The sequence below is a fragment of the Artemia franciscana genome, chromosome 6 (assembly GCF_032884065.1).
Source record: "Artemia franciscana chromosome 6, ASM3288406v1, whole genome shotgun sequence".
Classification (NCBI taxonomy): domain Eukaryota; kingdom Metazoa; phylum Arthropoda; class Branchiopoda; order Anostraca; family Artemiidae; genus Artemia; species Artemia franciscana.
Genome location: NC_088868.1, coordinates 21,513,850 through 21,585,938, shown reverse-complemented (window position 1 = coordinate 21,585,938; position 72,089 = coordinate 21,513,850). Strand labels below are relative to the sequence as shown.

General features: G+C 34.8%; 3 protein-coding genes across 3 annotated transcripts in view; all 3 read left to right on the top strand.

Moving 5' to 3' along the window:
* LOC136028181 (dicarboxylate carrier SLC25A8-like) overlaps positions 1–13,728 on the top strand; it is a 22,400-nt gene extending 8,672 nt beyond the window's left edge. The window contains exons 3-7 of the mRNA XM_065705882.1: positions 4,907–5,085; positions 8,541–8,650; positions 10,027–10,239; positions 11,727–12,009; positions 13,503–13,728. Of these exons, the coding sequence (XP_065561954.1) occupies positions 4,907–5,085; positions 8,541–8,650; positions 10,027–10,239; positions 11,727–12,009; positions 13,503–13,599 (882 nt within the window). The 3' untranslated portion in view covers positions 13,600–13,728. The remainder of the gene's footprint in view (positions 1–4,906; positions 5,086–8,540; positions 8,651–10,026; positions 10,240–11,726; positions 12,010–13,502) is intronic.
* Positions 13,729–49,277: 35,549 nt separating this feature from the next.
* On the top strand, positions 49,278–50,372 carry LOC136028520 (zinc finger protein 271-like). Its single transcript, XM_065706365.1, has one exon. It carries the CDS (start codon positions 49,278–49,280, stop codon positions 50,370–50,372), a length of 1,095 nt encoding a protein of 364 aa, XP_065562437.1.
* A 46-nt stretch (positions 50,373–50,418) lies between these two features.
* LOC136028519 (zinc finger protein 182-like) lies at positions 50,419–54,893 on the top strand. Its single transcript, XM_065706363.1, has 2 exons — positions 50,419–50,737; positions 54,640–54,893. The coding sequence occupies exons 1-2, from the start codon at positions 50,419–50,421 to the stop codon at positions 54,891–54,893; spliced, it is 573 nt and encodes a 190-aa protein (XP_065562435.1).
* The last annotated feature ends 17,196 nt before the right edge of the window (positions 54,894–72,089 follow it).

Below are 72,089 nucleotides of genomic sequence, written 5' to 3'. Positions count from 1 at the left end.
CTAGATTTATTGGGCTCCGTATTGGCGTCATCATCGCGAGCTTGCTTAATTCAGAACCTGGACTACAAACGGCGGTGCAGATTCACCTTGACGGTACCCGTTAGCGAAAATATAGCCTAGTAAAGGACATAGCATAGCACTGGATTTTGATTAGTGGATATTTATCTGGATTTTGTTTACTTTTGTGAGCTTTTTGGCAAAGTTATCTATTATGGGCTACCTCAACAATGAAGTATAATATTTGTAGATATGAATATTTAATGATCTGGAGGTAATAGGCTTGAGATTGCTTGTGCAGGCCATCGATTCTTGTTGATATAAAAGCATCGCCAACCGTTAAGAACCATATAGTGACCAAGACGGGCTCAGGATTGCACAAAATCTCCAAACCTTCAGCTAGTGGTTCCAGGGACTTCTTGCTGTCCTGTTCTAAGCCCGCCTAAGTGCTTCGCATGGATTTGAGAATATGTATGAGTCCCTGACTGCACTGTTGGGACTCATTGCTTTTCTTGAATCCATAAAAATCCCAATAGTTAAAAAATATGAAAATTGGACTTGGAACGCTAAAACAGCTGTAGTATTGACATTTAGACTGGCGAATTCAGTCTTTCTGAACAAGACTTGTTAGGAGTCTCAGAAAATCAATTCCTAGGGGATGGGATAATAAAATTAGGCGACATAGGACATGTCTACCTAGACTAGGAAGGGTGCATAAGCAGGGAGTAGGACTCATGATGAATGAGGGATATTTCAAGCCTTGCTTAGGTTGAGATGGCATTCATAATTGGATTCTAGTTGCTCATTTTCTGTGGCGCAATTTCATCAAAATTTTGGGTGGGGGTGGGCAAAGTTTGAGTGAATTTTCCCAAATCAACTGAAAATGACAGTGAAAACTGAAAAAAGATCCGTGTATTACCATAAATGCAAAAATATACTAAAGAAAACTGACCTGTTTCTGTGGATACTTGATTTATCCGGGTTTATCTCCGTTTTGACAAGATTTTTTTTGCGGAAGCTAAATTCCAGATGGGGGAGACGGGGATCAAACTGAGGTTTAGGGGGCAAACTTTGGTCTGGAGGGGGTAGTTGGCCCTCCTGATCTATAGCAAATTATACACCTGCTCATTTTGCAGCTAAGAAGCGTAAGGTGGCAGTCATACTAGTATATGCCTCCCTAGAATCGACTGACGGAGGTAGTAGTGCCTCAGACGATTTGCTACACGAACAATAGACATAGACTGTGGCAATTCTGTAGGTATAACAGTAAAACGAACAAATAAACATTTATTTGTGAATAAATAAGACCGCGGGAACTTTGTAGGTATAGCAATTTAGTTATAACCAATAGGGTGTTTGGTTGTGCAATGGCCCAGTTAACCTGGTACGTCATGGTAAGACAGCCAACCTTATTGATTATGTTACTGTAAATTGAAGACTGCCAGGATCCGTACAAGATACTAGGGTATATAGTAGTGCTCTTATTTTTGTCAAAAATAAAGATCTAGTAGTGTCTAGAATTCATACAAAGCTGAAATTTAGGAAGGGTAACTACCTTCTGGGAAGTTATGAGGCTGGTTGTCTCCACGAGGAGAATATGAGAGGAACTTTCCGGGAACAGTTGAATATAGAACCAAAGAGTTTAAAATGTGATGATGCAAAAATTGAATGGAATAATTTCAGGAAGATACTTTGTGAAGTAGCAGACGGTGTCTTGGTGTAGAAACGTGTCATGGTGTTAGAAACGAAGCTACGAATATTGCAGAAAAACACGTTAAGCTGGGTTTAAAAGAAGAGGGATGCAGCCAGATGACATAATACTAAAATATTTTATCAGAATGTTGAGAAGTCAAGGGGGAGCAGTTAATATGACTTTCCGACTTAGAAACAGAAACGGGATCTCAATTAATGATAAGGAAAGCGTTAAAAGAAAATGGACAGAGCATTTTGATTATGTGTCAAACCTTCATAAAGTTACAGGAAATAATATAGAAAAGAACAAAAAATTTTGTGAAGAACAAGAAAATTGTGGGAATTTGTAAGTATAGGAAGATTTATTTTGTAAAGAAGTGTTAGGGACAATACTAAAAGGACTAACAAAATAAAATGTGTATCGGATGCTAATAGTGGGATGATGGAGTTTTTGGAATGTAGTAGATGCAAACTTAGATAAATTACTAATGATCATGCATGAAAAAAAAGTGAACTGTCTAGCGATTTTAGAAAAACTTTAATTAAAATCCATTTATAAGAAAGGTAATTTTTTATAAAGCAAATTACTTAGTATGATGATACTTCTTAGAGTTAGAGACGTTGTAGATGAAGTACTACAGAAGAACTGTGGATTTTGGAGGGGAGAGGATGTGTCAACTAAAAGTTCACTTTTATATTAATAATTGAGAAGTGCCTCTATCATTAAACCCCCTTTAGTTCTTAGTTTTATAGATTATGAATAGGCATTTGATCCAGCCGATGCATGAGCTTTAGTGAAGGTCATGTTGTTGTACGGTATACCAGATAAATATATTAAAGAGATTGGTGCTATGTACGAGAACAATATTGCTGTGGTTAAGGCCTAGCGAAAGTCCAAGCATCTTACTCTCTAGTCAATTCTTTTTGTGAGGCGTCAACTGAGTTAAAGAAAAAGTTATCAGTTCTCTTTGTCACTTCAACTAAATAAACATGAGAAGGTTGAACTTAAGGGGTTTCTCACTCAAAATTACGATTAGGCGCAGATTATCCTTAGCAATTCTTCTCGTAATTATTTATACAATATAATTTTTTTTACATATATTTATTAACCGACAGTTTGGTGTTTGCAGGCTACTTATTCTCCAGACTCTGTTTTAATCGGGTACAACTAACTAATACTTCAATGAATCGCTCAAGAACAATCCGAATGGTATGCATTCTCACGCGCTCCGATTACAGCTGCATCTAGCCTTTTGAGGGGAACTTTTGACTTCGGAACACAAATATGTAAAGTATTTGAAGGGTCTTCAGCCAGCAAGTATGTATTTACAGAAATAAGTTTCTGATTGATGAATAGAATATTTTGGAATTATAAAAAAAAATAATTGTCGGCTTTAAGATTTGATTAGATCAAAATATTTACCAGATTTTTTTTTTATATCTATTGAAATAAAAACTGCCAAAATAATTAATTCAGGAACGTCAGGGAAACTCCAAATGTTTAACACGGGAGGTATAGGAAGACTCCTTGAGAGCCCATCCTGCCTTTAGGTCTGAAATGAGTTAAGCAGCTGGTTGCGTAATGAATCAGGAGTCGAAAAAGGTTGTGTTCTATCTACATTCGTATGGAAAGACCATGGGAGATAGTGGAACTTAGATTATGCAGAGGATGATTTAAATGTCATAGATCGAAATGTTAGCAAAATGAATGAATTTTGAAGGTTTTAAGAGTTCTGGGTTTCACGAGTAGGCTTGAATTTTTGAAGGTATTGAGAGTTCTGGGGAAAACAATAGGTCTGAAAATTAATGTTTCGAAGACTAAGCCGCTGAGACTAGGAATAAATGAAGGTAAACAGGTGATATTGAGTAATGAGTTGATCGATCAAGGGTATAGCCTCCCTTAACTAGGTAGTATTATTAGTGAAGGTGGTTGATGCAGCGAAGGTGAAGAAAATAGATTAGCCAAGACACCCAATGCTATTTTACAGTTGAAATTTTTTGGAAGAATAGAAAGATTAGTCTGCGAACCAAGATTATAATACTGGATGCTACAGTGATGGCAGCGGTCAAGTAGGTTCTGAATCGCGGGCGCTTCGGAAGACAGGGGAAGATTTGTCACATGTTTTCCAGAGGAATTGTCTACGCATAGTTTGGGTACCTGTTTGACTCACCGTGTTTCAAATAGTGAGCTGCCTCAAAAATGTGGTTCTATTCTACTTTCTAGGGCTATAATAAGAAAAAAACTTGAAATGGTTGGGACACGTCGTGCGGAAGAAGAATGACGGATTGTCAAAGATCGTTCTTCTCGGCCATTCATTTACGGAAAAATGGAATTTAAGAGGGTGTTTTGGGATGAATTGGGATGGAGTAAGAGTATGTGCAGCTGTGTTGGCTTCGGGTGGTCTAATGCTGCAGTGAGTAGAACGTAGTAGCAGTAGAAGTTTTCATCTTCATTAAAAAATAAAAAAAATCAATATTTATTTCCTCCTCTTGTGTTTTTGTGAATTGGCGCTACTGTGTTTACACGTCTGGCTGTACACATGCTGATACCTTTGACTTCTACAGATCCCTCCTGCTATAAGTTTAAGATTTGTTGTGTCTTGATCAAAATTATAGTTCAGTTACGTCTCATTGCAGACACGCACATAGGGTCCAACCTCAGACTTCCCTCCAAAAAAATGAGCCTCTTCCCCTAAATATGTGATACACATGACTATAAGCTAAAGAGATTGCTATTACTGACAAAATAACAAATTGGATCTAAAATGAACTACGGTTTTAAGCGCACCACATAAAAAACATTCTTATCCATTTCTAGCTTTTTTGTATGATTATGCTACGCAGCCTCTTAATAATTTTTTTTCTGTTATATTAACATAGGCTTTAAATTACAATGGGGCAGGGGTTTCGATCCCTCCTGACCTTGTTTTATTTCCTCTATTCTCCACTGACCTAAGTTTGCCCCCGTTTTTGCCATCTCCCATAGTTTAAAAATTTTTAAACAATTTTAGAGTATAATTCTTGAACAATTATAACTATTTCATTTTTTTGTGTGTTATATAACTTGTTACGCATGTCAGTGTGGCTTAATTATACCTTCGATCAGATTTTGCTAGTTCATCTCACTGTCGACTGTGTGTTTGAATTTGATTTTAAACCTTCAAGGTATGGGGAATTTGCGTTAATGCACTTCAATAACGATTTTGTTTCCTTCAAGGTCCAAGGAGAAAATGGTGCTGGTATACGCAACGCTGCCCGAGCACCTTGTTCCATCCCTGTTGTAGCAGCTGGAATTGCTCCACCAACAACTGTAAACCTTTCCTCAGCTAAAACTATCCCTCATTACAAAGGAGCAATAGGAACTGTTCTCACAATCGCAAGAGAGGAGGGATCAAGGTGAGTATTTGACACTCAGAAGCTGAAATTCTCCAGGGTTATAAAATTTTGACCTTAATCGCCATCATCAATTATTCGATGTACGTCACCTAGTAGGATGATAAGGTGGTAAAAAAGAGGTAAAGGATGCGGCACTAGACCCTTAAGGTCCGGAAAGGTTCGGTCGGATGATAAGGGGATTTTCGCAGAAGGGGAAATGCCCTCATTAATCCAAGCAATCTTAATGAAATCACCTTAGTCGCTATCATTAAATTATTCGGTGTACGTCACCTAGCAGTATGATAAGGTTGTAAAAAAAAAGGTAAAGGATGCGGCACTAGACCCTTAAGGTCATTAAGGTTCGTTTGGATAATAAGATGATTTTCGAAAAAGAGGAAATGCCCTCAGAAAGCCAAGCAATCTTAATGAAAATCAAACCTCTTAATGAAAATATTCAGTATATCAGAGAGTCATACTCTAGATATTTCTAGCCCCTATCTACAAAAACGTGGAATTTTGTACTTTTGTCCGAAGAAAGATCACAGATGCGTGAATATTTATTATTATTATTATTATCTTAATTTTTATCAGGGGTGATTGTGTCAAACAGATGGTCCTAGAGGATCGTGAGAGAACTTACTTGAATAAAATCAAAGTTCTAGCGCCCTTTTTAAGTGACCGAAGAACTGAAGGGCAACTAGTCTTGTCCCACGCGCCTTTTTTCCCAATGATATCTGGACAAAATTTTGAGACTACCATTTGATTCAGCATAGTTGAAAGTGCTGGTACCAGGGATTAAAAGGGGATGGGCCGCCATATTTTTTTGCCATCCTACTAGAAAGTTTAATTAAGATATACTGAAAAATCAAGCCTTGCTAGACCCAAAACGTTACGTTCTAGAAAAAATTGTTATTAGAAAAAATTATCATAGTCCAGTAACTATACCTTTGGAGAGAACTTGACCCTCCATAGTCCCAGGAGAAAGGGCTGTAAACTTTGCACTTTGCATGTTGTTCACATACAGTATTTTTGATTTGGAATTTTTTTTTGTGGGGGGTATTTCCTTGGGGAGGCATGTTACCAGGAAGAATTTCTGAGGGGAAATTTTACATGGGGGGGATTTCCTGGCATGACTTGATTTACAATCTGAGATCAAATATATATAAAAAAAAGTTTTTTCAACTGAAAGTCAAGAGCAGCATTAAAACTTAAGACAAACGTAAATTATTCCTTATACTCCCTCTTTCGTCTCTTTCCTCGACCCTCGCTCTTTACGCTAAAGTTCGAATTTTTGTCATAACTCTTTAAGAAAGACACCTCACAAATGGGTCGTTGAATTGGGTTTCAGTGTAAAGAGCGAGGGTTGAGAAGGGAACAGCCCCCCTCATTTGCAGAAAAATTTCTATTCGTTTCAAGTTTTATTATTACTCCTTATTTTCAGTAAAAAAAACTTGTTTTCTTATGTTCAGTTTTTTTTCGGGTATATAGCATCTCTTCGTTCATTCAAATTTCCATTCCTTGCTAAGGGGCACTGAAGTTTGTTCAATTAATGATCTAGAGTTGGGGCAAAAAGAAGTAATTTGCTGAGTTTTACAGCTTAATACATATAATGTTTAAATACTGGATGCTTAATTTTTTTTTCTTTTTATTTTCACTGCAGCTTTCGTTTCAGAAATTTTAATAGGATTTTATGTCACAAGAAGAACAAAATTCTCAATACTTAGATGCCTAAATTAAATTTTAAATGAACACAAAACAAGTAGTCATATTTATGGATGGACAGATTCTGACCATGACAAATTCCAAAACGTTGCCAAATAAAAAAAAAGAAAAAAACTGGGTGGGAAATAAGAGCTAGTTTCCTACTGGCGGTGCTTTGAAGTCCAACTGCTGATCGTACTTCTATGGATATTAGGAAGGCGGTAGTGCTAGCGGTTGATTCTTGTAATCATTAAATGTATCAGAATAGGCTATTGGATTTTGACACAGGTTGAACAAAAGTGAGAGCTGATTTCCACATCGTGGCTTTTTTAGGTCCAAAGGCAAACTCTATGGAGGGAGAGACCCCTTAATTTTGTCATCAGGCCACCCATCAAAAAAGTTTGTTTAAGTGCAAACAAGCCTGTTAGTGTCCTAGCGTTTATTTTGGGGTGTTCATCATCAACCTGGTCCCTGTGAAGGTGAAGTGGGGATACGTTTTAAAGGTGCCTAAATTATATTCCTGAGGAAATTTACCAGACATCTGTTGGGCCTTCACCAAAATTATTCAGGGGTAACGATTGCTGTCCTAGTTGAATCTTTTAGGTTCCAGGATCGATTTGACTTCTTTGAGCGAGAAGGAAAGGGAGAAAGGTTCTATATCTTCATCATAAGCACATCTAATAGGATGGGACGTCAAATTCTGAATGGGACTCAACCTTGCCACTTTCATAATTTACATCTTGTGATGGTTCATATAACCAGAATTAAAATTCCGCAGTGACTCAAAACTTGGTGGAAAGCACGAGATAGGCGTGTAATTTTGCCTTTTTATAGTATACGTACATCTGAACTCCACGAGGGTTTAACGTTGAGGAGGGGGAGAGGGAGTGATTGTGCTATCGAAATATTTTCATGGGTCTAATTCCAAGATGTTCTGACGGAATTTGCTCAGATGCGATTGGATTTCTATGAACAAAGAGCATCCGTAAGAATAGATTTACTAGCTTTCAATTGAATTTAGCAGGAATTTGAAGCTAGTACCTATATTGGGACTTCAAGCATATATATATATATATATATATATATATATATATATATATATATATATATATATATATATATATATATATATATATATATATATATATATATATATATATATATATATATATATATATATATATATATATATATATATATATATATATATATATATATATATATATATATAATATATATATATATATATATATATATATATATATATATATATATATATATATATATATATATATATATATATAAGTAGAACTTAAGTGTAACCTTTTTTATTGTCGATTTTTTTTACAAAAAAATTTGAGCTATATATTTGCACATTAGGGGGGTGGGGTAAAGTTCCTCTGTAGTTTCCATAATTTGGCTAATAAAGTATTATATTTTCATCATATTTTTTGATAATTTCATTACGATCGAGCGTCAGAAAAACAGACCCGCTATACCTAACCCCACCCCCCTCCAATATGCAAATATATTGCCCAAATTTGTTTCTAAAGTATTATATTTTAATCTTACATAGGTATATTTCATTAGGATTGAGCGTCAGAGAAACATGTATGAGGAATATTAGGTAGGGGGTATTTCAAACAAGTACCATATATATATATATATATATATATATATATATATATATATATATATATATATATATATATATATATATATATATATATATATATATATATATAACAGAATGCTAACAGAATACTATCTTACAGGAATTTATACAACGGTTTAACAGCTGGTTTGCAGCGACAAATGTGTTTTGCGTCTATTCGTATTGGATGTTACGACACAACTAAAGCCTTGTATCAGTCGTGGATGAAAGGTAAGACGATATTTTGTTAATAAAATCCAAATAATAACTGTGCATCTTAATCAATAAAAAAGTTAAAAAAAAACAACCTTGTAATTGACCAAAAAAAAAACAAACGACATGAAGCTCTTCTCCTACATCACTACAGAAGTATCAACTTTATTGCAAACCTTAAAAATAGACACACAAAGAGGAAGAAAAACTGTGTTTGTTTGAAGAAATGAATAATGAATTTTATATTCTTAATCAAGAAATGGTATATGCAATCATAGCAAAATTATACAGAGTTCAAACTCTTGTTAAAATTTTCATATGCTCATAATTACACATTTGAAAAAGTGCTTTGGATGTCTACTACCTTGCCACTTTCATAATTTGCATCTTGTGATGATTCATATAATCAGAATTAAAATTTCGCAATGACTCTTCAGTTTATGGAATGGACACGTTGGAATAAAACAAGAGATGTCTCTGCTTCCCAACGTAACGTTCTTTTTATAGGTATCGTGCTAACATGACATGAGTTACTCAAGGAAAGATTATATACCTTTAAAAGCTTAACTATCTTAAACAGCTAAGAGTCTTGAGTAACTTCTTTTTCGGCCTTTCAAATTTTTCGTCAGATATCCAGTGATGGTGCAGAATCCCTTTGTTTAAAATTATTCAAAGGGAAATTACTATTTAAGAATTGGAAATAAGTCTAGCTTCGGAGTTTTAAGTGAACTATTGCTAGATTTGTCATTTAGTTGTTTTTGACCTGCTATACCTATGTATCAAATAATTGTGGGATTATTTAGATGTTTAAAAACTCAAAGATCTAATCCACACTCAAGGCTTTTCATGTTTACCCCAGTGGGCAGGGATGTAGCTAATGGGGGGGGGGGGGCACCCCTATTTACCTCGCAAATTTAGCTTATGTGTCTGCATTTGTTGGCACACTGGACGACTTTTTTGGCATACTCTTTATATCCCCCTCCAAGCTCAAAACCCTAGATGCACTCCTGCCAGTGGGATGGTAATTTTAGAAACAATATATGCTCTGCGTCTAATACGGTTTACTACGGTTAATTGGAGTGATTTAGTAAATAAGTGCAATTATTGTGCTCTAATGAACGTGTTTTTTACAGAAAAATAAAGTTCTTGCAAAAGGAAAAAAAGAAATACGATATTGCAGCCTCATAGACCCTTTTCGATTGCAAAATATTAATCTTTGAGGTGCCAAAATAAATAACAATAATTGAAATAGGTTGCAATAAATACTTGGGACACAATTCTGACAATTGTAATGCCGTATTGAATGCAAAACTATTATAAATAATTGTAATAAACACTATTATATTTTGGGATGATGTATGAAATTCATTCATAATTATCTTGATTTCTGTTAGGAGACAGCAACTCATCGGATGGAGCGAGTATACCAATCCGCATTGCTGCTGGAATCACAACAGGTGCACTAGCTGTGCTAGTTGCCCAGCCAACAGACGTTGTCAAGGTCCGATTCCAAGCGGCCACAAAAAGTGGTGGTCCGAGATACACATCTACGTTTGGAGCATATAAAGCCATTGCTAATCAAGAAGGAGTAAAAGGATTATGGAAAGGTGAGCTTAATTAGTAGATTTGTAGATTAGTAGATCTGTGACACAATGAGTCACAGGTAAGAGGATTGAGACTGCTTGTGCAAGACTTCGACTCCTGTTGATAAGAGTGAATCGTAAAGTGCTGGGAATCATATACTAACCAAGATGGCTCTAGATCTGCGCAAAGCGTTCACTCATCTCGATTTACTGGAGACTTATTGATTTACTGTGCTAAGCCAGGTTATTTGCTTTCTGTTGACCTATGAAGGAATTATTTGTCCGTATCCTGCTATTATAGGACCCAGTGTTTTTTGAGACCATAATAATTTCAGTGAATTTGAAACAAGCGAAATTTGAACGTTACAGTGTTGAAACACAACTATTGTACTGACTTTTGACCAGACCCAGACCTTTTGAACCAGAAATGTTGGGAGTTTTAAAAACTTATCTCCCAGGGTTTGGAGGTATGATATTAGGTGATATAAAATTCGTTGATTTAGGCAGGATGGAGCTTAGGACAAGTGCTCATAACGAATGATGAAGCTTTTTATCTTTGTTTAGCTTGGGAAGGTATTAATCATTTACTTCTAGCTGCACCATTTATATCCACATGGAGTAAGTTATCAGTCACAGTATTGTATGCCCCCTTAAACTGATTGAAGGTGACAGTAATGACTCAGATGAATTTTACAGAAAATTACTGGAACATATAGATATGAACTCGGGTAGAAAGACGGTATTTCTATTAGAAGATTTCAGTTTCCTGGTTAGTACAAATAGGGATACGTGGTATCCTTGCTTAGAAAAGTTTGGTGTTGGGAAGGAAAACAGTAGTGGTAATAGACTGCTATAATTTTGAACATTAATCTAGGCATAACTAATACGATATTTGGTCATTAAAATGCCCATAAGTTAGCATGGTACCCACCTGATACGTTACGACTAACCTTGTTGATTATGTTATTGTAAATAAATCCCTGACAAATTCGATACAGAACACTAGGGTACATGAAGGTGTCGTTATTGATGCTAAAAGTAAAGATCACAATCTAGTGTTTCTAGAGTTTATTCAAAGTTGAAATTTAAAAAGAATAACTAAGTTTCAGATATTTAGGGACATTGTCGGACTCGAAGATTAGAATTCGAACGGAGCTTTCTAAGCAGTTGATACGAAACGGGAGATTTTAGAATTAGACAATGCAGAAAATGAACGGAATGATGTTTAGGAGAAACATTGTTGAATGGCAAGAGATCTCTCAGGAATGACAAATTAGAAAACATCTAGCTTTTGCAATGCTATCTTGTATTTTATTGTTTTTAATGTTCTTGTTTTTACCTCATGACACCCTAATATTTACATAAAATGGTTTCCGAGCCTTTCTCCTTTCTTGTAGCTGCGCAATTCTTTTATCTGAAAAATTCCCACTTTAAAATTTTCTTACGAAAATGCAATCATTGATTGTGACTTGTTGCTAGTAGCTACCTACTATCATGCATTTTTATTTCAGGTACCCTCCCAAACGTGACTCGAAACGCCATCGTTAATGTTGCAGAAATTGTATGCTACGATGTGTTTAAAGACCTGATCATTCGTCATGGCCTGCTAGATGATAATATTCCTTGTCACTTTTCTGCTGCCGTAGCTGCAGGATTTTGCACAACTGTTGTAGCTTCACCAGTCGACGTAATTAAAACGAGATATATGAATTCCCCAAATGGAAAATACAGAAATGCCATGGATTGCACTATTAAGACAGCCATGAAAGAAGGGCCATTGGCATTTTATAAAGGGTCAGTTAATAGTTCTAGCCAAACCAGTTTTTTCTTCAATCTAACTAATTTATTTATCAACGAACAGAACAAATAAAATACTTTACGATATTCATAATAAAAAATTTCATCATCTTAATCACTCTCTTGGGCCACCCAAGAGCATGCCTTCAAATTGCTATAAAGGGCAGTCTGGTACTTATAAAAAATATACCATCATCGAAAACAACAACTTACATGACTTGCCTGCTATTTTTAAATCAATCCATTTTCACTTATGATCCCATCCAGTGATAGCTAAAGTGGCTTAATTACCTCCAACATAATCCGTCAAATACCAATCCTTCGTTCTCCCACAATTCCCCACAGAAATAAAACATAAATGATCATATTAATAATATTTTAGCAATACCACAAAAAGAATTAAACTCCTTCAACCAAATTGAAAGCTTTACTTACCATACTGTTTATTCTTGAAGTAATGCTTAAATTTATTTCCAATAAATTTATTTCCAATTTATGTAATACCTCTATGGATAAAAAAAAATTTATACCTGAGCGTCATTGCAATTGGAGCATAAATTATAGTATTTGCTTGAGTAGAGTGACCGCAAAAATCTGAATTCATTTGGAAAACATTCCTAAAACAACGTGGCAGCAAACCTCTAGCATGTCCATCATAAGCAAAAAGGCATAGAAATTTCTTGGTCCAGTGGCAGGCAGATTTCTACTTGAACATACAGTTGGAGGTTCTTTCCTGTATACCACTCGAATCGCTTTATTCTGAATTATCCTTATCTGGTCAACCACAGACGAAAATGTTTCAAGGCACACTGAAGAGCATTAGGGAATATAGGAGTGGAATATTTAGAAATACAACAATCTGAGAATATGGCATGGAATAAAAAATTTCAGTTTTCTTAGGATACCAAGGTTCCATGGAAGTACCCGGGATACGTGTTTGATTATTTACTTTATTTAGGTAGCATTATTTCGATACCTATGTAAAGTATCGTAAAGAAATATTCCCAGGTTTCTCACCGATCCATGAGGTTTTATTGTTCCTTTTAAATAAGTAATGTATTAGATCCTAGGATAATGATTCGGTATACGCGAGAATATGGCAAGGGTTGGGATTAACCTGCAGGCTTTAGTTTATTAACCGTCATCCAGGTTTATATTTATTCGATTATTCGTACCGTTTGGTGGAATAAGTCTTGGATTTGTGAGGTAGAATGAAAAAAAAACTGCACTCTGGAATCAGTTTTTTTCGGTAAATTTGTGTTTTATTTCCGATATCATGAATCTGCAATGAAAGTAAAATACATTACAATGTTTTTACTTTCAGCTAAAAAACACATCGTCTTATTTTATGACTTCATCATAAATTTTAACATGTTTTTTTTCCTGATGAATTTAAATATTGCAGCGGGCTGGAGGTCCCTTCACGACTCCAAAACATGTTCAAAATGATTGATACAATGTATTCATGCTAATACATTTTGCTCTTTTAGGTTTATGCCATCGTTTAGTCGACTGGTTGCATGGAACATTTGCATGTGGATCACCTATGAACAGTTCAAAAAAGTTGTCAACAGTTCATATCATTAAATATATGTTTGATATATGTGACTAAATGTTGAATGTATCTAAATATATCTATATATTTATAAAATTCTTTGTCATAATGGTTCTATATCCTTTATTTTATATGTTTGTAATATATGCAGTTTAAGAAGATTATTGTTCTAATTATTTTCCAAGGTGTTTGTTACACAGGAATTGTCTTTGGTGACAAGAGTAATTTTTAACGCAGTTGCCCATGTTCAAAGGGCTACATGTAGAATTTTTGGTCTTCAATTCTGATAGGAGCTCTGAAGCCCCTACATACGGATTAGTGATTACTTCATATCTATTGATATGTTCTTTAAGAATTAGACTTCCTCGTTTTTACGCTTAATCTTCAAGTAAGAATATTTGTTATTCTATAGTAATATTGCAGTTACCGAAGTTGACTGTTTACGAGGCTATTTGATAATGAAAGTTGTGAGAGAATGTGCAGATAATAATGAGCTTCTTTTTATGCTAGAAATAAACTCTGGGCTCATCAGAACCCAGCAAGAGGTGAAGGAAAATTTGTCCTGCAGTTTTCCTGAATCGGTACTCATCAGAACGATAATCATGCTATCGACAATAATTTAATGGTTCTAATGAGCAGTGAAATTAGTAGTCAACATGCCCGATTTTAGATATGTTAAAATTTCTTGAATACCGAAATTAGCAAGTTACTGTCCTAACTTTAAATTCATAGGGAGCCGACCTAGTTACAGAAGAACCGACTTTAGATCCATACAGAGTCGACCCGAGTAGGCTACAAAAGCACTGAATTCAGTTATTCCATATTTAAAGCAAGAGGCTTCATACAGACTTCAAAGATGCATGGTAGCCACCTCCTAAAAGAAGGTATAGATGACGTTATTAATCATTTTTAGGTTAACGTGGTCTCAATTATCAAACAGTTCGTGGTAACGAACTGTAGTAAGGAGCGACCCGGCTCAATAGTAAATGAAACTCTAAAAAACGGAATTTCGATACTAAAAGATATATCAAAAGAATCGGATTTTTATGCTGATTTTAAATATATAAGTTTCATCAAATTTAGTCTTTGTCATCAAAAGTTACGAGCCTGAGAAAATTTGCCTTATTTTGGAAAATAGGGGGTACCACCCCCTAAAAGTCATAGGATCTTAACGAAAATTACACCATCGCATTCAGCGTATCAGAGAACCCTATAGAAAAAATTCCAAGGTCCAATCTACAAAAATGTGGAATTTCGTATTTTTTGCCAGAAGACAAATCACGGGTGCGTGTTTATTTGTTTTTTTTTTTTGTTTTTTTTCCCAGGGGTCATCGTATCGACCAAGTGGTCCTAGAGTTTTGCAAGAGGGCTCATTCTAACGGAAATGAAAAGTTCTAGTGCCCTTTTTAAGTGACCAAAAAAATTGGAGGGCACCTAGGCCCCCTCCCACGCTCATTTTTTTCCCAAAGTCAACGGATCAAAATTTTGAGATAGCCATTTTGTTCCGCATAGTCGAAAACCATAATAACTATGTCTTTGGGGATGACTTACCCCCCACAGTACCTGGGGGAGGGGCTGCAAGTTACAAACTTTGACCAATGTTTACATACAGTAATGGTTACTGGGAAGTGTACTGATGTTATCAGGGGGATTTTTTGGGTTTGGGTGTGGGGTTCAGGGGAGGGGGCTATATGGGAGGATCTTTCCTTGGAGGAGTATTTCATGGGGGAAGAGAAATTCAATGAAAAGGGCGCAGGACTTTCTAGCATTACTATAAAAAAAAAAACAATGAAAATATAAACATGAAAAAGTTTTTTCAATTGAAAGTAAGGAGAAGCATCAAAACTTAAAACGAACAGAGATTATTACGCATATGAAGGGTTCTAAAAATGCTTTAGCATAAAGAGCGAGGTATTTAGGAGGAGATAAATACTTCGCTCTTTATGCTAAATTTTTTTTTAATAATTTCAACTATTTATTCTACGGCCTTTCTGATTCAGGGGTCATTCTTAAAGAATTGGGATAAAACGTAACGTAAGTTACGTAAGTTATGTACGTTTGTTACGTAAGTTAATTCTTAAGTTACGTTTTTTTTACTAATAAAAACGTTCGTTAAAAATTAAAAGATCTAGTTACCTTTTTGAGTAACCGAAAAATTGGAAGGCAACTAGACCTCCTTCCCCACCCCTTATTTCTCAAAATCGTCTGATCAAAACTAAGAGAAAGCCATTTAGCCAAAAAAAGAATTAATATGCAAATTTCATTTTAGTAATTTATGTACGGAGAGCCAAAATCAGACATGCATTAATTCAAAAACTTTCAGAAATTAAATAAAAAAGAAACAAGTTTTTTTAAATGAAAGTAAGGAGCGACATTAAAACTTAAAACGAACAGAAATTACTCCGTATATGAAAGGGGCCTTTCCTCCTCGACACCCCGCTCCTTGCGCTAAAGTTTGATTCTTTCTCGCAACTCTACTTTTTAAAACAATAAAAAACTTTAGCGCAAGGAGCGGGGTGTCGAGGAGGAAAAGCCCCTTTCATATACGGAGTAATTTCTGTTCGTTTTAAGTTTTAATGTCGCTCCTTACTTTCATTTAAAAATACTTGTTTTTTTTTTTATTTAATCAAATATAAAAACAAAACTCAGGAACAGTCTACTTCTCGAAACGATAGACTCACTGATGCATGCAAAGCAGCTGGTCTCTCGTACCTCAGGAACCATGCACGACTGGGAAATTCCTTCCGATATGCGGAAGAATTTTATGGTCTGGTACAAGGAGAAAGAAGAAGAGACAAATGAGCTCTAGATATAGACAGGGTCGAATATACTTGAAGTTTTGGGGAGGGGGGTCTGTGTGTGAGAGGTTACCGAGTTGTTCAGTGCTTCTTTATCTGATATTTATCTGTAATTTTTAGTACAAATATGCGATTGATTTTGGCTTACATTTTTCCTCGGCCTCTAGGTCCATTAGAAGTACGATTTTAACCATTAAGACAGGAAGACGGCTTAGTAGTATTATTGGTTCAAGCTAAGCTTCAATGAGGGCACAATGAACCATAGACAAGTTGATAGACAAATAGTTGGAACTGTTTTTTCTGGGAATTAAGTCCAGATTTCCAAGTCAAAGTGACATTCTGTACAAGAGAAGAAAAGAAGGCACAAAGCATGTTAAAACAAAAAGAAGCGTGTTCAGGCGTTATACTTCATTTTTATGAATTTCTTCTCGATTGAATCCAGGTCTCGGACAAGTTTTATGCTCGCAAACTAAAAAGCTCAAACGCGCCTACTGTGGTCTTATATTTTTCCATTTTCGAGGGTTTCAACTAAAACTTAGCCGATTACGATTACGACGTCGAGCGAAACGTCTTTAATTTACCTTAGGAATTGATTGTCCCTAAAACTTTTATAAATTTAAACTTGCCTCGTTGGTCGCCCAGACACAAATTCATAGTGTGTAAACGTTAATTTAATCGAATGTTCCTATCACTTTCATGGCGTCATATAAACGCCTCGATCCCAAGATAATAGTTTAAGGTTAAGTTTACTCCTTTCTGAACCGATTTGGAAAAGATTATATATTGAAAACTCTATTTAAAGATTTGACAATTAAATATGATACCACTTGTAGCAAAAAAAATGACACATTTTGTGACACATTATGGAATCTGAGATGACACAAAAAGCACATTTTCGGAAAAAATATGACACACTCCTTAGAAAAAATGTGGCAGTCTTGCTTCAGTAGCAAAAAATTTAGATATGTGAAATCGTTTTGTTTAAAGACAAGACAGGGAAACTGTTAATAGTGTAAATAATCTTAGCTTTTCAGTGACCTCTAAGTAATCTTATGCATATTCCTTAGGATTTAAAGGGGTTTTGGTGTTCTAGGCCCATCTTGCATAGGCTAAGCTTAATAAGGAACCAGAAGAAAATTTTTATGTTGTTAAAAATGTTGGTTTTTAGGAGGGCAGCTATCATATTGGTTAGTTATTCAAATATTACCAAATCAAAAAAGCCTAGTTTCTAAACCAACCTATAATTTTTAGTTGAAAAAAAATTAGAATGGTTAGGTCAATGCCTATATTATATTATATATAGATTTTTCTCCAGGCAAAAAAAACTATATTTCATGTTTTTTCACAGAGCAGCTTGAAAATCTTCTAGATCTCATCAAAAGTTTCTAGCTTTTGATGCATAGGATTAAACTTCACAAGTCTTAATATATAGCCTATAAATATATATATCAATTAGGTGTTGGGGTGGCGCGAAGCACCACCCCAACAGCTAGTATATATATATGTATGTGTATGTATATATATGTATATGTATATATATATATATGTATATATATGTGTATATGTATATATATATATGTATATGTATATATATATGCGTATATGTATATATATATATTATTGTCTATATTATTTTTTCTATTGTTTGGTAAATGACGACTTATACTTATTGACGACATGACTGCCTGTCCATGGATTATTCTTTATGGTTGATTGTGTGTGGCTATGCTGTTTGACCTATGTGATTGTATGGATGAGTAGGGTTAAGGCCTCATTCAAGTTCTGGTCTATATTAATTACTAATTTAGGAAAACAGTCTTCCTTTTCTCCTTCTGTCTCTCTCTTTTTTTTTTTTTTTTTTTTTTTTTTTTTTTTTTTTGTGTTTGTGCTGTAGCATTGGTGATTTCTCTTTTCATGATATATATATATACATACATATATATATATATATTTACTAGCTGTTGGGGTGGCGCTTCGCGCCACCCCAACACCTAGTTGGTGGGGGCGCTTCGCGCCCCCCCCAAGCCCCCCCGCGCGCGTAAGTCGTTACGCACCATATTAGTTACGCGCCATTGTAGTTGTGTCCCTATGTCCCACCTGTGATATATATATATATATATATATATATATATATATATATATATATATATATATATATATATATATATATATATATATGTATATATATATATATGTTTTTAACTACGTAAAACTTGCGAATATACAACATTCTTTGCTGTCCCATTGTCTGTGCATATAAATAGATTTTCAGGTTTACCGACTCTTGAACATGCAACATATAATGGTCCATGGGAAAACAATCCGTATTCAGATCTATACCTCATGATGAAGCGCCCCCCCCCCGCGCGCGTAAGTCGTTACGCGCCATATTAGTTACGCGCCATTGTAGTTGTGTCCCTATGTCCCACCTGTGAATATATATATATATATATATATATATATATATATATATATATATATATATATATATATATATATATATATATATATATATATATATATATATATGTATATATATATATATATATATATGTTTTTAACTGCGTAAAACTTGCGAATATACAACATTCTTAGCTGTCCCATTGTCTGTGCATATAAATAGATTTTCAGGTTTACCGACTCTTGAACATGCAACATATAATGGTCCATGGGAAAACAATCCGTATTCAGATCTATACCTCATGATTCTAATGATTGCCCTTGAGCTTTGTTGATGGTGATTGCTAATCGACCATTCCCTGAGTCGCCATCGTCATTTATATATCCCCCTGTGCACCCCGGCGTCCCCTTTGTAGTTATGTCCCTGTGTCCCGGTCGTCATTTATATTACCTGTGTCCCGGTCGTCATTTGTGTCCCGGTGTTCCAGTCTGTGATTTCTCTTTGAGTGTCCCGGGCGTCATTTATATTCCTTGTGTCCCGGTCGTCATTTATATCCCCCTGTGCCCCCCGGCGTCCCCATTGTAGTTGTGTCCCTGTGTCCCGGTCGTCATTTATATTCCCTGTGTCCCGGTCGTCATTTGTATCCCGGTGTCCCGGTCTGTATATACATTCGTTTTTTAGTTTTGTTTTTCTCCTTTATTTTTTTCCTTTTTTCTTTTTTTTCTTTTTTAGTTTATTTAGATTTTTAGATTTTTTAGTTTTTTTATTAGTTTTTAGTTTTTTTGTAGTTTTTACCATTTTTTTAGTTTTTTTTTTTACTTATGTCCTGGTCGTCATTTATACTCCCTGTGTCCCGGTCGTCATTTGTGTCTCGGTGCTTTGTTGATTGCTAATTTATATTATATTTATATTTATATTTTTTATATAGATTAATATTTTTTTAGTTTTCTTTTTCTCTTATTTTTCAGTTTTTTCCTTTTTTTTAGCTTTTTCTTTTTTAGTTTTTAGTTTTTTTTTGTTTTTTACCTTTTTTTAGTTTTTTTAGTTTTTTTAGTTTTTTTAGTTTTTTAGCTTTTTTAGTTTTTTTATTAGTTTTTAGTTTTTTTTTAGTTTTTGCCTTTTTTTAGTTTTTTCAGTTTTTTTTTAGTTTTTAGTTTTCTACCTTTTTTTAGTTTTTTTTTAGTTTTTTTTCCTTTTAGTTTTTTTTGTAGTTTTTACCTTTTTTAGTTTTTTTTCTTCTTTTGTATTAGTGTGAAATAATTCAGACGTCATATGCGGACAAACACGACGTCACTCGACAGACAGACATAACCCACAAACAACTTATTTTTATATATATTTATTCATATTTTTTTAGTTTTCTTTTTCTCTTTTATTTTTCAGTTTTTTCCTTTTTTTTAGTTTTTAGTTTTTTTAGTCTTTTACCTTTTTTTAGTTTTTTTTTAGTTTTTTTAGTTTTTTAGCTTTTTTAGTTTTTTTATTAGTTTTTTTTTTGTAGTTTTTGCCTTTTTTTTATTTTTTTCAGTTTTTTTTTTAGTTATTAGATTTTTACCTGTTTTTAGTTTTTTTTAGTTTTTTAGCTTTTTTAGTTTTTTTTTTCTTTTTAGTTTTTTTGTAGTTTTTACCTTTTTTAGTTTTTTTCTTCTTTTGTATTAGTGTGAAATAATTCAGACGTCATATGCGGACAAACATGACGTCACCTGATCCATCCACAGATCCACACACAGACAACTTATTTTTATATATATAGATATATATGTATATATATGGTAAAATTCTAGTTAACTGACTTCTTTCTATCTTGGAAAGAGTTTAGTTTAGGAAAATGAAACTTTCAGGGATGGGTCTATTGGCTAAGTATATCCCAGGAAGGTATTTTGAAGTACTCACCTCTACTCCTTCTCCCTCTAGAGGGCCCCTTAAATTTGCCTACATGACAGTTTTAAATAATCTAAACACTGAAAAAATGTAGCATTTTTTTTTCAAAAACAATGGAAAAAGATGTTGCTGAGAAAACGCAGTTTTATTTTGTGAAAAATGAGTGATACCTCATCCTTTAATTGAAAATTCATCATTTTTAAGAGGTCAAAAAGTGCTTATATTTGAATTTGTAGTAGAAGCAATTATTATATTTGCAAAGACCATTAAAAAAGGCAGTGAGTGGCATGCTCACTTTAGTAGTGCATGCAGTTAGTGGCATGCTGAACTGTAATAATTTTTGAAAATTTGTCATTTTTAAGAACTCAAAAAGTGCTTAAATTTGAATTTACAGCAGAAACAATTATTATATTTGTAAAGAACATTAAAAAAGGCCCCAATTGGTATATTCACTTTACTGGTAAGCCAGTTAAATGAACTGCTATAATTTTACCAAAATTAGAGGGCAACAAGTCCCCTTTCCATGCCCCTTTCCCCCCAAAGGTGTCCAATAAAAACTTTGAGCAGCATAGTTTAAAGATCCAATATCTATCCTTTTATGAGTAATATGACCTTCCACAGCCCATGGGGAAAGGACTGTAAGTTATAAAATTTACCTATTGTTTATGTATAGTATTTTGTCATTGGGAAGCATACAGACATTTTCCCAGGTGGTCAAATTCTGTTCTTGGGGTGGATTTCTACGGGTGAGCTTTCTAGGGAAATTTTTTTTATATAAAAAAAAGAATTTTATTAGTTCTTTTTTTTTTTGGTTTTACTTTATCTTTGCCAAATCAATTCTGGAGATGCTCTAGGGAAAACTGTTAACAGGTTTGGATCTCTGGGCAAACATTTCCCTGGAAGGGCTGATTTCCTGGATAACCAGAAAAACCATTTGAAATTAAAGTCTTTTCCAAATGAAAGCATGGTAAGGAGAATTTTTCTGACTGAAATATCTGCAAGAAATTTTAACAGGGAGGGGGGGGGGGGGGTTATTTTCAGCAATGAGGGAATTGTCCAAAGGGAATTTTAGAGGGAGGTGTATTTTATGTGAGAGAAACTTTCAAAAGAGGAGTTTCTTGTGAGGGGAGGAAATTTCTTGTGGAGGGTGAGCCAGATTTACTAGTATTATTTGAAAAACAATCAGGAATTAAACAAAAAAAGCTTTTTTAACCAAAAGTAAATAGTAATATTTAAACTCCAAACAAATATAAATTATGCCATATATGAAGGGGTTGCCCTCCTCCTCAATACCTTGTTCTTTATGCTAAAGTTTGACTGTTTGTCCAAAGTTTTAATGAACAGCTCTTGAAACATAAAGGCTGTTTAATTAGAATATGAAGCTTTTTTAAAAGTACTAAAAAACCTCATTGTGAATAGCAAGGTATTGAGAAGGGGGGAAACCCTTCATATCCAGAATAATTTCTGTTTGTTTTGGTTGTTAATGTTGCTCCTTACTATCAATAAAAAAACTTCTTTTTTTATTGAATTTCTGGAGGATCCATTTAAGAGCAATTACTTTCTTTTGAATAAATGAATGTATTTAATACCTATCAATGGAAAAACAGATGGAGCACAAAAAAAGAAAAAGGAACCATAAAAAGCACAAGACACTAATAAATCTGACAAAAACAGAGTCAGAAACAGACACCAACTGATAGAATCACTTCTTCAGGGTTGGTGACACTGTACTGGCATATAACATACCTATTACTTGTCCACAGGGGTAAATGCAGCAAAAATCTTGCATACTTGCAGTACAGGGAGCATAATTTCATTTTATCTGCATCCATAAAAATGCACCAAAATGGGCTAAGGTGCAGATAGTGAGCCAAAACCATATCATTGTGGACCTGGGCCAACAGATGATGATCAAACTTCTACTTATTTGCCACAATACAGCTATACACAAAACAAGAACACTTCTGAAAATGAGAAAGCAGTAACCTCTGTATCTCTTGTATTGACGATCCAGTAAGGAGTCCCAGATATACATTATCATCTGTGAGCTCAACAATTGAATCACCAAGTGTGACACTCCAACCAACTACTACTACTAATAACTCACTGCAACACCAATCCGGCTGAGGCCAACACAGCTATGTACACGCCTCCTCCAACCTAATCTATTCAAGGCTTCCCTCTTTACACCCTCCCAGGAAGTTCCAATGTCCTTTAAATCTTTATTTATGACATCTTCCCAACCTAGACAAGGACAACCTGCTTTCTGTGTATAGACGGTTGGCCAAAGAGGACAATCTATGGCAATCTGTCATCCTTCATCTGTAGAACGTGGCCTAGCCATCTCAACCTTTCTTTCATTATAGCCCTAGAAAGCAGGATTGATCCACATTTTTCATACCACCTACTGTTTGAAATATGGTTTTCTCTGGAAAACATCTAGTAAATTTTCATCTGCTTTTTGGAGCGCCCAGACTTTGGAGCCATATTTGACCACTGTCGTCACTGTAGCTTCCAATATTCTAATCTTGGTTTGCAGACTTATTTTTCTATTCTTCCAAACTTTTTGTAACTGTGAAAAAAACCTGAGCCTTAGCTATTCTGCTTTTAACATCTTCACTGCTCCCACCATCTTTACTAATAATACTACCAAGGTAAGTGAAGCTCCCAACCTGATCAATCTTTTTGTTACCCAATGTCACCTTTTCATCTTCACTTATTCCTAGCCTTAGCGACTTAGTCTTCTTAATATTAATTTTCAAGCCTATTTTAGCACCCTGAACTTGCAAAACCTCTGAAAATTCACTCATTTTGCTTACACTTTCATCTAATATGCTTAAATCATCAGCATAATCTAAGTCCAGGAGCGTTTTTCCTCCCCATTTGATTCCGTTGTCTTCAATTGCCTTTCCTGTGCTCCTTAAGACGAAGTCCATCAAAATGATCCATATAAGGGGGATAGAGCACAACCCTGCTTAACTCCTGATTTAATACAAAACCAGTTGCTGACCTCATTTCCTACCTTAACCACAGCAGTATTATTCTTGCACATAGCACAAATCACTTTAATGTATTTTTCTGGTAAACTGTTTAAGGATAAAACCTTTGCTAATGCTCTTCTATCAACAGAATCGAAAGCTTGCTCATAATCGATAAAACTGAGAACCAAAGGTGTTTGAAAATGAATGGACTTCTCAATTATTAACCTATGAGTGAAAATTTGGTCGACACATCCTCTACCTTTTCTAAAACCACATTGTTCTTCCCTTAAAACTTTGTCCACAGCATCACTCAGTCTAAAAAGTATCATATTAATCAGTAATTTGCTACCTACAGAGACCAGGCCTCGATAATTACGACACTCACTCTTGTCACCTTTCTTATACAATGGTTTAATTAAGGTTTTCCTAAAATTATTGGGTACTTCCCCTTTTTCATAAATCATGTTCATAATCTTCAGTAGTTTATTCCTAACCTCAGAGCCACCATATTTAAGAAACTCATTAATCACACTATCAGCACTGGAGCCTTATTATTTTTTAAATGCCAGTCAGCATTGCTAGGATGCAGGGGTCAAAACCAGCCAAATCAAAATGAAATGTAATCTCCTTGTGGAGAAGTGAATCAAATGCACATCTTACATCATGGGCAGCTAAAAGCAATACTTTCACCATGTTTTTCTGCATCAACTAAAGCAAATACCAAAGCAGAAAAGTGCATGCCCACACCCAAGGCAAGACTGAAGACCAAACTGGTAGGCCTGAACTGTACATTTAGTTTGTAACTCTTCAATTTCTCAAACATTTTACAAAATAAAGTTGTAACTATTATTGGGCAAAAAGATGAACCCTCAGAAAGGGCTTTGCTCCTCTTAGGGATAGTAGTCAAACATCCAATTGAAATAGAATCAGGGACAAATCCAACTTCTTCCAAAAAAGACAAAATAATTGGACTCCAATGCAGAGAAAGTTGCTTTTAGTCTAAACATTCAGTTTTTGAAGCCACCCTTCATGTGGTTTATTGGCTTCAACCCAAACTGAAAGCCAAAATTTAGCATAAAAGCCAGCATTTCATAAATTATAATTAGCTGAACAGCTGGGCTCTTCAGTTCTAACTTTTATTTGCCAAATAGGTACTGCTGGTTTTTCATCAAGAGCTAGGGCATGAATAAGTTCACTACAATAAATGTTCAGATTAAGTCAAGAATCACACATATTCTTTCTTGAACTCTGCATCAACAAATGAAAAAGTATACACATTTTTGCAAGAACATCATTGCACGCAATCTGGGAAAGATCTGGAGATACCCTGTCCCAATCATTGGCTTAATATACAGATAGCTCTTTTGGAAGCCAGTTAGAAGAAGGACCACAATCAAAGCTCTAAAAGACAAAGGAAATTGATGTGATGTAGATTGGAATCATTGACAACAACTTCTGCAATTGTTACAGATGATGTATGACAGACATGGTCTAAGTTAGATTTACTGCCCAAACTATTCATCTAATTAAATTCTCTCTCTTCATTGCAACTACATAATCATCATTGAACAGACCAAAATGATGCTTGGGCAGTTATAACCACATGAAGAATTAAGTGGGTTGGTTAGATTACAGTTGAAGTTACCAGTCACAATACAGCATAAACCCTGCTGTTTTATTTTTAGCAAGCATTTAGATATAAAACTAATAAAAAAAATAAAAAAGCTAAAAAACTAAAAAAACTAAAAAAAGGTAAAAAACTAAAAAAACTAAAAAAAAAACTAAAAAAAAGGAAAAAACTGAAAAATAGAAGAGAAAAAGAAAACTAATAAAATTAAGAATAAAAATAAAAAAAAAATAAAAAAAATAAAAAAAAAGTAAAAAGAAAAAACGAAAAAAAACTAAAAAAGCTAAAAAAAGGTAAAAACCAATAAAAAACTAAAAAGAAAAAAAGGAAAAAAACTAAAAAAAATTTTCATCTAAAAAACTAAAAAAAAACTAAAAAAGGTAAAAACTAAAAGAACTAAAAAAGAAAAAAATAAATGACGACACTCAAAGAGAAAGCGACCGGGACAAAAGGAATGTTCGATTAGCAATCAACAAAGCACCGGGACACAATGAGTATAAATGACGACCAGGACATAAGTAAAAAAAAACTAAAAAAACTAAAAAGAAGGTAAAAACTACAAAAAAACTAAAAAGAAAAAAAAACTAAAAACTAATAAAAAATCTAAATAAACTAAAAAAGAAAAAAAATAAAAAGGAAAAAAATAAAGGAGAAAAACAAAACTAAAAAACGAATGTATATACAGACCGGGACACCAGGATACAAATGACGACCGGGACACAGGGAATATAAATGACGACCGGGACACAGGGACACAACTACAACGGGGACGCCGGGGGGCACAGGGGGATATAAATGACGACCGGGACACCGGGACAGGGAATGGTCGATTAGCAATCACCATCAACAAAGCTCAAGGGCAATCATTAGAATCATGAGGTATAGATCTGAATACGGATTGTTTTCCCATGGACCATTATATGTTGCATGTTCAAGAGTCGGTAAACCTGACAATCTATTTATATGCACAGACAATGGGACAGCAAAGAATGTTGTATATTCGCAAGTTTTACGTAGTTAAAAACATATATATATATATATCTATCTATATTCACAGGTGGGACATAGGGACACAACTACAATGGCGCGTAACTAATATGGCGCGTAACGACTTACGCGCGCGGGGGGCTTGGGGGGGGGGGGGGGGGGCGCGAAGCGCCCCCACCAACTAGGTGTTGGGGTGGCGCGAAGCGCCACCCCAACAGCTAGTATATATATATATATATATATATATATATATATATATATATATATATATATATATATATATATATATATATCAACAACAGCTAGTATATATATATAGCTAGTATATATATATATATATATATATATATATATATATATATATATATATATATATATATATATATATATATATATATATATACTAGCTGTTGGGGTGGCGCTTCGCGCCACCCCAACACCTAGTTGGTGGGGGCGCTTCGCGCCCCCCCAAGCCCCCCGCGCGCCATTGTAGTTGTGTCCCTATGTCCCACCTGTGAATATAGATAGATATATATATATATATATGTTTTTAACTACGTAAAACTTGCGAATATACAACACCCCAACACCTAGTTGGTGGGGCGCTTCGCGCCCCCCCCGCGCGTAAGTCGTTACGCGCTATATTAGTTACGCTCTATTGTAGTTGTGTCCCTGTGTCCCACCTGTGAATAGGTCATTATTCTAATGATGTGTCCCTGTGTCCCGGTCGTCATTTATATTCCCTGTGTCCTGGTCGTCATTTGTGTCCCTGTGTCCCAGTTTGTAATTTCTCTTTGAGTGGCCCGGTCGTCATTTATATTCCCTGTGTCCCGGTCGTCATTTATATATCCCGCCTGTGCCCCCGGCGTCCCCGTTGTAGTTGTGTCCCTGTGTCCCGGTCGTCATTTATATTCCCTGTGTCCCGGTCGTGATTTGTGTCCGGGTGTCCCAGTCTGTAATTACTCTTTGAGGTTCCTGGTCGTCATTTGTGTCCCGGTTTGTAATTTCATCAGTTGACAAAGATGACGTCAGTCGACAAACAACTTCATGACGCATACAGCTCAATCCTTATAATGACGCCAGTCGACCAACATGACGTCAGTTGACACACAAACATGGCGTCACTCGACACACACAAACAAACAACTTATTTATATATATATATATATATATATATATATATATATATATATATATATATATATATATATATATATATATGACATATGTGATTGTATGGATGAGTAGGGTTAAGGCCTCATTCAAGTGCTGGTCTATATTAATCACTAATTTAGGAAAATAGTCTTCCTTTTCTCCTTCTGTCTCTTTTTTTGTTTTTTTTTCTTTTTTAATGTGTTTGTGCTGTTGCATTGGTGATTTCTCTTTTCGTTATATATATATACATATATATATATATATATATATATATATATATATATATATATATATATATATATATATATATATACATACATATATATATATATATATACTAGCTGTTGGGGTGGCGCTTCGCGCCATCCCAACAGCTAGTATATACCCAACACCTAGTTGGTGGGGCGCTTAAAATTTTTAAATTTTTAAAATGAAATTTGTATATTAATTCTTTTTTTTGGCTAAATGGCTTTCTCTTAGTTTTGATCAGACGATTTTGAGAAATAAGGGGTGGAGAAGGAGGCCTAGTTGCCCTCCAATTTTTCGGTTACTTAAAAAGGCAACTAGAACTTTTAATTTTTAACGAACGTTTTTATTAGTAAAAAATATACGTAATTTAAGAATTAACTTACGTAACAAACTTTCATAACCTTATATTTTTATTATGTATGCGAGGGGGTTTGTACCCTCGTTAATACCTCACTCTTTACACTAAATCGTAAGTTTTGTCCCAATTCTTTAAGAATGACCCCTGAATCAGAAAGGCCGTAGACTAAATAGTTGAAATTACTAAAAATACTTTAGCATAAAGAGCAAGGTATTTATCTCCTCCTAAAAACCTCGCTCTTTATGCTAAAGTATTTTTAGAACCCCTCATATGCGTAATAATCTCTGTTCGTTTTAAGTTTCAATGCTACTTCTTCCTTTCATTTGAAAAAACGTTTTCATGTTTATTTTTCATTGTTTTCTTATAGTAATGCTAGAGAATCCTGCGCCCTTATCATTGAATTTTTCTTCCCCCATGACAGATTCTGCCAAGGAAAGATCCTCCAACATAGCCCCCTCTCCTCAGCCCCACCCCCAAACAAAATAAAATCCCCCTGAAAACGTCTGTACACTTCCCAATAACCATTACTATATGTAAACACTGGTCAAAGTTTGTAACTTGCAGCCCCCCCCCAGGGATTGTGGGGGAGTAAGTCATCTCCAAAGACATAGGTATTATGATTTTCGACTATGCTGAACAAAATGGCTATCTCAAAATTTTGATTCGTTGACTTTGGGAAAAAATGAGCGTGGGAGGGGGCCTAGATGCCCTCCAATTTTTAGTCACTTAAAAAGGGCACTAGAACTTTTTATTTCCGTTAGAATGAGCCCTCTTGCGACATTCTAGGACCACTTGGTCGATACGATGACCCCTGGGAAAAAGAAAAAAAAACAAATAAACACGCACCCGTGATTTGTCTTCTGGCAAAAAATACGAAATTCCACATTTTTGTAGATAGGAGCTTGAAACTTCTACAGTAGGGTTCTCTGATACGCTGAATCTGATGGTGTCATTTTCGTTAAGATTCTACGACTTTTAAGGGGTGTTTCCCCATATTTTCTTAAATAAGGCAAATTTTCTCAGGCTCGTAACTTTTAATGGGTATGACTAAACTTGATTAAACTTATATATTTAAAATCAGCATTAAAATGCAATTCTTTTGATGTAGCTATTGATATCAAAATTCAATTTTTTTTAGTTTTGGTTACTATTGAGCCGGGTCGCTCCTTACTACAGTTCGTTACCACGAACTGTTTGATAAGTCAAATTTTGTTATCTTTTCACGGTCCCCAAATTATTATCCTTGGATTATGGAAATAACTACACCGAAGGGAATAGTTAAGCGGTCAAGTTCCGTTAAGTACCTTGGGATTATTATTGACGAAATTTTATCATTTTAGTACCATGTAAAAGCTATAAGTAGAATATTACCGCGGAATTTAGGGATTATCCGTAAACTAAAACATTTATTTCCTTCAAATGTTGTACGGTTATTATATTTTTCTCAGATTCATCCGTATATTTTGTATTGCTCGTCTGTATGGCTTGGGACATTCCCTGAATTCTTCGCCCAATCTGCGTACTCCAGAATAATGCCATTAGATCACTTTGTGGAATATGGAACCGGGATTCAGTCAGGTCAATGTACAGTATGCTAAATATAATGCCTGCAGCCGGATTGCGTGATTTTTACACTTGTTTTTATGTATAAGTACCATTATGGGTGCGTTCCAGAATGTTTTACAGGAATTTTCGGGATAGATCTAATGTTCATGATCATAGAACTCGAACAAGTGTAGATATTGAGGTTCCTCTCCTAGTTTCAATTAGGACTGCTTTTTCAATTATTTATAGAGGGGCTAAGCTATGGAATAAGCTTGTTCCAAGCATCAATGAATTGCCCATTAATCAATTTAAAGCCGTGCTGTGTGTGGGGTTTCTTGGTAGGTATACCTTTGAAATAGATTGAGGTTGATTGATTTAATATTGGAAATAATTGTTTATTTTTATTTTCTTTTTTTTTTGCTTCGGGATCATGATATTATGTTGTTTAATTGTGTATGAATTATTTATGCAATTTTTTTTTCTTGGTACCGTACACGGTTTCACCTTTCTGCTCATTTTAGATTAACTCATTGTTTTTTTTTGTTTTTTTTTCTCTCTTCTATTTTTTGTTCTTTTTTGTTAGTAACACACCCTCGCAAGCAACGCTTTTGGTGTGCTACCGATTGATTTTGTCTGTGTTATTTCCTTTGGTTAATAAATTAATACTACTACTATAAGAATGAATTTCTTGTTCAGTTACTTATCACTGCCAGGTTAAAAATTCAGCTGCCTCCCAGTTGAACAGGCACTCTTGATGTAGCCACTTTTTTTAATTTCGCATTCAAGTGTGTGAGTGGATTCAGCATACAATGTCTTCTGAAAGCTGGTTCCATAGATTGGCAACTCTCTGGCTGAAGAAGTGGCTTCTTTCTCTAGCAGTACAATGTGGCTTTGTAAGTTTCTTGGAATGTTCTCTAGTCACGTGATGCAACGGGTGGGCAAATCGATCAGGAATGGTATTTTTATGTATACTGAATGACAAACTGGCTATTATCAAGTATTTCTAGCTGTTCCTGAGTTTGAGCAGATTTACTAGGGTTTTGGACATGTCAGCTCAATCCTTATAAATCATCAGTTTGTGAAGTGGAAGCTTTGGTATTTTTTAATCCTGCTTTCTCGCAACTTCCCATCCTTGCTCTTCTGTTTGTTCTCGTCATTTTGCATAATCTTTTGTTTTCTAGAAAGAAGAAGCTTGGGGTTAGGCAATTAGTTGTTATTTTTCCTCCTGCTTTCTTGCAACTTCCCATCCTTGCTTTGTTGTTTGTTCTCGCAACTTTGCATAATCCTCGGTTTTCTAGAAAGAGGAAGCTTTGGGTTAGGCAATTAGTTGGTATTTTTTCCTCCTGCTTTCTCGCAACTTCAATCCTCTGCAATTAGCCTGGAATAAATTGCAGTTAGGGAACCCATCCTTGCTCTTTTATTTGTTCTCAGATTAGCATTTTTACAACATTAGGGATAAGGTTGAGAAGAGTTATTATTAGTAACTCAGAAAGTTGTTTAGCTTGGTGAATGCAATTTCAGAGATATATTTATATACCAAATTATATCCCTAATAGCTATTTTCAAGCTTCTAAGTCTTTACTTTTCCCTTTTTAAATTCTGACAGGGTTTTGGACTAGGTAGACATCCATGAAAATAAGCCCAAGCTTAAAAAACTCAAGCTTGCCTTATGTTAAATCCTGGGATAAACCTTACCTTAAGCATTTCCACACAACAAAGTGAAACTGCACCTGGACACGTCCCCTTGGGTAATGACATAGATACAAAAAATGGACAAACACAATATTGGCTCAAAAAATGTCCACAATGATGATCACATTAGCTGGAATGAGGTCATCCACTATACTTTCATTACGAATTTGGGAACTTCCCAGTTTAGTTTTCATGACTTACTTTTTGTTTTGTTTTCACTTAGAGACTTCTAAAGTGATTATGTGAATCCCAAAATTGTTTATGGGGCTACACTATATAGTGTTTTTGCAAAGAATCCAACTGTAAAAAGTTAAAATCTCACAAAGTGACATAATCTGCTTGATATTTGATCTCAGGAAACCCACAATTAATAAGTTTTACAGGCAGCAAAATACCACAATAAATTCATTTGTTTATTTACAACAAATAAATTAAATATGTGTTTACAATAAATAAATTTATTACAAACAGCAAATGAAAGAAGAAAGTTCCTCCTAATTAATTATTTATAAAAAGTGAGACCAACAGCTCACACACCTGCATAACTGGCTAAGAAATGTTTCCATATATAGAGGCATAGCAACAGGGTCGTCACTTATGGGGGGACCCCCCAATGGTTTGGTCACTTGGTAAAAAAAAAATACATAAAATCATGAAGTGAAGCCTCATGATTTTTCTGATGCCGCAAAAATTCTTTGTTCAGTTAAGTAAAGACCACGAAAATACTAACATTTCATCTACAGAAAGTTCGAATTTGGTCAATAAACACAGCAGTTTTACCAACTCATATCGTGAGTTTACACATGGTGCCACAATTTTCCATTTGGTTTCAACAAAGAGCATTAAAATAGTGACATGACATGTACTGAAATCTGAATCTCGGTTGGTAAATGCGGTTTTATCGACTCCTGCAGTGATTTTACGTATTGTATTCAAAACAGACATTGTGTTAATTATTGACAAAAAAAAACAGTCAGTAAAAATGACCAGCCAGTCGGTAAAGTCTCTTGCCCCCCCCCAAAAAAAAATTGGCTTGTAATGACCCTGTCTATTATATACTGTCAGCAAGTTCTATTGTTCCCACATTTCCCTTCATGGACTTGGATTCTCCCTATAATAAATACTAATTTCTCATAATAGACTAAAGAACTAACCCCTATCCAATACATCAAGAAAAAAAATTGCTGAACTTAATAAAATTAAATATAAAGGGTTGAGATCAACCTTATTGATGCATATGAATGCATCACAAAACTTATAGACAAAGGTCTTCTAGCGCATACTTTCTAGAAGCATTCAACAAGGAGTGCCACAGACTGCATATGAAGCTAGCAGCTACAAGAACTAATGCAGAAACTTTGGCTAGGTCATGCTTTTTCTGTGTAATAAGAAATAAACAGAAAAAGGGTTTAGTGAAAATGGACAAACATTTCTTTTGACATCTGTGGCAGAGTGCTTCAAGGCATAGTCCTTGCCCAAACTTCATTCAACAACTTCATTATTGACTATAAAGAGAAAACCCATTTTCAACAGAAAAACTATAAACAAGGCAACCCATTGTCAGTAGCCATGTTAAACAAGACCTGGGTCTAATAGTTGACAAAGACTTAAAAATTAATTTACAAGCTCAGACTGCTGCTGTAAAGGTTAGTTACACTCTCTGTATAATTAAGAAAACTTTTGGTATTGGCCCCCCTCTGTCATTTCTAAGCTTTTTGAAGGTTGAATCTGACCTAAACTAGGATTTTGTATGTTCATTACCAACCCAATAAATAAATCTAACCAAGGAACTCTAAAATCAGTTCAAAGGTGCACAACTAAATGCATCAAAGGTCTCAAAGAAATTTTATACCTCTCTCAGCTTGAACAACTGAATTTACCCAAACTGGACTATTGTCGCTAGAGAGGGGATATGACTATAATATTCAAGCTGAAACATGAAAAGTGGTTAAGGTCTAGATTAGGGGCTAATGAGAAAGAATAATACCAAATTATATACTTTCTAAAAGTTCTGCCACCAGTCACTTTTGTTTTTTTTATGCCTATTTTGTCACAGTTGATTCAATTCATGGGAACACAGGTCAAAACAAGAGAGGCAGGCACATCAACACTATGCTATTACGAAATTAAAAGATTTGTAAGGAAAAGAGGAACAACACTTAACTGAAAGTGGATAAAAGCAGAGCTGTGTGCTCTGTTATGTGTAGAACTGTAAGTAAGGAGCAAAACCCAGCCCAATAGTAACCAAAACTCTAAAAAATGGAATTTTGATATCAATAGATACAAAAAAAGAATCAGATTTTTATGCTGATTTTAAATATATTTGATGAATATAAGTTTCATCAAGTTTAGTCCTATTCATCAAAAGTTGAGAGTCGTAGAAAATTTGCATTATTTTCCAAAAAAAGGGGAGAAACTTCCCTTAAAAGTCATAGAATCTTAATGAAAATCATACCGTCATATTCAGCATATCAGAGAACCCTGCTGTAGAGGTTTCAAGCTCCTATCTTCAAAAATGTGAAATCTTGTATTTTTTTGCCAGAAGAAAGATGATGGATGCATGTTTATTTGTTGTTTTTTTTTCCTGGGGTGATTGTATCAACCCAGTTGTCCTAGAATGCTGCAAGAGGACTCATTGGAATGGAATTTAAAAGTTCTAGTACCCTTTTTAAGAGACCAAAAATAAGAGGGCAACTAGGCCCCCTCCAGTGCTCATTTTCCCCAAAGTCACTGGTTCAAAATTTTGAGATTTTTTTTCAGAATAGTCAAAAGATCTAATAACTATATCTTTGAGGATGGCTTAATCCCCCATGGTCCCCAGGAGAAGGGCCACAAGTTATGAACTTTACCCATTGTTTTACATATAGTATTGGTTATTGGGAAGTAAACAGACATTTTTTTTTTGGGGGGGGGGGGGGTCTGGTGAGAGGGTTATGTGGGTGGATCTTTCCATGGAGGAAGAAAATTTTCCGTGAAAGAGCATCAGATTTAACAGAATTATTTAAAAAAACAACCAGAAATTAAGTAAAAAAAAAGTTTTTCAACTGAAAATAAGAAGCAGCATTAAAGCTTAAAACAAGCAGAAATTATTATATATATAAGGGGGTTTGTCCTCTTGTCAATACCTCACTCTTTGTGCTCTTTAAGTTTTTTAGTAATTTCTAAAGATATATTTATTTTAATTTAACAGCCTTTGTAATTCCTGGGTCATTCTTAAAGAACTGGAACAAAATTCAAACTTTAGCATAAAGAGCAAGGTATTGAAAAGGGGCCAAACCCTTTTTTATATGTAATAATTTCTGTTTGTTTCAAGTTTTACTGTTTCTCTATAATTTCAGTAGAAAAAACTTGTTTTTTAAATTTAATTATGAAATAAGAATTGTTTCCTCTACATGTTTTCTTCTTGATCCCCCCAACTTTTACCTGAAAACTTATTTCAGATGTCTTTCAACCAAATAACTCCTGAATGTGCAACATTTGACCATTATATTCATTGGTCCTTTAGCCTATTAAATAAAAAAAACAAGTTTTTTCAACTGAAAGTAAGGAGAGACATCAAAACTTAAAACGCACAGAAATTACTTCGTATATGAAAGAGGCTGCTTGCTCATCAACGCCCCGCTCTTTACGCTAAAGTTTGACTCTTTCTCTCAATTCTTCTTTCTAAAACAGTAAAAAACTTTAGCGTAAAGAGCGGGGCGTTGATGAGGAAGCAGCCTCTTTCATATACGAAGTAATTTCTGTGCGTTTTAAGTTTTGATGTCACTCCTTACTTTCAGTTGAAAAAAACTTGTTTTTTTTTATTTAATTTCTGAACGTTTTTGAATCAATGCATGTTTTGATTTTGGCTCTCCGCAGAGGAATAATCAAAACGAAATTTGCATATTTTTTTTTGGCTCAATGGCTTTCTCATAATTTTGATCGAATGATTTTTGAGAAAAAAAGAGCGGGGGACGAAGCCTAGTTACCCCCCGATTTTTTGGTTAATTAAAAAGGCAACTAGAACTTTTAATTTTTTACGAATCTTTTTATTGGTAAAAGATTTACGTAACTTATAAATTAGCTTATGTAAAGAACTTTTGTATTCTCATGTTTTTATTACATATATGAGGGGATTCGCCCCATCGTCAGTACCTCGCTCTTTACACTAAAGCTTAAATTTTATCCCAATTCATTAAGAATGACCCCCTGAATCACAAAAGCCGTAGAATAAGTAGTTGAAATTACCGAAAATACTTTAGCGTAAAGAGCGAGGTATTAGAAGGAGGTGAGCCCCTCATATGGGTAATAATTTCTGTTTGTTTTAAGTTTTATTGCTGTTCCTTACTTCCAGCTGAAAAAGCTTTTTCACTTTTATTTTTTAATTGTTTTTTTTTAAGTAATGCTAGTAAATCCTGCTCTCCCTTCATGGAAATTTTCTTCTCCCATTACAAATTCTCGAATGAAAGTTCCCCCAGCATATCTCCCTCTTCTCAACCCCTCCCCCAAACCAAAAAAATCCTCCTGAAAACGCCTGTATACTTCCCAATAACCATTACTATATGTAAGCACAGGTCAAAGTTTGTAAATTGTTGCCCCTCCCACGGGGACTGTGGGGGAGTAACTCTTCCCCAAAGACATAGTTATAAGGTTTTTCGACTACGCTGAATAAAATGGCTATCTCAGAATTTTGATCCGTTGACTTTGGGAAAATAATTAGCGTGGGAGGGGGCCTAGGTGCCCTCCAATTTTTTTGGTCACTTAAAAAGGGCACTAGAACTTTTCATTTCTGTTAGAATGAGCCCTCTTGCAACATTCTAGGACAACTGGGTCGATACGATCACCCCTGGGGAAAAAAACACGCATCCGTGATCTGCCTTCTGGCAAAAAATGCAAAATTCCACATTTTTGTAGATAGGAGCTCGAAACTTCTACAGTAGGGTTCTCTGATACGCTGAATCTGATGGTGTGATTTTCGTTAAGATTCTATGGCTTTTAGGGGTGTTTCCCCCTATTTTCTAAAATAACGCAAATTTTCTCAGGCTCGTAACTTTTGATGGGTAAGACTAAACTTGATGAAACTTATATATTTAAAACCAGCATTAAAATGCGATTCTTTTGATGTAGCTATTGGTATCAAAATTCCATTTTTTAGAGTTTTGGTTACTATTGAGCCGGGTCGCTCCTTACTACAGTTCATTACCATGAACTGTTTGATACACTGAGGAACAAATATTGTAATTTCCTCTTCTGTAGAAAGTGCTATAAAGTTTAACAAAAGACAATATTGTGTTTCCTCTAACCATGGAAAATAATACAAAGTTTTCTGTAAGACTTTTTATACATCAATTATAGAGAAGTATTAATAAAGTTATACTGATAACTTTTAGGTTTTCCCTTTAATATAGCCTATATGACCCTCAAAAATGTCATAGAGAAAAAATTATACTATCCTACTGATACACAGGGAAAACAACACAAAACCATACAGATGGCTTTTTATACATGATTTCATTTATAGAGTAACCTAAATAAAGCAATTACCTTAATTTACACTTTGGAGCAAATTATTGCAAGAACTGTGATGCCATAGTTGATGATGGCAATAGATCTGGTCATTGCATTAAGTTCAAGCAACAAACCATCAGGACTAGAGTGCTGGAGAGATACAATATAAGCCCTCTCAGTAACAGTGATCACATGGTAGGTGTGGTTCAAGAACCATTCTCCAGCAATTTAGAGTTGGTACCACTGCACAACAGCAACTTCAGATTGATTGTGCAAGACAGTTGTGTATGATAAGCTGCATCATCCTCCAAGCTGACTCTCTATTGTCTTCCAAGAGTGTTATGGTAGTGAGGACTAGGAGGGATTTTCCCAGTGGAATATCCATTGTTTGGCCTCCTTTTCCTTATCAAGCCTCTTTTGAATTCCTCAGGGAAGGTTGCAAAAATTATCTTTTGGCTTAGTTGGTTCTAATTGTTCACCAATTGCTGACCAAAAAAATCTAATTAGACCATATTGTTAACAGTGGATTTGAACAGCTTCTTGGAAAGTTCTTGTGTAATATAGGTGACTTTTTACCTTTTTTTCTTCTTCATAATGAGGAAAAAAATAATATTGTCTTTTGTTTGACTTTATACTGTATTCTAAAAAGTAGTAAATTACAGTGGGTAAAATTCTAGTGAAGCTACTTTCTGCTATCTTGGAAAGGGATTAGGTTAGGAAAACGAAACTTTTAGTAATGAGTCTACAGCCAAAAACATATCCTGGAAGATGATTGCCAAGCTTCCACATTAGCCCTCTTTTGATTTCTAAGTCTTAGAAATTTGGTTCTCTTTCTACAAAATATGTTAACTAGGATTATTGTGTATATTATGAAGTAATAATTGTTTTTTTTAACACATTTCCTTATGTACTGGTCAAACTGTAGGTTTATAGCTTTTCTTGTACTTTACTTAAGCAGAAGATCTATTTTACAGGGTATCATTATTAAAACCCAAAAGGTTTTTGAAGGTCAGGACCCTCTAGAGGGAGAAGGAGTGAAGGTAAGGTTCAAGTTCAAGTTAATTGACTTCTTGCTATCTCAGAAAGGGTTTAGGTTAGGAAAATGAAACTTTCAGGGATGGGTCTACAGGCTAAAGTATTTTAAAGTACCCACTTCCACTCCTTCTTCCTCTAGAGGGCTGTGAAATTTGCCTACATGAAAGGTCCTTACCTATTGGAATTTTGACAAAACAACATTTTACCTTAATTTTCAGTTACTAGTTGCTTTTTCTCTGCCTTTAGTTCTGAAATTGCAATTTGTGTTATTCCAGTAGAATCTTGAGCCATTTCAGTTTTTTTTTCCAAAATTTAGGAAATGTATTTGCATATCTTTAAAACCTTATAAAATGGAATTGAGCAAAGTTATGAAGCTGAAAACAATTTTGTTGTACTTCAATTAAGCAGAAGATCTATTTTACAAGGTTTCACTTTTATAACACACATATTTTTAAAGGTCATCAAAGGTCAGGGCCCTCTAGAGGGAGAAGGAGTGGAGGTAGTTGCTTCAAAATACCTTCCCGGGACATACTTTAGTCTGTAGATTCCTTCCTGAAAGTTTCATTTTCCTAACCTAAACCCTTTCTGAGATAGCAAGAAGTCAACTAACTAGAATTTTACCGCTGTAATGATATAGCCTATGTTCTTCAAATTTTAGAGGACTGTAAGTTAAAGGCTAAGCCTACCTTTGTTGGAAGTCAAGACCAGTATTTGGCAAGATTCTATTTGAGAAGATTATTGATCATAACAGTAACAAAAATACGACCATACCACACGCGCATGGTCCGTTTAAGCGTACTTGGTTTAGTATTTGGTCAATTTTTAAACTTTTTCTCTCTAGTTATCTCCGACTTAGCACCAATCTTTCGAATCACACACGGCAAGAAGGCCGTCCTGGTTATGTAGGCTTTGCGCCAGTCTTTCAAAACAAATACGGAGTAAAGGCTCACTTTTGTCGGTTCATCTGCCTTTTTTTTCAGAATCCTCATTATTATCTCCCAGACAACAAGGAAAAATATTGCGCGAAAGGGCTACTTTTTGGACATTCAATGTAGAAAATAACCATGATGAAATAGTGTTAAAATAGTATTTCCGTGCTATAAGCGAACACTTTGTATGTGATAGCGTATGAATTAAAGCGTATGATCAATTTGATGAAGTTAGAGCGTAAAAATAAAATCGGGAAACAAGAAACACAATATTCTGTGGGTCCCAGACATGAGAAGTATCAAACAGATGTCCACCTGAGCGATTTCCTGGCAAATGAATAAATTTGGTGTCAGTGCACGTCTGTCTTCATTTTCTTCCAAAGATACTCGCATCATAGTCAAATGCAAGCTTTTTTTTACACTGTTTGATCCTCTCAAAAGAGTTAGAAGATAATTAAAATTAATTTGTGAAATAATCATACAATTTTTATTTTTATGTGTCAGTTATAATCTTATGATCGCCTAAAAAATCTTAATAAACATGTAAAATTTCGTCGTTCAATAGGCGTGGTAACTGATTTTGAACATATAGTACTATAACTCCGAAAAGTTTCAAACTACTTGTAAGGTCCTACCCTTTATTTGACATTGCAGCATAGGCCAAAGGGAATAATTTCACCGACGTCACGACTGGGCTCGTCACGAGTCAGCCAATAACCAGTTTGTATAAAATCGTTTCTTATCTTGATTGTTTTTTCATTACTTATGTTTTTGCTGAGCATTATGTCGTTGATAATCTTTACTAATATAACCAAGTGAAAAATTTACTCGTTTTCGCATTGAGTCATGTTGAAGCTTATGCTTTGCTTGCTGTTGCCTATCAAATTAGAAGTTGTTGCGTTAATCTAGCTTTAATAAGGTTTCATATGTCTACCTGTCAGCGAAAAGTTCATGTATCGAGTGGGGGAGGCGTAGATTGGGCCCAATTAATACTTTGAATTATGTAGATTGAAATTCTTTATAGGATCCCAGCTTAACATGAGTAACATGGCGGTCTTTTCTGCTAAAATGAATCCAGAAACAACAGGCAGAATTAGAAGTCATCGTCCTTGGGTTTTAATGGATCTCTCCCGCTTTTGCAGGCATGTTTTGGGATTTTTAAAACAATTTTCAGAGAAACCATGATATCAAAATTTTATTCAAAACCATTGGGAATGATGAAGTCCATGGGGAAATTAAAAATGTCAAAGGAGGGCTGCCTTCTGATCGTTTTTTACCCTTAAAAAGGCAACAGAACTTTTAATTTCCTAGCAAATTATTTCCTCCCAAAAATCTACAATCACCACTCTATACGAAGTAGCAGGAGAAAAATGCACCGGGTTTCACATTGCTATTTGTTAAGTTTATGATACTGCATTGACTCTGAAACTTAAATAAATATTTTACTTAGTTTTCAATGCTACGAGAAAAATTAAGGGTTTAAAAAAAGTTATTAAGGTAGTTTAAGGGGAGCGGGGGAGTAACAGTCATGCTACTATCCTCAAAATATCTGCTATTTTTAGGTCTAATTTATTCATTCTTATTAATTTGTGTTAGTTTTAACTTTGAGTTGAAAATATATTGCGTTGAAGAACAACGTTAGTTAATATGTCAATACATTAATATGTATTCCTTTATCAGTGGAGCTGATATTTTGCAACGGCAAAAATAGAGCTCCAATAAAAAAATGTGTAAGCGGGCCCTTAAATCCTTAAATGAAGAAGGAAGGCTCTCCTAATGGTGACAAAACTAAAAATCGTTTTCAAGGTAAAAGCAGAAATCGATTTCTTAGCCCATTAAAAAGTATAAATAGTAAGCAAAAAAAACTGACCTAACTTCAAAGCAAACTTCTTAAAGATCTCTTTACGCCAGATTCATGTACAGCTTAAGAGTATCTTCTTCAGTATTGAAGTTGGACTGTTCTGTATCTTCTAAATTTCTGAGAAATTATTCTGGAAAAACCTCAAATAGGAATTAAAAAAAAAATAATCTTTGTCTGCAGCTCAGTAATGGCAAGTTGAGTCTGGAATTTTTAACTGGTATGGGGACTTGTGAACGAAGAGGAAAATTTTTCCGAAGTTTGAAGTGTTTTTGGTATTTTAAGGAAAATAGAAAATCTTTTGAGAACCCAATAAAACCTATGCGGCACAGAAAAAAAGGTCACAGAACTAATGCAATTATAGCAATAACATTTTTTTTTCAATTTCAATCAAACATATTCAGAGAAAAGTTTAATGCACTATATCCACTTTTTTTTAAAAACTGGGATCAATTCAATTTTTTAGGAGTAAAAAAAAACCATGACCTTATATAATCTCGTTACAATATACTTAAGAAACAGTAGTTGGATCTCAACCAAAATCAGTGTAGATTGAAAATGGCGTCATAATTGTGCTTTTTGATAGTCTTAACCTATTCCACATGTGTATGGGACAGGGAAAGGGATATTTATCAACATATAATCATTTGTGGATAATTGACTCAAACAGAAAATAACGGGATTGAAAAACTTCTGCCCTTGTCGGGATTTTTACCAGTTCTTATCTAATCCTGCTTTATTGGGTAATGGGGGGAGAGTGGTGGTAGGGGGGGGGGGTGAAGTTTACAGCTGATGTCTAAGTACTAAGTAGCAGTTTTTGGCGTTAAGATAAAAACCTGATACAGGATAGAATTCCTAAATTTTGTTGTCAGGTAATCTTATCTGAACACATTTTTTGATCTTAAGTAATTTGAGGGGGTGTAACAGCTATTGCTTTAGTTTATCTTCTGGGGAATCAAAGACCGATCAAACTTCTCTGTCTTTGCATTAGGAGGTATTGTGATGGGTAGCAAAATACAAGTGAACAGACTATCTACCGAAAATGGGCTCCAAATTTCAAAAAAAAAATTATTCACAAGTAGCAGCTATTATCCTTGGTATACATTTCCCAAGCTCATGACTGATCCAGCTTGTAAGGGGAAAATAAAAGGCTAGGGATCCTGAATTCTACCGTAAGACATAGATTCCTAGTTATTCCTTTATATGATATCTAACTGATCTGATCCATGTTGAGGTTGAGGGGGGGGGTATCAAAGTATTTTTAATGAGCCTAATTACTAAAATGACTGGACAGATTCTTTTAACTGAACCGGTCAATAGCTATATTTGTGGAATCAGGTGATTTCGCTCGAGCAGGGAAAAGCTAAATTCTTATCAACCACATTCATAAGAATGACCTAAGAGATTTCAACCAGATCCGCTAAGGATTTATGGCTAGAAGTTTTGTTACGACTTTAGAAGGCTTACACTCAATCCGATTGACATTATCAAACGTGTTGCTTCGACGGTGTGATTCATAGTTAGTGTTGCTGCACTACTTCCCGGGGCCTTTGTTTAGTTTTATCTGTTTTAGCTTTAGTTTTTTAATTCATACCAATTTTGGTTCATTTTCCGTTTGGCAATCTGACTGGAAAGGGTTTTCCAGAATCAATATTTCAACAAAGAAGAAGAGTCGATCATTAGAAGTTAAGGACACGTATTTCTACAAGTGTCTCAATCCCACCAAAGTTGATTTATAAAATTTCCTGAGCTTGATAATTATAAATCTTGGGCTCGTTTTTAGATATAGATAATTGCGTAGGAGCCCTGCACTTGTTCCTCTTTCGTGACAACGGGAAGAAATTTTCATCAAGCTGGGCTTCTTTTTCGTAAAGTACCAAAGACATCAAAAGTAACCCTGCTTTTGGTTTAAAACATATTTACTTAAGTATATTAGAACTGTTGCAGTCCCGTTTCCTATGGTCGTTCATAGTTGCATTCACTTATTTTCTTTCACCTCCTTTTCACTATGGTTCGTCATTAACAACCATGGGGTGGATAAACAGCATGAGTGTGTTTTACTGCTACTGTTACTACTAACAACTCAATGCAGCACCAAGCCGCATAAGACCAGCAATGCTAAGTATGCTCCTTATCCATCCCAATCTATCCAAAGACTCCCTTTTTGCACCCTCCCAAGGAAATCCTATTTCCCTTAAATCCTTTCTTACATCCTCCCACCCCGCTCGTGGACGACGCGCTTTCTGTTTGGCTCTAGACGGCTGTCCGGCAATCTGTCATTCTTCATCCGCAGAACTTGGCTTAGCCACCTTATCCTTTCTCTCATTATTGCTCTAGAAAGCGGGACTAAGCTACATTTTTCGTTCAGCTCACTATTTGGGATACGGTCAGTCAGACAGGTACCTAAAACGATCCGTAAATGGTTTCTCTGGAAAATATCTAGGAATTTCTCTTCCGTTTTTTTTCTGATCGATTTATCCGCCTGATATTAACCTTCCTGGGTGCAATTCGTTAAAGAAATCGCAACAAATACTTATCTTGCAACTTGTCACCGCCTTTCTATTGACAAATAGGCGAATAATAGCATTAGTCACATGGACTATACTGCGATCATAGCTTATTCATATACCCCTACAGGTGTGCCATATTTCACAATTACTGTCCCTTTTTGTTTTATGCGTGTAATTTCATATGAATTTTTTTTTATTTTGAAAATGTCGAATTTTGTTTATATGTGACGTCATTTTCCTAAGTAATCCTGCATTTTTCCGGGGTTAACTGATGTAACTTATCCGACAACTATTCCATACCTTTTCAAGTTGAAATCTTTTTAACCTATGACGTTATGCATGATTTGTGAAACTCTAAAGATAAGCAATCGGGTATGTCGGACACTTGGAATGCTCGAACGCGCTACATGCCATACATTTCTGACCAGGGAGACTGATCAACAAGACTGTGAAGCATGCGATTTACTTACCTTCATACTGAAAATAAAACAACATGTAATAATTATCATGTAATGCCTTGTACTATATAGCGTTGAAAAAATTAAGGTCATGTAGTTCAGAACTTTATCAAATGACCCCAAGAGTAAAAAAAAAGGTAGAGGATACAGCACTAGACCCTCAAATGCTAAACCGACAGTGTTGATCTCCGTTTCAAGGCCTTTCAGCCAGGAAGTGCAATGGTGGGTTGGGGCCGGCCATCCTGCGCTTTCGTATAATCTTCCTGCTTACCCTCCCTAGATTTTTCCAGGTACCCATTCAAAGCTTGGCCGACCCTGGGTGAGCTTACAGAGACACCACTGACCCCCATCTCAAACCAAATAACTGGCCACTGCAGGTATTGAACCCTGTATTGTATTGTATCAGATTAATGACGCTTCTTGACTACTAATGTCCCCACGACGGCCCTGCAGTGCATTGCTGCAGCATGATTCAATCTCTGGGTCCCATATTACCAAGCTAAGGTCAAACCCACTGCGCCACCACAGGACGGTATTGAACCCTCGCCCTTCAGACAAAGGATTTCAAACCTAACGCACCAACCCCAAAAGTACTTTTTCTCTAACCATTTGTGTTTGCCAAACTCTTGGTAATATGACTCTGGGACCAACTTTTATTAATGCATAAAATATCCAATCTTTTTTTTGCTTCATTAAGCTTAATTTTGTCAAAATGATAAGAATATTAAGGAAATATAAGTTTTGCATAAAGATAAATATTAAAAGATTTGTAAATGCTGCCATACTTCGCCAAACAGACGTGTCTTGAAGTTCCTACTCTCCTGGAAACAGGTTTCCAAAGTATCTTCTTCTATCTAATTTAGATTTGTCTATTCGTAATTATAAACTCTTTCAAAGGAAAATATAACCGATCTGTTAGCTGGTAAGGTTGATTGGCTCACCAACTTCTTTTTCCAACCTAAAAATGGAATACTAAGGAATTTTGGTTATGTTTGTTTTAATTGATGATTACTTTTTCTGTTGACTAGTAAAGATTTTTTTTCACATTTTCACAGTATCTTTCATAGTCCTTGGTTTTGTATAATATTTTTCTGGAGTTTTCTGGTGAAATTCGGGCATTTAAGACACAACCCCCCCCTAAAAGAAAATCTATTTTTAGAAAGTTTTCCATTTGCATTTCCTTTTTTAGCGAATCCGATCAACAGTGGATGAGAAACAGCAGAAGCAACTGAAAATGGACCTAGACGTTGTTATGAATAGCAGCAACTGCCCATACATAGTACAATTTTATGGAGTGCTATTTAAGGAAGGGGATTGTTGGATATGTATGGAAGTGATGGACTCCTCCTTTGATAAATTCTATCGTTTTGTCTACGAAAGATTAAAGGACAGGATTCCTGAAGTTGTATTGGGAAAAATAGCCCTGGCTGTGAGTCTTATTTCATTTTCAATCTATATATATAAAAATAAGTTGTCTGTGGATGGATGGATGGATGGATGTGTGGATGGATGTGTCAGGTGACGTCACCTGAAAAAACTGGATTAGGTGACGTCAAAACTGAAAAAACTAAAAAAAGGCAAAAACTACAAAAAAAACTAAAAACTAATAAAAAAAATAAAAAAGCTAAAAAACTAAAAAAACTATAAAGGTAAAAACCAATAAAAAACTAAAAAAAAAACTGAAAAAACTAAAAAAAGGCAAAAACTACAAAAAAAAACTAAAAACTAATAAAAAAAGTAAAAAAGCTAAAAAACTAAAAAAACTAAAAAAACTAAAAAAAGGTAAAAAACTAAAAAAAAATAAAAAATAAAAAAAAACTAAAAAAAAGGAAAAAACTGAAAAATAAGCTAAAATAAAGGTAAAAACCAATAAAAAACTAAAAAAAAAAAGGAAAAAACTAATAAATGACGACACTCAAAGAGAAAGCGACCAGGACAAAAAACTAAAAAAAAAGGCAAAAACTACAAAAAAACTAAAAACTAATAAAAAAAATAAAAAAGCTAAAAAACTAAAAAAACTAAAAAAAGGTAAAAAACTAAAAAAACTAAAAACTAAAAAAAAACTAAAAAAGGTAAAAACTAAAAGAACTAAAAAAGAAAAAAATAAATGACGACACTCAAAGAGAAAGCGACCAGGACAAAAGGAATGTTCGATTAGCAATCAACAAAGCACCGGGACACAGGGAGTATAAATGACGACCAGGACACAAGTAAAAAAAAAAATTAACAAAACTAAAAAGAAGGTAAAAACTACAAAAAAACTAAAAAGAAAAAAAAACTAAAAACTAATAAAAAAACTAAAAAATCTAAAAATCTAAATAAACTAAAAAAGAAAAAAAAAGGAGAAAAATAAAGGAGAAAAACAAAACTAAAAAACGAATGTATATACAGACCGGTACACCGGGATACAAATGACGACCGGGACACAGGGAATATAAATAACGACCGGGACACAGGGACACAACTACAACGGGGACACCGGGGGAAACAGGGGGATAACCTGACAATCTATTTATATGCAAAGACAATGGGACAGCAAAGAATGTTGTATATTCGCAAGTTTTACGTAGTTAAAACCATATATATATATATATATCTATATTCACAGGTGGGACATAGGGACACAACTACAATGGCGCGTAACTATTATGGCGCGTAACGACTTACGCGCGCGGGGGGGCTTGGGGGGGGCGCGAAGCGCCCCCACCAACTAGGTGTTGGGGTGGCGCGAAGCGCCACCCCAACAGCTAGTAATAAATATAATCGTGATAATGAAATATTTCTAACTACAAATATTATATGTCACAACATTTGTAACAACAAATATTATAATATTGTGATGAATTAATAAATGAGTCGTGATAACAAATAGTATTTTCAAGATCAATGATACTGATTTTGAATTTACTAAAATAAATATCTATATAGAAGAAAAAAATCAATTTTTTGGGGTTCACCTGAAAACAAACAGTCGTGCATTCAAGACGAGTGATTTCCATGGCCGACTATAGAAGAGAGCGTAAAAGTAATCAATGAAAATAGTATTTAGAAATGATAAATAAGGACAATATGATAATAATAATATAAATGGTTATAATGGCATAAACTCTGTCCAGGGGCAACTTGCTACTTACCATGTCTGTACTTTGCTGTCAATGTTGAATTTTTGTTTTTGCCCACTTACAAGGAAACTAGTGAAGAATGGGGCCTAACCCATAGTAGGCCTATTTTGTTTAAGACACCTCCTGCATAGTGGCTGGCGTCAAGAACTTCCTTAGCCAGTCCTTCTATCTTGTCTCGGCTCTATCTTTTGGGTGCTACTGAGCATGAGATGATGGGTCGAAGTCATGCATAATTCGAGCAAGAGCGGCGGCTGCATCCGAAGGATTTATCAAACCTTAAGCAACAATTAAGTTGAACTAAGTCTAGCAAATCAAACGGAACATGCATTAAATGAATTTTACTCAAAGAAAAGACTGTAGGACAACAAGAATCCTACTTAAGGCCTAGTCATAATATTATTTTATTAAGACATAGATTTGGGCTTGAGCTAATTTGATCCAATCAGGATTTTTCAGCCAATCAGAAATTTCTGATTGGTCTTGATTAGCGCTAGTTAAATCTCTGTATTAGTAAAATCTTATTTCGAATGGGCCTATGCCTTATTATTTTCTTTGAGTTCTCATTGAAATTCACAAAATTGATTATTTACCATTTTATTGTCTAAATTGTTTCTCATTTCTTCATAAAAGGTGTATAATAAGAGTCCTAATAAGGTGTCTACAATAAGGTCTATAATAAGAGTCTACAATAAGAGGTGTAGCTCATTCCTTAACTGAAACCCGAATCACTTACTACTTACTATGGGCTAGAGTTTGTTGTTGATACCAATGAGACCTACATAATTACCATGACAAATCCCCATTAATTTTAAATTATACCGATCCTTTACATAATTACCATGGCATGCGGTCGCTCTCCACTTTATCCTCGGTCTGTTCTTTACTATTTGCTTGGTACTATTGACTAGAGCTCGTTGTTTACTGCAATTTTTTGTTATATCATCTTGCTTATAATGATGTATTTTATTTCTTCAGTAAACATCATCTGTAGTCAAAATTACAAACAGAATAAAGCCCTTGGCTTTTTCTTAATTTGAATGGTAAGAGACAACCTGGCTACAACCTACGATTATGACGTCATTGATCGATCTTGTACATAAATGCAGCTTTTCGTAAAAAGTGATTGTATTTTAAAAATTAATTTTGTTAATTACAAAATGTTCTTAAGCACATCAATTTCCTTTAAAATGAGCCATGAAACAGCTCTCTATGATGTTCCGGTGCTAAGCTATCTGAGAGGGAAAAAAGATGTCTTATATGCGGAATTCCATAGTTGAAGCAACTTATCTTGTTCTTCAAGCCAACAGATTTTCCTCATTATTCAAGCCAAGGAACGGTAAGTTTCCTATATAGAGGGTTTCGGACAAGACGGTTCTAATAGTGTACTTCTTGTTTTGATGTGACACTATTTTAAGGAGTTATGGGCTGTTATTATTTTTAGCGTTGGACGTCATCGTCTCTTACTAGGTTATTAGCTACCGCTAGCTCCCCTCCCCATCTGGAGCGTTTTTAGCATTACCCATGTAAAATTAGACAAGGTGACAGATGATTGAACAACTAAAGAAAAAGACATGGAACAAGAAACAGCGAAAATCCCATTGAATTGCAAAGGAAAACATTCCACAACAAAATCTGCGGTTAGATGATAAAGGAAAATTAAGGTATGGAACAAGAAACAGCAAAAATCACATTGAATCGTAAACGACAATATTGCATAAAGAAATCTGCGGTTAGAAGACAAATTAAAATTTCAGTGGAATGAAGGAACGTGTCTCTTTTATGAGTGTTTGAGTCTGTGAAGGATAAACAGAAAGGAGGAACCGGTTTTCAGGATCTATACAATGTGTCGCGGTTTTTTCTTTACTGGGTTTCAGCTATATATGATGAAACTTACATAGTCTCTATTAATAATAAACTATATCGATCTGTGAACTGAGAAGGAAGTACAAGAAAAAAAAGATGCCGTATATGCAGAATATCGTAGTTCAAGCAACTTACCTTGTTTTCCAAGCCAATAGATTTTCCTCGTTATTCAGGCCAAGGGACGGTAAGTTTCCTGTATAGGGGTATCGTACAAGGCGGTTCTAATAGTCTACTTCTTGTTTTGATCTGATGCTATTTTCAGGAGTTGGCGCTATTACATTTTTTGTATTGGACGTGATCTCTCTTACTAAGTTGCTAGCTACCACTGCAACCCGGACAATTCTCAAAACCTCTTCTCGTAATTAGAACAGAATTTTCAGATGAATCTCTTTACGATCTTCCAAATAATGTCACATGGGAAATATTTGTCACTTTTGTTTTCTTAAAAACCTTTTTTATTTTGAATATTATGATGGTTTGTTTTTTACTAGACTACAACTACTGCTACAGCTATGGTAATTAAGTAAAATTGACTCGTAATAAACGATGATTCAAATTAAAAAGAACGAAGTTAAAATTATTTAATGTACCACTGTATAATCAAAATCATTAAAGTAAAGAATTATTCCTTTTGTCATGAAATCTAAAACAGTTTAGCGCAACAGCTTAGTTTGAGCAGATACTTTTTTTTTCTTTTAATTCATCCTTGCCATGGCATCTCAACTTTAGCTTGAAGCCCTAAGAAAATGATGTCAGTCAATATTTGAATCCTCAAAGATGAATTCAAAAAATGAACAAGCCTCTCATCATGCGATAATTTTTGCAAATGAAACCAATCAGTCAAATCTTTTTCAAACGGACTGTACTGAAACTCAGCTATCGAATAAAAAAACCTTATCAGCAGACAGTTTAGATGAAAATCCAGCCACAAAGAAGCTAACTAACCAGCTAAAGAAACTACCAGACGAAAATGAAGAGGACGGAGCAAATCAGAAGAATGAAACATCTTTTCAAAGTGACGAGGAACTATCTATAAGCAATAATCTTGTGAGACACCTGATAGTTCAAACCGATGAACATCAAACCATCCACACCGGTGAAAAACCATTTAAGTGTAATACACATAATGAGAGCTTTTTTCAAGAAAGTCATCTCGTTCGACATGCGAAGATAGACACTGGTGAAAAGCCGTTCAAGTGTGAGATATGCAAGCGCAGTTTTAATAACAAGAGAAATGTTGCCATACACATGAGAACCCACACCGGTGAAAATCCATTCAAGTGTGACGTATGCAAGCGCAGTTTTAATCAGAAAAGTAATGTTGCCGTACACATGAGAACCCACACCGGTGAAAAGCCATTCAAGTGTAACGTATGCAAGCGCAGTTTTAATCAGAAGAGTAATGTTGTCTTATACATGAGCACCCACACTGGTGAAAAGCCGTTCAAGTGTGAGATATGCAAGCGCAGTTTTAATAACAAGAGTTATGTTGCCAGGCACTTGAGAACCCACACCGGTGAAAAGCCATTCAAGTGTGACGTATGCCTGCGCAGTTTTACTAAAAAGAGTAATGTTGCCATACACATGAGAACCCACACCGGTGAAAAGCCATTCAAGTGTGACGTATGCAAGCGCAGTTTTAATCAGAAAAGTAATGTTGCCATACACATGAGAACCCACACCGGTGAAAAGCCATTCAAGTGTGATGTATGCAAGCGCAGTTTTAATCAGAAGAAAACTCTTGCCATACACATGAGAACCCACACCGGTGAAAAGCCATTCAAGTGTGACGTATGCAAGCGCAGTTTTAATAACAAGAGTAATGTTTCCAGGCACTTGAGAACCCACACCGGTGAAAAGCCCTCAGTGTGACGTATGCAAGCACAGTTTTTATCAGAAGAAAACTCTTGCCATACACATGAGGACCCACACCGGTGAAAAGCCATTCAAGTGTGACGTATGCAAGCGCAGTTTTAATAACAAGAGTAATGTTGCCATACACATGAGAACCCACACCGGTGAAAAGCCATTCAAGTGTGACTTTTGCAAGCGCAATTTTAATCAGAAGAGTAATATTGCCATACACATGAGAACCCACACCGGTGAAAAGCCATTCAAGTGTGACGTATGCAAGCGCAATTTTTATCAGAAGAGTAATGTTGCCATATACATGAGAACCCACACCGGTGAAAAGCCATTCAAGTGTGACGTATGCAAGCGCAGTTTTAATCAGAAGAGTAATGTTGCCATACACATGAGAACCCACACCGGTGAAAAGCCATTCAAGTGTGACGTATGCAAGCGCAGTTTTAATCAGAAGAGTAATGTTGCCATACACATGAGAACCCACATCGGTGAAAAGCCATTCAAGTGTGACGTATGCAAGCGCAGTTTTAATCAGAAGAGTAATGTTGCCATATACATGAGAACCCACACCGGTGAAAAGCCATTCAAGTGTGACGTATGCAAGCGCAGTTTTAATCAGAAGAGTAATGTTGCCATACACATGAGTACCCACACCGGTGAAAAGCCATTCAAGTGTGACGTATGCAAGCGCAGTTTTAATCAGAAGAGTAATGTTGCCATACACATGAGAATCCACTCCGGTGAAAAGCCATTCAAGTGTGACGTATGCTATCGAAGTTTTAATAACAAGAGTAATGTTGCCAGGCACTTGAGAACCCACACCGGTGAAAAGCCATTCAAGTGTGACGTATGCAAGCGCAGTTTTAATAACAAGAGTAATGTTGCCAGGCACTTGAGAACCCACACCGGTGAAAAGCCATTCAAGTGTGACGTATGCAAGCGCAGTTTTAATCAGAAGAAAACTCTTGCCATACTGGTGAACAAGAGCAAGTTTATACCGCTTCATTTTGAGCATGCAGTTGTAAAAAAAAGGAAAAAAAAAAAATTTGCCTCCCGCAGAATCTGTTAGAATACAGAAAAATATCAAGTTTTTTGGGCATTATTTCAAAACTGAACACACCCTAACTATTTTGGGATACTAAAAAAAAAAGATTATAGCAGATAACTGAAAAAAAAATTGACGATAGCTCATAACTGAAAAGCTATAAAACTGGAAAATACTGATTATTTTGGACTTGAGCAGGGATTCAAAAAATAAAAAAAAGATAGCAGTAAACTTCTGGTCTTTTAATCAGCATGTATTCACAAAAAGGGCTGGACATACGTAGTGTTACAAAAATATACACGTGAAGACAATACACTGGCGTTTTTACACAAAAGGTAACATATTCTTGGCAAATATTTTCCATTTGTAGCATGTGCTCAAGCAGTATATTGATTGATAGCGTAGAAACTTAAGTCTCTCTAGTAGCTTATGGTAAAAAAAAAGGAGAAACATCTGTGCTACAAATGCCAAAAAGTGATTTTACATGTTTTTCAAGGGGGGGTGACTGTAATTTTCCTGTACACGGTTTTTGACCATGCTGATTCTATTGGTGCAATTTTCGTTTCAATCAGACGCTAATTTTAAGGGAAATTAAGCTTTTTTAGATTCACCATAATTCTGTTTTCGTTGTAAACTTTTCTTTTCAAGGTGAACTGAAAAATACTTACCATTTCAGTATCATTGTCAGATAGCAATTTTTCTTCATTTGGTATTTTTATGGCACTTCGTATTAACCAAGTGACATATAGCGATCGCAAATTCTGTCGGTCAGTCCCGGTTTTGTTACTTTAGGCACTTCAAGGTAAGCTAGGACAATGAAATATGGCAGGCGCATCAGGGATTGGACCAGATTAAATTAGAAACAGTCGTTTTCCCGATTTGGCCATCTGGGGGGGGGAGTGGGGGGCTAGTTAAGTCGGAAAAATAGAAAAAATTGCGAACGGAAAAGTTATGAACGGGTGATGTGATCTTAATGAAGTTTGATTTTTGGAAGGATATCGTGTCTCAGAGCTCTTATTTTAAATCCCGACCAGATCCGGTGACTTTGGGGGGAGTTGGGTGGGGGGGACTTAAAATCTTGGTAAAACGCTTAGAGTGGAGGGATCGGGATGAAACCTGGTAGGTAAAATAAGCAGAAGTCCTAGATACGTGATTGAAATAACTGGAACGGATCCGCTCTGTTTGGGGGAGTTGGGAGGGGGGGGGGTAATTCTGAAAAATTAGAAAAAATTGAGGTATTTTTGACTTACGAAGGAGTGATCGAATCTTAATCAAATTTCATATTTAGAAGAACCTCGTAACTCAGATCTGTTATTTTAAATCCCGACTGGATCCAGAGTCTTTTGGAGGGGGAGTTGGGGGGACCGGAAATCTTGGAAAATACTTAAAGCAGATAGATCAGGATGAAACTTGGTGAGAAGAACAAAAAAAAAGATACTTGACTGACATAACCGGACCGAATCTGCTCTTTGGTGGCGTTGGGGGGGGGAGTGATTCGGAAAAATTAAAAAATGAGGTATATGTAACTTACGAATGGGTGATCAGATCTTAATGAAATTTGGTATTTAGAAGGATCCTGTGCTTTGCAGCACTCATTTTAAATCCTGACCAGATCCGGTGACCTTGGAGGGAGTTGAAGGGGGAAACCAGAGTTTTTGGAAAACGTGAAAATTGAGGTATCTTTATCTTACGAATGGGTGATCGGATTTTAATGAAACCTTATATATAGAACGATCTTATATCTCAGATGCTTCATTTTCAATTCAAATTAGATCCGGGGACATAGGGGGCTGGAGGGGAGAAACAGAAATCTTGGAAAACGCTTAGAGTGGAGAGATCAGGATGAAACTTGATGGAAAGAATAAGCACAAGTTATAGATACGTGATTGACATAATTGGAACGGATCCGTTCTCTTTGGGGGAGCTGGGGGGTGGTGCTCATTTGGAAAAATTAAAAAAATTGAGGTATTTTTAACTTAAGAACGGGTGACCGGATCTTACCGGTCGGAGTTGACCGAAATATTTGCACCGTAGCTTACACTTTTTCACTGGCTTGCAGTATCCTCATTTTTTTTCTTTACTTATTTATTCGTTTTGTCATGATTTGCCAGTGTAGTCTCAGAAATTGTTTACAGAAGATTTAAAACGCGAGATTTATGAAGGCAATTTATGAAGCCAATTTAAGCCTCAAAAACTTGCTTATGATAGGGAGTGATGGACCTTTCGTTCATAAAAAAGTTTGGCGCTTGATGAACAGGTATGAAGTTCAAATAAGTGGAGATTAAAGCAAAGGATTGTTAGATATCGGGACATTTAGGATCCATGTTGTCCATAATGCTTTCTGAAAATGACTAAAAGCTAGTGTGGACGATGTTTCAAAGTTGGTGATCGAAGTGTACTATTTCTTTTGGGGCTAACCGGTTAGATTAGAGGACTTTCGGAAGATTCAGTCAAAAGTGAATGTAACGACTAGAAGCTTTAAAAAGCACGTGTCCACCAGATGGCTTTCACTTTGTTCAGCTTTGCGAAAGTTTCTCTTTGAATGGGAACTATTGATTGAGTAAAGAAAAACTAAACACTTGCGAATTCGAACTGGTATCTGTTGATTGCCAAGCTGCTTAATGGTCCAAACATGATGGCAAGAGTTGTAGTTTGTTGTGGACAGTGCTGACTACTGAAAAATTTCAGCGTGATGAACCACGGTTCCATCTCTTGTTTGCAGATCTAAGGAAGCTCATGCTAGTGCCGGCTAGACGTATCTTGAACAAAAAGAGTGTTGAATAAATAGCTAAGAGGCTAGATGCTAAACTACTGGATGATTCGTCAAATATAGCCTTGCGGACATCGTATTGTCTTATGATTGCCTGAAAGATGTTGAAGAACATCATTAGAATTCTTTCTTGTTGAGGGTACGTGATCACTTCAGAGCTTCAGCTTTTTACTTGCTAAAAGACATCTCCTGGAACAGCGACTCTGTCAGACTCATGTAGAGCTTCAGATGCTTCATCCCACAGAAAAAAACAGCGAGAAGTTTGAAAGAAATTGATTTCATATCTACGAAACTGCAAGCTGGAGTCTCAAGATTAGATGTTTCGGACGACGACTGGAAACTCATACCGCTGGAGAATGATTCAAACTTGGCAGCTACGACGAGAGTTGACCAATAATGGGTGAATCTGCTGTGTGGTGAAGATTAGTCTGGTAAATGTACGTACCCAAACCTTGTAGGTATTGTCAAGGCAGCACCATATTTATCCCATGGAACTTCAAGTGTAGAAAGGGGTTTCTCACTATCAGGAAATACTATGTCTGAACAGAAAGCAGTAATAGGAGAAAGAATTTTCAATGAGAAGCTGACAGTAGCTGACTGGTTGAAAATGTTTGGAGGCAAGCCTAATAATTTTTCTATCGCACATGACCTGATGAAGCTTGCACGGAAAGCTCGAGCCAGTTACCTGATACATCTAGAAGCTCAGAGTTAACACGATAAATTTGAAGAGGAGGCTATATTAGAAAGAAGCGAGAAGCTGACCCAGAAGAAGCTAAGGTGCTAGAAGATCTTGAAAAAAGAAAGGAAAAGATGTCAAATCTGCTGATAGACCTACAAAGAAAAAGATGCTAGTCAAAACGAAAGGTTACCGACAGTTTGTTAAAAGAGGGATTTGGTGGACTGAAAAAAAGGATCAACCGCGATAATCTTGAAGAAATCAGAGTCGCTCAGGCTATTGTGTAAAGTTCTCGGGCAGTAAGAGATGAACCGAACTTTTGTACCAAAGACATTGCAGCTACAGAAAAAGGGAATTGAAAACATTTCCAAACAAAAGCAAACTCTGATCACATTACTGCTGAAAATGAAGTCTAAGGGGAACTGATCTCATGCTCGGTAACACTGTTTAGTTTGATACATGTATCTGAAGTTTTTTTTTGTATCGTGCCTATTTAATTTTCCTTTTTTTGCAGTGACTCATTGTACCTTTATCCGCGAAGTAAATATAAATAAACGATAAAGAGAAGCACAATGAAAAATAAAGATTTGGGAATGATGGATAACGTCTTCGAGAATTCGAGAAGATGTACTTCTGACCCTGTAAACTGATAGTATTTTGGTCACCTTTTCTGTGCTACAAGTAACTTTTTCAACTTTTTTAGAGGAAAAATTGCGTAGGAGCCCTGCACTTGTTCCTCTTTCGTGACAACGGGAAAAAAATTTTCATCAAGCTGGGCTTCTTTTTCGTAAAGTACCAAAGACAAAAAAAGTAACCCTGCTTTTGGTTTAAAACATATTTACTTAAATATATTAGAACTGTTGCAGTCCCGTTTCCTATGATCGTTCATAGTTGCATTCACTTATTTTATTTACTTTTTTTTAAATTACTTTCAGGGAATGGGAAATTAATCACTTCGAATTCAAAATCATCAGTTTTATTATTTATTTTAAAACTTAATTTATTATTATCAGAAATATTAATATTTAAATCTAAGAAATGATTTTCTCTACCAGCGCCATGACTAGGTTCGAGAGTAAGCTCTGATGGATATATATATTTTAAGAAATATCAATGAACTCCTTACAATTTAAAACCAAAATATAATCTAAATATCTTTTAATATTTGACAAAACATGTTTAAAAATTATTTGGATTATTCTTATCCATCATATAATTATATTCGAGTTGACTTAAAAGCAAGTCAGCTATAAATGGGCTGGCTTTCCCCCTCATGGGAATTCCCACAATTTGCTTGTACAAACTACCATTAAATCTTATATAAGTATTATATAAAACAAATTCTAATAAATCATAAATCATATCTAAGCTGTAATATCTCAAGTTAACTGTAGTCTTAAAGCAGTTTGTCCATATAGCTTTTTATTATAAGTGTCTATTTTTAAGAACCTCTTACTAGATAAGAGGAAAGATTTCTTGATAACCGTTTTTAAATTATCTAACACTACATTAAGTGATAAATTAGTATACATTGTCGCAAAATCAAAAGACTCAATTCTTTTAGCTGAAACCATTGTTAAAGAATCTATCACCTGCAGTGAATTATTAACACTCCAATATGGATTAAAATTCGAAAATTTTTTAATACTAGAACAATAGGTTTTAAGTTTATTTATAATTTTTTTTTAAAATTAAAGAGAGCTCAGTAGCAGCAATGCGGGTTGGACATTTAGCTGCTCCAGCAATAAACCGTGGTTTGGGGGGATTCTTATGAAATTTTACAGTCCAATATAGGAAAGGGAACTTTTTATCATTGTCATTAGTTTTAATATTAAATTTTTAAAAAAGTATTTCTTCAGTTTTTTCAATTAAATTCTTATCCTCTAAATTTAGCTTTTTATAAAAATTAGTTGTGCATAACTCCCTTTTTTAGACATCCCAATACAGCTTCTGACAAATTATGGCAAAATTGTTATTAGCTTTATCCACCGGCACAATTACAAGTTCATTCTGTAGATTAGCAATTGCTTGTATTATCTTAGCATTGTAAAATAATGATTTAGTGTTACTATATTTTAAGTTAGAATATATTTTATTTTGTATTCTACTAATAATTTAATTCTTCCAACTTTGAAAACTCTCTTTATTTTTATTCTCTTTCTTACACCACTTATCAATAAATAAATCAAAATCATTTTCCAAGCCATCAAGAACACTCGACGGTTTCAAATGATGAGAAAGACGGAAATTAGCCCCTTTATTCATTATAATTTGAAGATCATTTTGTTTTATTATTGACAAGTCCCCTGTTATAACATGTTTGTAAGTGAGATTTACAAATGGGCAAAGTTGATTACAGTTACAAACAGGTTTCCAATTTATATCACTGTCCAATCTTTTAAGTATTAAATTATAATTAAAAATCATTTGCCCAATAGTTTCTGAAAATTTATAAGTTAAAACTGGACTATCATTATAATTCAAATTACTCGGAAGGGCCTGTTTCACATCCTGCTGATTTAAAATTTCCGGTAAATTAACATCTTGAATCTGCTTACAAGTAAAATTAATAGGTAAATATAATCTGTTGTAATCTTATCAAACTTTTTCTTTTTTGAAATGAATTTCGTTTTAGTTAGAATGCAAATTGTATCACATATTACTTTAAAATTATATTCCAGAGCTGTATTATTCTTAACAATCCAGAAAAGTTTGATTAAATTCCTCTTGGATAAATTATTTAGACATTTTGTTACAGAAACCATACCCCTAGATTCAAGTAGCTGGTATTGATCTATAGAAAACATGTAAATCTGATTCATTTTTTCTATTATTTTTCCTATGTCTTCTCGATCGTTTTTTACGTTTAGTAGGACAAGTAAAAGAAGGGTGGTCCATAAAACCATCAATACAGTTAACAACAACATGAGACATGTCACCATATTTTGCTACACAATCATTTAGCCCAAAAGGATAAGCAGTCCTAAGAGTATGGATCCAGAAATCTTCCTGAAAGTGAAAAAAGAAGGCGTGTCAAGGAATCACAAGAGCAATGTGAAGACAGGCTTGCGGCTTCAAGAGATAATGCCAAAAGAAAGTGTGCCGAGGAATCACAAGAGCAACGTGAAAATTATCGCATGGCATTCAGGTACAGCCCAGTCAATGATTATAGTAGATGTGTTCAAATCGGGACTATGTCTAAAATTTGTCCCTACTGCAAGGCCTTGAAATTTAATGGTGAAACAATGGGAAGGTGCTGCGCCTCAGGAAAAGTTAAACTTTCTCAACTGGCTGCACCTCCAGAGCCATTGAAGACTTTACCTACTGGAACTACGTCAGAATGTAAGCGTTTTTTATCAAACATCAGAAAATATAACTCATGTTTCCAAATGACGTCGTTTGGTGCCCAAATCGAAAATCAAGATCAATTTATGCCTACTTTCAAAGTAAAAGGGCAAATTTATCATAGAGCAGGGTCCCTTCTACCATTCTCAGGTGAGAATCATAAATTTTTACAACTGTACTTCATCAGTGATAGCAATTCTGAATTGAATGCACATTGCGAAATGTTTCCCGACATTGAAAGGACTATCGTTTCCGAATTGCAACTTCTTTTCCATGAGAATAATGATTTAGTGCATCTGTTCAAAACAGCTATCGATTTGATGCCTGCTGATACGCATAAAATTGTTATTTCCGCTGACAAAATGCCTACTGGCGAACATGTGCGTAGATACAATGTTCCAACTATCGACGAAGTAGCAATCGTTATGATGGGTGATCAGTTTCTGCCTCGAGATATTATTCTTCATAAGCGAAACGCTCAGTTGGTAAGAATTGCTGAAACTCATCGATGCTACGATGCCTTACAATATCCTATCGTTTTTTGGGATGGAGCCAACGGCCATTACTTTAATAATAAATTGATAGATCCATCCACTAATAGACAAACAGATAAGAAATGCTGCGCAATGAATTATTATTATGATGAATTACTGATGAATTACTAATGATCCGTGACAATGAAGATAATTATATTTTAAATGCCGTCAATTGTTTCACCAATACATCGTTGATATGTATGCAAAGATTGAATCATGACGTTTGCTTTTTATCCGTCTGAATCAGACCAAGCTCCGCTCTGAACAATAAATTCATTTGCGAGATGCAGTTGTAAATGACAGTAATACCACTAACGTTGGAAGATTAACGATTTTACCTTCGTCATATGCTGGCAGTCCCCGTCATATGCATGAATATGCTCAAGATACTATTGCGTATGTTCGTCTCTATGGTCATCCAGATTTATTTATTACATTTACATTTAATCAATCTTGGGACGAGATACAGCAGCTTTTACTTCAAGGACAATCTACGGTTCATAGACATGACATTACGGCCCGTGTCTTCCGGAAAAAGTTGAAATCACTGATAAACTACAGAGTAAAACTTAAAGTGTTTGGGTCAGTGCGATGCTGGATATACTCAGTGGAATGGCAAAAATGAGGATTGCCACACGCACATATACTAATCTGGCTACATGATAAAATTATTTCTAATGAAATTGATGATGTGATTTCCGCTGAAATACCTGATGAAAATGTCGATAAGGGCTTATATGGTATTGTGGTAAAAAATATGATACATGGACCTTGAGATGCACTGAACGAAAAATCACCATGCATGGCCAAAGGAAGGTGGACAAAGCAACATCCTCGACTTTTAGTACCCAACACAATTACTAGCAATGATGGTTTCCCACAATATAGAAGAAGATCTACTGAAGATGGTGGTCTGATAGTAATAATAAAGAAGCGTAACGGTACCACCATCGAAGCAGATAACCAGTGGGTTGTTCCATATTCCCCCTTATTATCAAAAACATTTAATGCACACATAAACGTTGAATATTGTAACTCCGTGAAGGCAATCAAATTCATATGCAAATACGTCAACAAAGGCAGTAACATGGCAGTTTTTGGCTTGCAGTCCAAAATGAGTGATATCGATGAAATCGTACAATATCAGGCTGGAAGATACATAAGCAGTAATGAAGCTGTTTGGCGAATTCTTTCATTTCCGATACATGAACGAAGTCCAGCTGTTGTTCACTTAGCGGTACATTTACATAATGGTCAACGTGTTTATTTTTCGGAATCCAACGTGCAACAAAGAGCCATGAAACCACCGGATACAACGTTAACTGCTTTCTTTTCGTTATGCCAAAAGGATTCTTTTGCAAAAAAACTGCTGTACACTGAAGTGCCTTCGTATTACACGTGGAATACTAAAAATAAATCATTTGAACGTCGCAAACAGGGTAAGTCAGTCGAAGGCCAACCTACCATCTTCAAAGATACCACGATAGGAAGACTATACACCATTCACCCCAATCAACATGAATGCTTCTTTCTACGCCTGCTTTTTGGATGCACCAGGTGGTACTGGTAAAACGTTTGTTGTAAAACTGATTCTGGCATCAATTCAATCAAAAGATGATATAGCGTTGGCAATTGCGTGGTCCGGAATAGCTGCAACGTTGCTGCCTGGTGGTAGAACTGCTCATTCTGCTTTGAAGTTGCCTCTGATTTTGTATTCTACAGAAACTCCCACGTGCAATATTTCCAAATTATCTGGGATGGGTAAAGTATTGCAGCAATGCAAACTTATTATTTGGGACGAGTGCACATTGGCACACAAAAAATCGCTCGAGGCTCTGGAGCAATCATTGCGAGAATTGAGAGGAAATTCGAAACCCTTTGGGAGCTCATTAATATTGCTTGCGGGAGATTTCAGGCAAACATTACCTATAATACCTAGATCAACCCCTGCAGACGAAATGAATGCTTGCCTGGAAAATTATAATTTATGGGCACACGTAAAGACATTAAAATTAACTACAAATATGCGTGTCCGATTGCAAAACGATGACTCTGGTCAACCATTTTCAGATCAATTGCTGGCAAATGGAAACGGAAAGCTCGCAGTAGACTCAATTTCAGGACGTATACAACTACCCGCTGAATTCTGTAATTTAGTGACGTCCAAAAATGAATTGGTTGAAAAAGTATTTTCGAATATTTTAACCAATTATAAAAATCATAAATGGCTAAGCGAACGAGCGATTCTGTTAGCCAAAAATATAGACGTCCACGAAATCAACAATATTGTTTTGACCAAAATTCGAGACCAGGCAGTCCTTTTCAAGTCAGTCGACACAGTTCTGGAACCAAATGAAGTGGTTAATTATCCATCTGAATTTTTAAATTCCCTGGATCTCCCAGGGTTTCCATCACACGTGCTAGAACTAAAAATTGGCTTACCAATAACATTGTTACGAAATATCAACCCATCAAAGCTTTGCAATGGCACGTGACTTGCTGTAAAAAAACAATGGAAAACGTAATACGCAACAATCTTGACAGGGCCTTTTGAGGGTGAGGCTGTTCTTATGCCTCGCATTCTCATGATTCCAACGGATCTGCCTTTTCAATTTAAAAGATTGCAATTCCCAATTCGATTAGCATTTGCAATCACCATTAACAAAGCTCAAGGTCAATCTTTAGAAAAATACGGCATAGATTTTAATACATATTGTTTTTCCCATGGACAATTGTACGTTGCATGTTCGAGGGTCGGTAAACCTGACAATCTATTTATATGCACCGACAATGGGACAGCGAAGAATTTTGTATATTTGCAAGTTTTACGTAGTTAATTTGTATATCTATATATATAAAAATAAGTTGTCTGTCTGTGGATGGATGGATGTGTCAGGTGACGTCACCTGAAAAAACTGGATCAGGTGACGTCAAAACTGAAAAAACTAAAAAAAGGCAAAAACTACAAAAAAAACTAAAAACTAATAAAAAAAATAAAAAAAGCTAAAAAACTAAAAAAACTAAAAAAAGGCAAAAACTACAAAAAAAACTAAAAAATAATAAAAAAGCTAAAAAACTAAAAAAACTAATTAAAGGCAAAAACTACAAAAAAAACTAAAAACTAATAAAAAAAATAAAAAAGCTAAAAAACTAAAAAACTAAAAAAACTAAAAAAAGGTAAAAAACTAAAAAAACTAAAAACTAAAAAAACTAAAAAAAAAAGGAAAAAACTGAAAAATAAGCTAAAATAAAGGTAAAAACCAATAAAAAACTAAAAAAAAAACTGAATAAACTAAAAAAAGGCAAAAACTACAAAAAAAACTAAAAACTAATAAAAAAAGTAAAAAAGCTAAAAAACTAAAAAAACTAAAAAAACTAAAAAAAGGTAAAAAACTAAAAACAATAAAAAATAAAAAAAAACTAAAAAAAAGGAAAAAACTGAAAAATAAGCTAAAATAAATGACGACACTCAAAGAGAAAGCGACCAGGACAAAAGGAATGTTCGATTAGCAATCAACAAAGCACCGGGACACAGGGAGTATAAATGACGACCAGGACATAAGTAAAAAAAAAATTAACAAAACTAAAAAGAAGGTAAAAACTACAAAAAAACTAAAAAGAAAAAAAAACTAATCTATATATATAAAAATAAGTTGTCTGTCTGTGGATGGATGGATGTGTCAGGTGACGTCACCTGAAAAAACTGGATCAGGTGACGTCAAAACTGAAAAAACTAAAAAAAGGCAAAAACTACAAAAAAAACTAAAAACTAATAAAAAAATAAAAAAGCTAAAAAACTAAAAAAACTAAAAAAAGGCAAAAACTACAAAAAAACTAAAAACTAATAAAAAAGCTAAAAAACTAAAAAAACTAATTAAAGGCAAAAACTACAAAAAAAACTAAAAACTAATAAAAAAAATAAAAAAGCTAAAAAACTAAAAAACTAAAAAAACTAAAAAAAGGTAAAAAACTAAAAAAACTAAAAACTAAAAAAAACTAAAAAAAAAGGAAAAAACTGAAAAATAAGCTAAAATAAAGGTAAAAACCAATAAAAAACTAAAAAAAAAACTGAAAAAACTAAAAAAAGGCAAAAACTACAAAAAAAACTAAAAACTAATAAAAAAAGTAAAAAAGCTAAAAAACTAAAAAAACTAAAAAAACTAAAAAAAGGTAAAAAACTAAAAACAATAAAAAATAAAAAAAAACTAAAAAAAAGGAAAAAACTGAAAAATAAGCTAAAATAAATGACGACACTCAAAGAGAAAGCGACCAGGACAAAAGGAATGTTCGATTAGCAATCAACAAAGCACCGGGACACAGGGAGTATAAATGACGACCAGGACATAAGTAAAAAAAAAATTAACAAAACTAAAAAGAAGGTAAAAACTACAAAAAAACTAAAAAGAAAAAAAAACTAAAAACTAATAAAAAAACTAAAAAATCTAAAAATCTAAATAAACTAAAAAAGAAAAAAAAGGAAAAAAATAAAGGAGAAAAACAAAACTAAAAAACGAATGTATATACAGACCGGTACACCGGGATACAAATGACGACCGGGACACAGGGAATATAAATGACGACCGGGACACAGGGACACAACTACAACGGGGACACCGGGGGAAACAGGGGGATATAAATGACAACCGGGACAAAAAAACTAAAAAGAAAAAAAAACTAAAAACTAATAAAAAAACTAAAAAATCTAAAAATCTAAATAAGCTAAAAAAGAAAAAAAGGAAAAAAATAAAGGAGAAAAACAAAACTAAAAAACGAATGTATATACAGACCGGGACACCGGGATACAAATGACGACCGGGACACAGGGAATATAAATGACGACCGGGACACAGGGACACAACTACAACGGGGAAACCGGGGGAAACAGGGGATGTAAATGACGACCGGGACACCGGGACAGGGAAAGGTCGACTAGCAATCACCATCAACAAAGCTCAAGGGCAATCATTAGAATCATGAGGTATAGATCTGAATACAGATTGTTTTCCCATGGACCATTATATGTTGCATGTTCAAGAGTCGGTAAACCTGACAATCTATTTATATGCAAAGACAATGGGACAGCAAAGAATGTTGTATATTCGCAAGTTTTACGTAGTTAAAACCATATATATATATATATATATATATATATATATATATATATATATATATATATATATATATATATATATATATATATATATATATATATATATCTATCTATATTCACAGGTGGGACATAGGGACACAACTACAATGGCGCGTAACTATTATGGCGCGTAACGACTTACGCGCGCGGGGGGGCTTGGGGGGGGCGCGAAGCGCCCCCACCAACTAGGTGTTGGGGTGGCGCGAAGCGCCACCCCAACAGCTAGTATCTATATATATATCTATCTATATATATATATATATATATATATATATATATATATATATATATATATATATATATATAATATATATATATATATATATATATATAATATATATATCATATATATAAATAAGTTGTTTGTCTGTCTGTCGACTGACGTCACTGTCCACATATGACGTCTGAATTATTTCATCATATACCAATTCAAAAACAAATGTATTCAAGCCGAAGTAGCTGAGTTGGTAAAGCGTTATGTTCCAGGTTCGGTTCGGTTAGCAATCACCATCAGTAAAGCTCAAGGGCAATCCTAAGAATAATGAGGGATAGATCTGAATACAGATTGTTTTTCCCATTGACAATTATATGTTGCATGTTCAAGAGTCGGTAAACCTGACAATTTATTTATATGTACAGACAATGGGATAGCGAAGAATATTGTATATTCGCAAGCTTTACGTAGGTAAAAACATATATATATATATATATATATATATATATATATATATATATATATATATATATATATATATATATATATATATATGTATATATATATATATATATATATATATATATATATATATATAATATATATATATATATATATATCTATATATATAAAAATAAGTTGTCTGTCCGTTACGCCAGATTATATTTTCTATATATATAAAAGAAAACAAACTAGAATGTAAAAACTGGAAATTGCATAAATATTTCGAAATATTTTGACAATAGGTTAAAGTAATTCGAAAAAACAAAAATGGTAAAAAACTAAAAACAAAACTAAAAAGAAAAAACTAAAAAAAAACTAAATAAAAAATTAAAAAAAGAAAAAAACTTAAAAAGGAAAAATGTAAAAAAAATAAAAAGGTAAAAAACTAAAAAGAAAAAAAAACTAAAATAAACCTAAACAGCTAAAAAAAAAGAAAAAACTAAAAAAACTGGGAATTCCACAAATGTTTCAATATATTTTGACAAAAGATTAAGGTAATTCGAAAACCTTAAAACAGATACCCAAAATATTGAGGTTTATTATCAATAAAAAGAAGAAACTTAAAAAAGAAAAACTAAAAAAGAAAAAAATAAGAAAAGAAAAAACTAAAAAAGAAAAAAAACTGAAATGAAACTGTATCTATATATCTATATAAATGACGACCAGGACACTCTAAGAGAAATTACAGACTGGGATACCGGGACACAAATGACGACCGGGACACAGGGAATATAAATGACGACCTGGACACAGGGATACAACTCCAACGGGGACGCCGGGGGCACAGGGGGATATATAGATGACGACGGGGACACAGGGAATGTTCGATTAGCAATCACCATCAACAAAGCTCAAGGGCAATCGTTAGAAAAATGCGGTATAGATATGAATACGAATTGTTTTCCCATGGAGAATTATTATGTTGCATGTTCAAGAGTTGGTAAACCTGACAATCTATTTATATGGACAGACAATAGGACAGCGAAGAATGTTGTATATTCGCAAGTTTTACGTAGTTAAATATATATCTATATATATAAAAATAAGTTGTCTGTGTGTGGATCTGTGGATCAGGTGACGTCATGTTTGTCCGCATATGACGTCTGAATTATTTCACACTAATACAAAAGAAGAAAAAAACTAAAAAAGGTAAAAACTACAAAAAAAACTAAAAAGAAAAAAAAACTAAAAAAGCTGAAAAACTAAAAAAAACTAAAAAAAGGTAAAAATCTAATAACTAAAAAAAACTGAAAAAAATAAAAAAAGGCAAAAACTACAAAAAAAAATAAAAACTAATAAAAAAATAAAAAAGCTAAAAAACTAAAAAAACTAAAAAAAACTAAAAAAAGGTAAAAAACTAAAAAAAACTAAAAACTAAAAAAGAAAAAAACTAAAAAAGGGAAAAAACTGAAAAATAAAAGAGAAAAAGAAAACTAAAAAAATATGAATAAATATATATAAAAATAAGTTGTTTGTGGGTTATGTCTGTCTGTCTGTCTGTCGAGTGACGTCGTGTTTGTCCGCATATGACGTCTGAATTATTTCACACTAATACAAAAGAAGAAAAAAAACTAAAAAAGGTAAAAACTACAAAAAAAACTAAAAAGAAAAAAAACTAAAAAAAGGTAAAAAACTAAAAACTAAAAAAAACTGAAAAAACTAAAAAAAGGCAAAAACTAAAAAAAACAACTAAAAACTAATAAAAAAACTAAAAAAGCTAAAAAACTAAAAAAACTAAAAAAACTAAAAAAAGGTAAAAAACAAAAAAAAAAAACTAAAAAAGAAAAAACTAAAAAAAAGGAAAAAACTGAAAAATAAGAGAAAAAGAAAACTAAAAAAATATTAATAAATATAAAAAATATAAATATAAATATAATATAAATTAGCAATCAACAAAGCACCGAGACACAAATGACGACCGGGACACAGGGAGTATAAATGACGACCAGGACATAAGTAAAAAAAAAAAAACTAAAAAAACTAAAAAAATGGTAAAAACTACAAAAAAACTAAAAACTAATAAAAAAAACTAAAAAATCTAAAAATCTAAATAAACTAAAAAAGAAAAAAAAGAAAAAAGGAAAAAAATAAAGGAGAAAAACAAAACTAAAAAATGAATGTATATACAGACCGGGACACCGGGATACAAATGAAGACCGGGACACAGGGAATATAAATGACGACCGGGACACAGGGACACAACTATAATGGGGACGCCGGGGGGCACAGGGGGATATAAATGACGACCGGGACACCGGGACACAAGGAATATAAATGACGCCTGGGACACTCAAAGAGAAATCACAGACTGGAACACCGGGATACAAATGACGACCGGGACACAGGGAATATAAATGACGACCGGGACACAGGGACATAACTACAAAGGGGACGCCGGGGTGCACAGGGGGATATATAAATGACGATGGCGACTCAGGGAATGGTCGATTAGCAATCACCATCAACAAAGCTCAAGGGCAATCATTAGAATCATGAGGTATAGATCTGAATACGGATTGTTTTCCCATGGACCATTATATGTTGCATGTTCAAGAGTCGGTAAACCTGAAAATCTATTTATATGCACAGACAATGGGACAGCAAAGAATGTTGTATATTCGCAAGTTTTACGTAGTTAAAAACATATATATATATATATATATATATATATATATATATATATATATATATATATATATATATATATATATATATATATATATATATATATATATATATATATATATATATATATATATATATATATATATATCTATATTCACAGGTGGGACATAGGGACACAACTACAATGGCGCGTAACTAATATGGCGCGTAACGACTTACGCGCGCGGGGGGGCTTGGGGGGGGGCGCGAAGCGCCCCCACCAACTAGGTGTTGGGGTGGCGCGAAGCGCCACCCCAACAGCTAGTATATATATATATTTTCACAGGTGGGACACAGGGACACAACTAATATGGCGCGTAACGACTTAAGCGCGCGGGGGGCTTGGGGGGAGCACGAAGCGCGAATAATTGTGAATATATGCATAATTTTTCTCAAAAGCAGCTCCTAATTTTTGTTTTGGAGGGGGATTGATATACTGAGACATTCTGACCTGAAAAAAACATATCTAGGTAGGCTACAAGTTTGAAAAATTTTGTTAAAAGCCTTCATTTTGGAAAAGAAATTCGTATGAATGACATCATATTTATGAGCATTTTTCTATAGTGTTAATATGTCGTTTTCATTCTTCATTATCCTTTTTAACACATAACTCTTGAAAGGATACTTTCGTTTTATTATCATGCATATAACTTCTTTGAACTGGGCTACAGCTTTAATGCAACCATGATAAATGATAACACTATACCCCTGAGAAGCAACTAGTCAATAGGTGCTGGTGTTGTATTCAAAAGATATTGTTTTATGTTAGCTTTCTGTTTCTATAGTCTGTTGGTTGTTCTTTACTAAGTTTACATCAGCTATCTCTACAACCTTGATAACCTTATAAACTTTACTTGATATGATACTAATTACAACAGATTGACTTAAACTTTGATTCCCCTTAACCAAAGGAGAGTCAAATAGTCATGTTTAATGTGATATATAGTTGCCTAATACTTGACAAGACACATTTTTTCAAAGATAATAACAAATAGGACACAACCTATAGCTTTTCTTAGTTGTATTGGTAAGTAACTACTTTTACTACTACTAACTACTCACCACAGCACCAAGCCACCTGAGGCGGGCTGGTAATAATAACATGAAATATCATATACAAGATTGTACATAATTATACATACCTTGTGATGGTGAAGTGGATCAGACCTTGTGCCAAATGCAAAGGCAGTGAGGTTCAAATCCTTTCATCGCAAGGAATACTCCGATTTCGCTATAGTCACTCAGCTTGTAAAATAATTTAATTTCTATTGGGTCTCCATTGCCAGAGAGATTTAAAGTCTCTTAAGAAGAATTTGTTCACTCCTTCCAAAATAGACTTTCATAATTATAGATACCTTGTAATAAATTCTAAAACTCTAAAAGAAATATAGTGTATATATTTACTCTAGATTTATCAAAGATTTAAGACAAATAAAGAAAATATGGGAATATAGAAAAAGCGTATCTTTGTTAATTAAAAAGTTAATATCTGTGCGATTTTCTTTAGGTGGGTCACTGTTTGAAAGGGGACCCGTATCCGAGCTGGAGCTTGAAGGGGTGAATAAATATTTTTTTACTTAATTTTTTAAACAAAGTTGCAAAGGATTTGTGCCAAACCAAAAAAATAAAATAAAGCGCAAATTATAATTGTTTTTTTTCTATATTTGCTAGGTATTAGTTGAGGAATTTATAAACAGTCCAGTTTTGACAAAAATACCAAGACGAATTAATTTTTTTCTTAATCTGTAATAAAATAAAGCCATTTTTTATGCAGGAAAATCTTGAATTAGCCCCTAAAGAGATTAAAATACATAACCAATTTTTGGGCGCCAGTTGGAGGCACTAATAACACCCTCTAGCTTCGAAAAATATCTATTTGATCATGTCATTGAAGAAGTAAAATATTCGACAAATTTTGAAAACGTTTAATTACCTCTTAAATTTGCTTCAAGCAATGTTTGCACAAGAAACATTGCTTATTTTATTAGTTTTATTGTATTATTTTATTTTATAAGTTATTTTATTAATCCAGCAAGTTTATATTTCTCAAATTAAGCCAGATTAAATTTAGCAATATACAAAATACTACCTTTTTCACAGCAAGGCTTCCCTATTGTGTATTGTGAATTTTATATTATTAAATAAAAAAAGACTAGTTTTTATGGCACTTGGTATTAACCAAGTGACATATAGCAATCGAAAATTCTGTCGGTCTGTCGGTCCCGGGTTTGCTACTTTAGGCACTTCCAGGTAAGCTAGGACGATGAAATTTAGCAGGCATATCAGGGACCGGACCAGATTAAATTAGAAATAGTCGTTTTCCCGATTTGACCATCTGGGGCAGGGTGGGGGATCGGTTAATTCGGAAAAAATAAAAAAAAGTGAAGTATTTTTAACTAACGAACGGTTGATGAGATCTTAATGAAATTTGATGTTAGGAAGGATATCATGTCTCAGAGCTCTTATTTTAAATTCCGACCAGATCTGATGACATTGGGGGGAGGGGAGTTGGGAGGGGAAAACCTAAAATCTTGGAAAACACTTAGAGTGGAGGGATCGGGATGAAACTTGGTGGGAAAAATAATCAAAAGTCCTAGTAACATGATTGACATAACCGGAACGGATCCGCTCTCTTTGGAGTAGTTTGGGGAGGGGGGTTAATTAAGAAAAATCAGAAAAAAATGAGGTATTTTTAACTTATGAATGGGTGATGGGATCTCAAAGAAATTTGATTTATAGAAGGATATCGTGTCTCAGAGCTCATATTTTAAATCCCGAACAGATATGGTGACATTGGGGGGGCGGAGAGTTGGGATGGGGAAACCTAAAACTTGGAAAACACTTGGAGTGGAGGTATCGGGATGAAACTTGGTGGAAAAAATAAGCATAAGTCCTAGATACATGATTGATATAACCGGAACGGATCCGTTCTCTTTGGGGTAGTTGGGGGGGGGGGGGGGGTAATTCTGGAAAATTTGAAGAATGAGGTATTTTTAACTTACGAACGGGTTATCGGATCTCTATGAAATTTGATATTTGGAAGGATATCGTGTCGCAGAGCTCTTATTTTAAATTCTGACCGGATGTGGTGACATGGGGGGGGGAGTTGGGAGGAGGAGACCTCAAACTTGGAAAACACTTAGAGTGGGGGGATCGGGATGAAATTGGTGAGAAAAATAAGCAAAAGTCCTAGATACATGATTGACATAACCGGGACGGATCTGCTCGCTTTGCGGTAGTTGGGGGGGGGGGGGTTATTCTGAAAAATTAGAAAAATGAGGCATTTTTAATTTACGAACCGGTGATCGGATCTCAATGAAATTTGATATTTAGAAGGATATCGTGTCTCAAAGCTCTTATTTTAAGTCCCGACCGGATGTGGTGACTTTGGGGGGAGTTTGGGGTAGGGGAACCTAAAATCATGGAAAACGCTTAGATTGGAGGGATCGGGACGAAACTTGGTGGAAAAAATAAGCAGAAGTCTTAGATACGTGATTTACATAATTGGAACGGATCTGCTCTATTGGGGGGGGGGGGGGGGTTAATTCTTAAAAATCAAAAAAAATTACGTATTTTTGATTTACGAAGAAGCGATCGGACCTTCATGAAACTTCATATTTAGAAGGACCTCGTGACTCAGATCTCTCATTTTAAATCTCAACTGGATCCAGCATAATTGGGGAGGGGGGCAGTTGAGGGGAACCGGAAATCTTAGAAAATACTTAAAGCGGTGAGATCAGGATGGAACTGAATGGGGAGAATAAAAACCTGTCTAAGACACGTGACTGACATAATCGGAATGGATCTGCTCTCTTTGGTGGAGTTTGGGGGGGGGGGGTAATTTTGAAAATTCAGGTATTTGAAACTTACGAAAGGGTGACCAGATCTTAACGACATTTGATATTTAGAAGGGTGTTACGCTTTAAAGCTCTAATTTTAAATTCCGACCAGATCTTGTGACATTGGGGGGAGAGTTGGGAGGGGGAAACCTAAAACTTGGAAAACACTTAGAGTGGAGGGATCGGGATGAAACTTGGTGGGAAAAATAAGCACAAGTCCTAGATACATGATTGACATAACCGGAACGGATCCGTTCTCTTTGGGGTAGTTGGGGGGGGGGGGGTAATTCTAACAAATTTGAAAAAATTAGGTATTTTTAACTTACGAATGGGCTATCGGATCTCTATGAAATTTGATATTTAGAAGGATATCGTGTCGCAGAACTCTTATTTTAAATCCTGACCGGATCTGGTGACATGGGGGGGGGGGTGGGGTGGGAGGTGGAGACCTCAAACTTGGAAACACTTAGAGTGGGGGGATCGGGATGAAAATGTTGGGAAAAATAATCACAAGTCTTAGATACATGATTGACATAACCGGGACAGATTTGCCCGCTTTGCGGTAGATAGGGGGTGGGGGTAATTCTGAAAAATTAGAAAAATGAGGCATTTTTAATTTACGAATGGGTGATCGGATCTCAATGAAATTTGATATTTAGAAGGATATCGTGTCTTAAAGCTCTTATTTTAAGTCCCGACCGGATCTGTTGACATTGGGGGGAGTTTGGGGTGGGGGAACCTAAAATCATGGAAAACGCTTAGATTGGAGGGATCGGGATGAAACTTGGTGGAAAAAATAAACAGAAGTCTTAGATACGTGATTTACATAATTGGAGCGGATCTGCTCAATTGGGGGGGGGGGGGGGGGTAATTCTTAAAAATTAGAAAAAAAGGATGTATTTTTAATTTACGAAGAAGCAATCAGATCTTCATGAAACTTCATATTTAGAAGGACCTCGTGACTCAGATCTCTCATTTTAA

Bases quoted from the DNA above. Each gene is read 5' to 3' on its own strand.
- LOC136028519 (XM_065706363.1), top strand. From the start codon at position 50,419: ATGAGGACCCACACCGGTGAAAAGCCATTCAAGTGTGACGTATGCAAG. The intron at 50,738-54,639 runs GTAATGTTGCCA...CAAACCTTGTAG, and splicing joins GCGCAGTTTTAATCAGAAGA to GTATTGTCAAGGCAGCACCA.
- LOC136028520 (XM_065706365.1), top strand. From the start codon at position 49,278: ATGAATTCAAAAAATGAACAAGCCTCTCATCATGCGATAATTTTTGCA.